This window comes from Arachis stenosperma, chromosome 6 (assembly GCF_014773155.1).
Source record: "Arachis stenosperma cultivar V10309 chromosome 6, arast.V10309.gnm1.PFL2, whole genome shotgun sequence".
Lineage (NCBI taxonomy): Eukaryota > Viridiplantae > Streptophyta > Magnoliopsida > Fabales > Fabaceae > Arachis > Arachis stenosperma.
This window is the reverse complement of record NC_080382.1, coordinates 4391511-4458476: the sequence shown is the minus strand read 5'-3', so window position 1 is coordinate 4458476 and position 66966 is coordinate 4391511. Positions and strand designations below refer to the sequence as shown.

The window sequence follows — 66966 nt, the reverse complement described above, 5'->3', positions numbered from 1 at the left end:
ACCCCAGAATGCGAGAAGGCGTTCGCCGACATTAAAACCATCTTATCATCACCACCCGTATTACAAAGACCTGAAGTTGGTAAACCTTTATGTTTATATTTGTCTATTTCTAATCACTCTATAAGCTCAGCTCTTGTCATCGAGACAGGAAGGACACAACAGCCAGTATACTTCGTCAGTAGAGTCATGCAACCAACAGAACAAAGGTAACCGAGGATAGAGCAGCTAGCTCTGGCACTCGTGGTCACAGCAAGAAGACTAAGACACTATTTCCAAAGTCACACAATAATAGTAAGGACAAATCACCCACTAAGGCAAATATTGACAAAACCAGAGCTAGCAGGACGCCTGACCAAATGGTCAATTGAGCTCTCAGAGTTCAACATTCAGTTTCAACCCAGGTCAGCTCTCAAAGCACAAGTTCTCGCCGATTTCATCACGGAACTGACTCCTGACGAACACAACAAAACATGGGAGTTGCATGTGGACGGAGCGTCAAGCCGTGAAGGTAGTGGTGCCGGCATAATCCTGAAAGAGGGAAACGAGGTAATAGCAGAACAAGCCCTCCAGTTCCACTTCTCGGCAAGCAACAATCAGGCCGAGTATGAAGCCCTCATAGCAGGACTCAGACTCGCCCTAAGCCACCAAGTGCAGAGCCTAACAGCACATTGCGACTCCCTCCTCGTGGTCCAACAAATCCGAGGAGAATTCCAGGTAAAAAACCCTTTGCTGGAACAATACTGGCTCATAGCAACGGATCTAATTTCAAATTTCAGTTCTTTTACTATATTACATGTGCATAGAGAACATAATGTCAGGGCAGACATACTATCTAAGCTCGCCGCCACCAGGACAGATACACAAACATTAGCATTATCACAACGTACACTTACAAAACCCAGCATTGAACTATTATATATAGAAAATATTAACCACCTCCATGATTGGAGAAAACCTTTTCTTGAGTACATTTACACAGGTATCATACCCAGTGACGAGCTCAACCCCCAACAGTTCAGGCACAAAGCAAGCTTCTACACAAAGATAGTAGGAGAGCTATATAGACGTGGTTTCTCACAACCACTGCTGAGATGCTTAAACAATGATGAAGCCAAAGAAGTAATGGACGAAGTTCACAAAGGTGTATGTGGAAACCATATAGGAGGACGAGCTCTCGCTGCAAAAATAGTCCGAACATGATACTATTGGCCGACTATGAAGAGAGATTGCATAGCAAAGGTCAAAACACGTGACAAATGCCAAAAACATGAAGCCATCTCGACAAAGCCGGCCGAGGTATTACACAGCATGGAGGTAAGTTGGCCATTCCACAGGTGGGGACTCGATATCCTCGGCCCATTTTCAATGGCCCCAGGACAGGTAAAATTCCTTCTGGTATCCATAGAATACTTTTCAAAATGAATAGAAGCACAACCCTTAGCAAAGATAACAGCCGAAAAGGTACGATATTTTATATGGAAAAATATAATATGCCGTTTTGGAATACCAAAGGAAATAATATCAGACAATGGTAGACAGTTCACAGACAATAAGCTCGGTTTGTTCCTAAGAAATTTTAATATACAACATCGTTTTAGCTCGGTCGAACACCCACAGACTAATGGGCAGGCCGAAGCTGCTAACTGAGTTGTGTTGCAGGCAATAAAAAGGAAGCTCGACAATGCAAAGGGAGAATGGGCCGAGCTCATACCAGAAGTATTGTGGAGTTACAATACCACAGTACATAACACTACGGGCGAGACACCCTTCAAGTTAGTCTATGGCTCAGAAGCACTGATCCCAGTTGAGGTCGGCGTACCGACATTAAGAGCCGAGCTATACGACGAACAACAAAACACAAGAGCTAGGAATGCCGAGCTTGACCTAGCCGAAGAAGACAGGGAAATCGCTGCCATCAAGCAAAGAGCCCAGAAGAAAATGGCAGAAAGAAAGTACAACAAGAGAGTGGTACTGAGGACATTCATGGAAGGCGACCTAGTGCTCAGACGAACAGAGGAGGCCAGACGACCTCCAGCGCATGGCAAGCTCGCCGAAAATTGGGAAGGTCCTTTCCAAGTAGCAAAATTGCTCGGCATGGGGGCATATCAATTTCAAACGTTACTAGGCAATACCATACCAGGAAACTGGAATATCTCTTCAGTTAAAATGTATAGATCATAGTTTGTACAAATTAGCGAATGAAGGTACTCTTTTTCCCCCTTAGAGCTTTTTTCTCAAAGGAAGGGTTTTGCCTAAGGAGGGTTTTAATGAGGCCGGATGCCCAATATATTCAAATAAACGTGACAAATTCCTTCAAACAGAACCTAACAATGCCAAAACAAAATAACAAAACAAAGCATATGCTATAGACAGTAACAAACAAAACATTGTCAACTTGACCCAACGTCGGCCAAAACCATGCAAAATTCAAAAATAAATATGACCGAAGATCGGTCACCCAAACCAAAACAGTAAATAAAGTCTCAAAGTCCAAATTACACAAGGCAAAACAAACTAAGAAGGGGGAGCATTTTCATCATGCTCCTCCACAGTGCCGTCCACAACTAATTTTTCACCAACCACTACCTTGGTCATGTCAAGCTTGTCACAGTCAAACTCGGGGGCTAACAAAGCAATCTGACTCACAGCATGATCAAAGCCATAAGAAAACATTTCCATCCCAGCTTCCTCCAGCTCATGGACGCGAGATGTAAGCTGACCTTTAGCTACATCATGCTCCTTAACTTCAGCCTGCAATGAACGAATTTGATCTCTCAAGCGAACCACCTCGTCTTCGGCATCCTTTGCCTTAGCCACAGCGCTAGTAACAGCATCATCCTTTTCCTTCACAGCCTTCTCCAAATCAACAATCCGAGTACCATATGACTTCTCCAAGGAAGAAACCATGTCCATAGCCTCTTGTTGCTCGGCGCCAATAAGCTCGGCAGTCCGACCAACACAAAGTAGACGAGAAGCAACAACCTACAAACACACTCATAGAGTGAAAGCGAAACTATAACAAATCGAAAGGATGCAGAACGAAAGTAAAGGTACCTGAACAAATTTACCAAGCGCCTCCATACCAACCCGACGAGTCATGACCATGTCTCCCGGATACTGCGAGGCCCTATCAGAAAGCTCCGCAAAGTTAAACTGCTCGCTCCAAAGGGAATGTGAACTAGATCCAACAATAAACCCATGGAGTTTCTTCTGCCGGTCAAAGACAAGTCCACCACCACCTACAGCCTCTTGATCACCTTCTGAAATAACCTCTAACGAGGTATCATCCCTCTTTCTCTTAAACGAAAACGCAGGATGAGCAACAGACGAGAAAGCTTGCTCTCCAGCATCCTTTCGATCACCAGAGCCACCAACCCCCTTTTCTTTTTTCTTATTTAAGAAAGACTGCAGCTTGTTTGGATCTAACAAAGGAACCCGGCCACCTGCAAGAAACTGTCATTAGGAAAGCTCGGCAAAGGACCAGCACAAAACATAAAATACCAAAAGCATTACCTATATACGCTCTCAAACCCTCACTATCACCTAAATCATACAAGCTCAAAATATCAGGAATGGACATACATTCCCCAGTAGCAACACTTTCAACAAGAAAATTCATCACAAACTCCTCCTCCTCACTCCGTTCGAAAGCCTCAAGGATTTGGCTCGGCTCAGAACACCAGTAAAGGGGAAACTTCTCACTAAGTTCATCATCTAAATAAAAGGGATATTCAAACTCAGACGAACGAACCTTGAGAAAATGAGACTTGAAATTCTTAAAAGAAGACTTGTAGAGAAGAAACAGAGACCGACCCGGGAAACTACTAAGACAGACCCACAAACCCTTACAAACCCCCTTTGCCTAAAAAAGCGAGAAGAACAAAGACAACGAACAGGAAAAGGAGAGATAGTCCATCAAACATTGGAAGGCACGAAGGAACGCCCAGGAATTTGGGTGCAACTGTGATGGAGCACAGTTAAGTTGAGTGAGGACGCCACACTCAAAAGAAGAAAAAGGAAACTTCACGCCAAGCTCAACCATGCATGGAGTATACATATAGAAATACTCCCAGTCGCCCCTTCTCTCACAAACCCTATCACTACTAGAACAGGGCTGAAGCTCAACAACGACACCAGAACCACCCTTAACAAAGTCCATACCCCTCAACCCAGAAAGGGATTCGACACTGACAAAAGAAGAAGAACGGGTCTTTACATCATCTTGGACCCAGCAATATGGGTCTTCTTCCCTAACCTCAACAGCTTTCAATTTCTCTTTTAGTTTCTCCCCCGCCATGAAAAAACACACGAAAAGCAAACAGTCAAAGAAAAGTCAAAAAAACACTAACCTTTCGAAGACATAGCGAAAATAAAACGGAGAGAAGAGGGAGCAACGCAGCGTAATTTCCAAAACAGAGAATGACTATTATTACAAGCCCACTATTGAAGTGGGTAAGTTAATTCGCACCCACTAAGGAACGTGGAAAACCCAAAAGACAATAAAAAGCAATAAAGGCGACACGACTTGCGAAGACACATAAATAAACCCTTCTTCAAATTTTTTCAAAAACAAAAACAACAGTTAGCCACGTATAAAATACAAGAAAGCTCGCCTACCGACCTATACAGAATGCTAGACGACCTGGGGGGCTATGACATGTACCACGCAATTCAGTTATGAACCGACCTCGAAAGGTCGGAAACAAACAAAACAAGAATAACCTCATCTCTCAAATCGTTACCCAAAAGAAACTACACTATTCAAACACGCATCCACACATATCAAAAAGATACTACTAACTGCACTAACCAGGAATATCGGAACCTATGAAGCCCACTACTAACCCAAAAACGTCTATAAAACTAGACCCTCTAACTCATAAAAGGGCAGGTTCTACATTTACTTCTGATTATTACTCTTTACTTGCTTATAACTAACACACTTACTTGAGCGTCGGAGTACTTTGTGCAGGTGCTCCCGCCGCCGTGTTTCAGAAAGCCGAGGCTAAGTCCGCACTCCTATACCTGGACGACGTTCAGCTCAGCCGCGAATTCAAGTGCTCATAAGGAGGCTACGAACCTCGGCTCAATCAGGACGAAACACTTATTATTATTATTATTATTATTATTATTATTATTATTATTATTATTATTAGTTGAGAATCTTTTAGGTGTTTTAAGATTAAAATTAGTTATGTGTTTTATTTTATTTAACATCTATCACACAAACATATCAATATAATGAAATGAGTCTATATATTATTTTAAAAATGTGTTATTTTTCAAATTTTAAAAATTTTATTTATTTGAGATGATTTCAAATTTATTTTATGTGATTATTTGCTTTAATTGTAACACATTTATCAATTAATTGTACAAAAAAAATGTAATTTTATTTGCTTATTTATTTTGTATGTGAAATAGCACGTTTTGCTTATGTATGCGTGAATATTATGGAATTGTGCCCCTCACCACTCAGCTGGCTGTGGATAGGTTTTCACTTCAAGACAAAATAACATACAGTTACCGTTTTAAATAAGGGTAAGAAAAAATACGAGCGAGATTATATTATGAATATTTAGAAGTTCGTAGCTAGAAATATTTATAAATAATCAGAAAAATTAGAATAGTGAGTTTTTAACTGAAAAAAGTAAGTGTGTATAAGTATTAGTTATTAGTTATTAGCTAATGCTGTAAATTAATATGGTTTGCAAATCTAAACTGCTACACAGCACAACAAAAATCAACCTCAGCCTCAACTTTAACTTCAACCTCAACCATTCTTCATTTTCTTTGGATCATCAACTACTATAAAAACAACCTTCAGGTATCTCCTCTGTGTCACTCACTGAGTGTTACTAAGCTTAATTTAGTGATTTACAATCACCAACTACACTAGACTACTGTATAGTACCAATATAATTATCAAGTGTTTAGTTGCCAATATACACCGAAATATTTGATAACAAAAAGAAAAATTCTAAAAAACTAACTACAGTATAAGTCAATTCAGTTAATTTTTCTTTTCTTTTTTTTTTTAAATTTTGAAATTCTAGAAAATAGGGGTAGTGGATAGTTCTTTTATTTTATTTTTTTTAATGTAACTAGCATGTTTTTCAATTAGTTACCTTTAATTGACTATACCTCAAATTGGTTCCTTAGCGAAAAAAATCGGAACTTATGTTATTTAGTACTCATTAATTATTATTAAAATTAATAAATATTAAATAAAATAAATTTTAGGTTAATTTTTTTTTTCTCTCAAATATTACCAATTAAAAATTCCCACGGTTGTTTATGCGTTGAAATTCACACAAGATTATTCAATGCAACAGCTTTGTTTTAAAAACAATTTTATGTCAACAGCAGCAAAAGGTTACTTTGATATTACAAAAAATGATAGGGGAATTGGAAACAGCTCACATTGATGCTGCAGAGAAATAATTAAGAAAGGATCACCTTTCTATCTGTACTCTGCATAATAAGAAAGGGTTTTGTTATTCTATAAATGGTACTTCAAGGTGCGAATTAGATCTTTTCTAGTTTTTTTAATATTCGAAAAAATAAAATATTATTTTTTATTATTAATTTTATAAATAAGATTAAAATTAAATATAAATAAAAAAATAATAAAAAGTAAAAGATCATAATTAATACTATTTAATTTTTTTTTCACTTAAGAGGATCCACTCCCCTCCAAGGTGGAATAGTACTGGAGCGTGCACACCTGGTAACACTGTTGCTTTGTATTAAAGTTAGTAAACTAGGCCCCAAAAAGAAAGTTTATCTTAGCCTGTAAACGGTCTTCTGGGCTATGACTATGTGCTGGAACCATTTATATTAGTCATTATTTATGAAAAGACTTTTGATTTCTTAATGAGGTGTCTCACAAGTGAGAAGTAGTCATCCCCTTATAAGGGGAATCATACAATAACACCTTTATTAATAACTATATAAGGATATAAGCAATGACACCTTTCCCCGCCCTTGACGGGATGAACATTCATTCATTCAACGAGAATCATAAAAGATATTTGAATTACTAACTAATCAAGAGTCTCTCATACTCATTCACCTAAATGCCTTAATTTACAATCATAGAACTAACATAATTCAAGATTTTCTACCAGGATTTTATGGTTCTTGGAAAAATGTGGCAAATGATGCAGCAAACTAAGCGTGTGATAAGTGAAAATTATAGGAACGATTATTTCTTGTGATTGTGCATCTTTCATGTCTCTCAGGATGCGTTGTTTACAGAGACACTGAGACACAGAGAGATATACGATCGTGTTTGACAGAGAAGATATGGATAGAGATATTGTGTGCAAAAGTGTATTTTGTGTCTTTCGTGACAGGAAGGATATAGAGACACTAACAAAGAACGCAACTTATTTTTTATTTTTTCTTTCATTATTCTTATTAATTTTTTATAATTATATTTTTTATTATTATATTTTTCATCTCAAATTTTTTGAATGAAAAAAAATGAGAATAAATTAAATTTTCATAATTTGTTCTAATTTATCATCAAATAGGATATAATAACACAAAATTTTGTGTCGCTATCCATGAGTGTCTTGTCCTGTCCTGTTCTCAGTGTCTTATCTTGTTTTATTCTAAAAAACAATCGCAGCTGTTACGGTGGGTAACCGGAGATTAATAGATTGGACCGTATTTAGCTGGCCCAATCGCCTGCGGATGGTAGTCTCCGAGCTGGTTTGCACGCTGGAACCTCCTTCCGACTTGTGTACGTGGATGAATGGGGGGTGGTACCTGCAAAGACACTCCGATGCTTAAGTTAGCAAGGGTGTGAGCAAGTTTTGAATGTATTGGAACTTAGAGATACCTGAGGGGTGTCAGGGTACTTGTAGTGTGAGCCAATAACCACCGTTGAAGTAGTGCCATATTTTTAGGGTGTTAACCGTCCCATTATCTTAGGGAGGTTAAGATATGGCTCGAAGAAGTGGTTAGAGAGATTTTAGGGGCAGTTACTCATTTGAATGAGTGTTTATCTGCCAGCTAAGCTCCGTCCCGACTTCTTTAGAGCAAGTCGTGGTCAAGACCGACTTCTTAGTACGAAGGTCGGTGCTGATCAAGGCTTAATCCTCTGGACTAGGCATTTCGTTTGGACCTGGGCCTTTATTATTGGGCCAGGGTATGAACAGTGCCCCTACTTGAGCCCAAGATCTCTTTAAGACTTGGGTTCGAGTATTTTACTCGGGTTCGTAGCCGACTTTCTTGGAGGAGACGTGGGTTTTAAACCGACGTGATTTTCGCGACTTTTTGTTTCTGACAGTTACGTCTATTCAAGCGTCGTGTCCGTTAGGGATGCATCTAGGGATTGATGGCTTTGGTAACAGTGCATTCTTTATTAATGACTACCCCTGTTTTTACCATTATGCCCCTAGAGTATTTATAAATACTTTTTCCTCTCTTTCATTATCTTCTTTCTGCGATTTTTCTGATTCTTTCCTCGTTCGTTCTTCATTCGTTCGTGCTGTATTCTTGTGTTTCGGAGACTTTTGCTTCTTCCAACCTTCGTTTTCAGAGAAAGGTTAGTTTCTTTTTCTCTTTCCTATCTTTCGTATGCCTTTACTTCGTAGATAAGTAGGTCTGTAGACTTTTGTTCGGTTCCTTTTTCTCCCCTCTAGAGACCTTTGTTTTTGATTTTTTCTTTTCTTTTTTCCTTTGTAGGTTTCCTCATCTTCTTTAGGGAAAGAAAATGGCCTCCGTAGATTGGGTTGATGTTACTGTCCTAGGGGAGGAGCCGTTGGTTGATGTTGAATTTATTACTCATCTTCGTACTCACCACCGGCTCTGTACCTCGGATAAGGATGAGCCTAAGTATGAATTGCTTATCCCAAGTTCGGAGGACCGAGTTTGCCATGGGAGGGCCAGCGAAACGGCCCCTCATTTCTTCTTTATGTATGAGTGCATGATCACCCGTCTGGGCGTTTTTCTACCTTTTTCGGATTTTGAGATGTCTGTTTTGCAGCACTGTCGAGTTGCCCCTACCCAGCTTCACCCCAACTCTTGGGGTTTTTTTGAAAATTTATCAATTTATTAGCCATGCTCTGGAGTTCCCGACCTCTTTGAAAATCTTTTTTCATCTTTTCCATATGACCAAGCCCTTCAGTGGGCTAAATAATAGACAACAATGGGTTTCGTTCCGAGCCATACAAGGTCGGAGGATCTTTACCCTTTTTGACGAATCCTTCCACGACTTCAAAAATTATTTTTTCAAAGTGCAAGCTGTAGAGGGTCACCACCCCTTTTTTCTGGATGATAACTCTTCTCCTCGCTTTCCCTTATACTGGCTGGAGGCCTCCTCTTGTGAGAAATATGGTCTGGATGACCTGGATGAAGTAGAGGCCGCCATTGTGGGGTTCCTCCGAGAAGTGTGGGGGAGGGCCCCATATTTGGACACTAAAAAGTTTCTCCAAGGGTCTCCGACCTTTATCCAAGCACAGCTAGGTAGCTTTCATTTGTTTGTTGGATTCCTGACTTGTGGACTGATCTTTCCGACTTGTTTTAATTCCTTAGCTGTTGTTTTCTTTTTCAGAAATGGCAAAGACGAATGCTCAGGAATCTTACCAGAGAGTTCAGGAGGCCAAAGCCAAGTCTCGCGCCAGGACTGGTGGTGCCAGGGTTATCTCTCCTCCTCCTCCTCCTCGGAACATTGGGACTCTTTCTAAGCCCATTGTGATTTCTTCTTCAGCTCCATCTCAGCCGCCCCCCGTCGTCCGACCCTCCCCTGATCCAAAGAAGCGCAAGACCTTAGAGTCTGGCTCTTCTGGTGAGGTTAAGGCGGATGCTCTGGCGTTCGTCCGAAAGAATATCTATCCCCATGCTCGTATAAGCATGGATGATATGTCCGTTCGGAGTCACCTTACCACTATGATTGAGGAGAGTCTTAAGGCGGCGGGGGTCTGTGGCAAACTCTTGGATATTTTTGAGAAGGCTCCTCTCAGCTCTTTAGAGATGACCTCGAGGGTCGAGGAGCTGGAGGGAAGGCTTCGTTCATACCAAGAGCATGAGGGAGAGTTGAAGAAGGAAGTCGCCAAGCTGAAGGAGGAGAGAGATACCCTCCGGGAGAAAGGGAAGGTTTTGCAGGCCCAATGCAACATGGAGATGGATTTGAGGAAAACAGCACAGGCCAGCTGGTGCACGAATTTGTAATCCGCACAACTAACCAGCAAGTGCACTGGGTCATCCAAGTAATACCTTACGTGAGTAAGGGTCGATCCCACGGAGATTATTGGTTTGAAGCAAGCTATGTTTATTTTATTATTCTTAGTCAGGATATTAATTAAAATTATAAGTTGGAATTATTAGATTTGATTGGAAAAATGAAAGAGAATAACAGCGTTACTTGCTGTGCAGTAATGAGAAATATGTTGGAGTTTTGGAGATGATTTGTCCTCTGAACTTCAACTATTCCTTGAAATCCTTCAACACACGAAAAGTCCCTTCCATGGCAAGCTCTATGTAGGGTGTCACCGTTGTCAATGGCTACCTCCCATCCTCTCAGTGAAAACGTTCCTATGCTCTGTCACAGCACGGCTAATCATCTGTCGGTTCTCAATCAGGTTGGAGTAGAATCCATTGATTCTTTTGCGTCCGTCACTAACGCCCAGCCTTCAGGAGTTTGAAGCTCGTCACAGTCATTCAATCCCAGAATCCTACTCGGAATACCACAGACAAGGTTTAGACTTTCCGGATTCTCATGAATGCCGCCATCAATCCGGCTTATACCACGGATTCCGATTAAGGAATCTAAGAGATACTCATTCAATCTGATGTAGAACGGAGGTGGTTGTCAGGCACACGTTCATGGATTAGGGAAGGTGATGAGTGTCACGGATCATCACCTTCTCCATAATTAAGCGCGAATGAACATCTTAGATAAGAACAAGCGTGTTTGAATGGAAAATAAAGGAATTGTATTAATTCATCGAGACGCTGCAGAGCTCCTCACCCCCCAACAATGGAATTTAGAGACTCATGCCGTCAAAGTGTATAAAATTCAGATCTGAAAATGTCATGAGGTACAGAATAATTCTCTAAAAGTTGTTTAAATAGTAAACTAGTATCCTAGGTTTACAGAATATGAGTAAATTAAGATAATTGGTGCAGAAATCCACTTCTGGGGCCCACTTGGTGTGTGCTGGGGCTGAGACTAAAGCTATCCACGAGTAGAGGCTTTTCTTGGAGTTGAACTCCAAGTTATGACGTGTTTTGGGCGTTCAACTCCGGATCATGACGTTTTTCTGGCGTTTAACTCCAGACAGCAGCATGTACTTGGCGTTCAACGCCAAGTTACATCGTCTATCTTCGCGCAAAGTATGGACTATTATATATTGCTGGAAAGCCCTGGATGTCTACTTTCCAACGCCGTTGAGAGCGCGCCAATTGGACTTCTGTAGCTCCAGAAAATCCATTTCGAGTGCAGGGAGGTCAGGATCCAACAGCATCAGCAGTCCTTTTTCAGCCTAAGTCAGATTTCTGCTCAGCTTCCTCAATTTCAGCCAGAAAATACCTGAAATCACAGAAAAATACACACACTCATAGTAAAGTCCAGAAATATGATTTTTGCTTAAAAACTAATAAAATTCTATTAAAAACTAATTAAAACATACTAAAATCTACATGAAATTACCCCCAAAAAGCGTATAAAATATCCGCTCATCACAACACCAAACTTAAACTGTTGCTTGTCCTCAAGCAACTAGATAAATAAAATAGGTTTTAACAGAAATTAAGAAGTAATAATATTTTAGAGTTTTAAATGAAGCTCAGATTCTTTTAGATGAGCGGGGCTTGTAGCTTTTTGTTTCTGAACAGTTTTGGCATATCCCTTTATCCCTTGAATTTCAGAATGATTGGCATCCATAGGAACTCAGAATTCAGATAGTATTATTGATTCTCCTAGTGCAGTATGTTGATTCTTGAACACAGTTATTTTATGAGTCTTGGCCGTGGCCCCAAGCACTTTGTTTTCCAGTATTACCACCAGATACATAAGTGCCACAGACACATGACTAGGTGAACCTTGTTCAGATTGTGACTTAGCTTTGCTAAAGTCCCCAGTCAGAGGTGTCCAGAGCTCTTAAGCACACTCTGTTTGCCTTGGATCACGACTTTAACCACTCAGTCTCAAGTTTGTAACTTGGACCTGCATGCCACAAGGACATGGTTAGGGACAGCTTGGTTTAGCCGCTTAGGCCTGGATTTTATTTCCTTGGGCCCTCCTATCCATTGATGCTCAAAGCCTTGGATCCTTTTTACCCTTGCCTTTTGGTTTTAAGGGCTCGTGGCTTTTTCTATTGCTCCTTCTTTTTTTTTTTTTTTGAGACTGCTTTTTCTTGCTTCAAGAATCAATTTCATGATTTTTCAGATCATCAATAATATTTTTCGTGTTCCTCATTCTTTCAGGAGCCAATATTCATCAAATTCAAAGTACAAGTTATGCACTGTTCAAGCATTCATTCAGAGAACAAAAAGTATTGCCACCACACATAATTAATTATAATTTTATTATTAAGAACTCGAAAAATAGATTACTTCTTTATTCTAAAAAATTCTGCTACTTTATTCATGCCTGATGATGATGAGAAAAATAATTATAGCTTAATTGGAAATAAAATCAAAATAGACATACTAATTACTACTAAATATCTCCTAAGGTAAATTTCTATAATAATACTATCACTAAGTTAAAGCAGAAAAATTGGAACTCAGCAACCTGTTGTTTTGAGGAGTAGATGTTCCTCTAATCTGTGGGGTGCTTTTCAAGGATTAATTTTTGGCGCTTTAGCTCCCTTAGATCACGCCCCTGCTCTTCCTGTTCCTTAAGCAGTTTGCAAAGCATGCTACTTTGATTGTTCTGTTCTTCCTTTATTTGGTCCATAGCTTCTTGCAATTTGGAAATAGAAGCCTCAAGATGTTCCCAATATTCGAATTGAGGCAGTTCTGGGAGGGCTTCCTGTGCTCTCCTCTTGGCTGAATCATCTTGTTGCTGTTGTCTGACCATTGATATTCCAGTGATTGGCCTTTCAACTGGAATATACTCTATTATTCCCATCTTCACTCCGGCATCTTTGCAGAGCATAGAAATTAAGCTTGGATAGGCCAATTTGGCGTCCTTGGAATTCCTGTTTGCTATTTTGTATAGCTCACATGAGATCAGTTGATGGACTTCTACCTCTTTTCCCAACATGATGCAGTGAATCATGACAGCTCTTTTGATGGTAACTTCAGAACGGTTGCTGGTGGGCAATATGGAACGCCCAATGAAATCCAGCTAGCCTCTGGCTACTGGTTTTAGATCTTCTCTTTTGAGTTGAATTGGGGTGCCAGTGGTGCTGGTAGTCCACCTGGCTTCAGGGATGCATATGTCCTCTAGAATCTTGTCTAGACCTTTGTTTACCCTCATCATTCTCCTGTTAAAGGAGTCTGGGTCATCTTTCAGTTGAGGAATCTTAAATATCTCCCTGATCTTGTCAGGATGAGTATGAACAATCTTTCCTCTGACTAAGGTCCGATGGTCATAGAGAGCAGCTCCAATTATTCTCTGCCTGTCTGTCTGCCATAAATTAGCATAGAACTCCTGAACCATGTTTCTTCCCACTTTCGTTTCGGGATTGGTCAGAATTTCCCAATTCCTGATTCGAATTTGCTCTTGAATCTCTTGATATTCATCTTCTTTCAGATCAAATTTGACTTCCGGGATCACTGATCTGTGACTCATTATTTTGTAGTAATGATCTGAATGTTCTTTAGTTAAGAACTTCCCTTGATTCCAAAGTGGCTTTGGAGCACTCTCTTTCTTGCCTCTTGAAGTGGGTTGTTTTCCTTTAGGAGCCATGATCTTGATGAGTATGTTTTTGTGATCACGGATAACCACACCAAACTTAGAGTGTTGCTTGTCCTCAAGCAAAAGAGAAGAAAGAAGAGGGAAAGGAGGAGAGCAAGTATTGCAAGGTGATGAGGAGTGGGACGCCGAACACAATATATGGGGAGGGGGTGGGAAATTTCGAAAATAAGAAAAGGATAAGATAGAAGATATGATTTATAAAAGATAGATATGATAAGAAAAAGATATAGTTTAAAAAGAGAAAGATATGAATAATATTTAAAAAGATAGATTTGAATTTTTAATTTTGAAAAAGATTTTTAAAGAGATAATTGAGTTTTGAAAACAAATTTTAAAAGAGTTTGAAAAAAAGGGGTTTTAGAAATTAGGATTTTTAAAACACTAATTTGATTTGAGGGAGGATAATTTGAAATATGTTTATGCAAGAAATCATGAATTGAAACATAAAAAATTAGAAAATTTGTAAAGAGAAACGAATTTTACCTCCTCCCCACCATCCTGGCGTTAAACGCCCAACTGCTGCATGGTTTGGGCGTTTAACGCCCAAATGTTGCTTCTCCTGGGCGTTCAACGCCCAACTGATGCATCTTTCTGGCGTTGAACGCCAGGAAGTCCTTTGTCACTGGGCGTTTTTCTGAACGCCCAGGATGCTGTCAATCTGGCATTAAACGCCCAGAAGGTGCTTCTTTCTGGCGTTTAACGCCCAGAAGATGCTCCTTTCTGGCGTTTAACGCCCAGATGGCTACCCTTACTGGCGTTGAACGCCCAGTGGGTGCTTCTTTTGGGCGTTCAACGCCCAAAATGTTTCTTACTGGCTTTTTCACGCCAGTGAGCTTCCAATTTCCCTTATAACTCTGTGAATCCAATCAATTGCTATTTTTCCTTTGGAGATACTTTGACATATACCTGTAAAAATCAATTAATTAATCAATACGAATAAAATTAAATTTTGTGATTGGCTGGGTTGCCTCCCAGCAAGCGCTTCTTTATTGTCTTTAGCTGGACTATTACTGAGTTTTAATCAAGTCTCAGTTTTGAGCATTCTTGCTCAAAATTGCCTTCAAGATAATGTTTGACTCTTTGTCCATTAATAATGAACTTTTTGTTAGAGTCATTATCCTGAAGCTCTATGTATCCATATGGTGATACGTTTGTAATGACATATGGACCTCTCCACCGGGATTTTAATTTTCCGGGGAATAATTTGAGCCTAGAATTAAATAGCAGAACTTTCTGCCCCGGCTCAAAGACTATGGATAACAATTTCTTATCATGCCATCTTTTCGCTTTCTCTTTGTAAATCTTTGCATTCTCGAAAGCATTGAGTCTAAATTCCTCTAGCTCATTTAACTGGAGCAATCGTTTTTCTCCAGCTAACTTGGCATCAAGGTTTAGGAATCTGGTTGCCCAATAGGCCTTGTGTTCCAGTTCCACTGGCAAGTGACATGCCTTTCCATACACAAGCTGGTATGGAGAGGTCCCTATAGGGGTCTTGAATGCTGTTCTGTATGCCCACAGGGCATCATCCAAGCTTCTTGCACAATCCCTTCTACGATTAATTACAGTCCGTTCCAGGATTCTTTTGAGTTCTCTATTTGAGACTTCAGCTTGCCCATTAGTTTGTGGGTGATATGGAGTAGCTACCCTGTGGCTAACTCCATAACGCACCAGAGCAGAATAAAGCCATTTATTGCAGAAATGAGTGCCCCCATCACTGATTAACACTCTAGGGATGCCAAATCTGCTGAAAATGTGTTTCTGGAGGAATTTTAACACTGTTTTAGAGTCATTGGTGGGTGTTGCAATAGCCTCCACCCACTTGGATACATAATCCACTGCCACCAGAATATAAGTGTTTGAGTATGATGGTGGGAAGGGTCCCATGAAGTCAATGCCCCATACATCAAACAACTCAATCTCCAGGATCCCTTGCTGAGGCATGGCGTAACTGTGAGGTAGATTGCCAGATCTTTGGCAACTGTCACAATTAAGTACATACACTCGGGAGTCTTTATAGAGAGTAGGCCAGTAGAAGCCACTTTGGAGGACTCTTGTGGCTGTTCGCTCACTTCCAAAATGTCCTCCATACTGTGATCCATGGCAGTGCCATAGGATCTTCTGTGCTTCTTCCTTAGGTACACATCTACGGATTACTCCGTCTGCACATCTCTTAAAGAGATATGGCTCATCCCAAAGATAATACTTTGCATCCGTGATCAGCTTCTTTATTTGCTGTCTACTGTACTCTTTGGGTATAAATCTCACTGCCTTGTAGTTTGCAATGTCTGCAAACCATGACACTTCCTGGATGGCAAAGAGTTGCTCGTCCGGAAAGGTTTCAGAGATCTCAGTGAGAGGGAGGGACGCCCCTTCCACTGGTTCTATTCGGGACAGGTGATCTGCTACTTGATTCTCTGTTCCTCTTCTGTCTCTTATTTCTATATCAAACTCCTGCAGAAGCAGCACCCATCTTATAAGTCTGGGTTTTGAATCCTGCTTTGTGAGTAGATATTTAAGAGCAGCATGATCTGTATACACAATCACTTTTGATCCTACTAAATAGGATCTGAATTTGTCAATAGCGTAAACCACTGCAAGTAGCTCTTTTTCTGTGGTTGTGTAATTCTTCTGTGCGTCATTTAAAACACAGCTGGCATAATAGATGACGTGCAGAAGCTTGTCATGCCTTTGTCCCAATACTGCACCAATGGCATGGTCACTGGCATCACACATTAATTCAAATGGTAATGTCCAGTCTGGTGCAGAGATGATTGGTGCTGAGACCAATTTAGCTTTCAGGGTCTCAAATGCCTGCAGACACTCTTTATCAAAGATAAATGGCGTGTCAGCAGCTAGCAGGTTGCTTAGAGGTTTGGCGATTTTTGAAAAATCCTTTATAAACCTCCTATAGAATCCTGCATGCCCCAGAAAGCTTCTGATTGCCTTAACATTGGTGGGTGGTGGTAATTTTTCAATTACTTCAACTTTAGCTTGATCCACCTCTATTCCCTTGTTCGAGATTTTGTGCCCAAGGACAATTCCTTCAGTCACCATAAAGTGACACTTTTCCCAGTTTAAAACCAGGTTGGTCTCTTGGCATCTCTTTAGAACAAGTGCTAAATGGTTAAGGCAGGAGCTGAATGAGTCTCCAAACACTGAAAAGTCATCCATAAAGACTTCCAGAAATTTTTCCACCATATCAGAGAAAATTGAGAGCATGCACCTCTGAAAGGTTGCAGGTGCATTGCATAGCCCAAATGGCATCCTTCTGTATGCAAATACTCCAGATGGGCATGTGAATGCCGTTTTCTCCTGATCCTGGGGATCTACTGCAATTTGATTATAACCTGAATATCCATCCAGGAAGCAGTAGTATTCATGACCTGCTAGTCTTTCTAGCATCTGGTCTATGAATGGTAAAGGAAAATGATTCTTTCTGGTAGCTGTATTGAGCCTTCTGTAATCAATACACATACGCCACCCAGTAACTGTTCTTGTAGGAACCATTTCATTTTTTTCATTATGAACCACTGTCATGCCACCTTTCTTAGGGACGACTTGGACAGGGCTCACCTAGGGGCTGTCAGAAATAGGATAAATAATCTCAGCCTCTAGTAATTTAGTAACCTCTTTCTGCACTACTTCCTTCATGGCTGGGTTCAGCCGCCTTTGTGGTTGAACCACTGGCTTGGCGTCACCCTCTAGTAAGATTTTGTGCATGCATCTAGCTGGGCTAATGCCCTTAAGATCACTGATGGACCACCCAAGAGCTGTCTTGTGTGTCCTTAGCACTTGAATTAGTGCTTCCTCTTCCTGTGGCTCTAAGGTAGAGCTTATGATTACAGGAAAGGTATCACCTTCTCCCAAGAATGCATATTTTAGGGAAGGTGGTAATGGTTTGAGCTCGGGTTTAGGAGGTTTCTCCTCTTCCTGAGGGATTTTCAGAAGTTCTACTATTTTCTCTGACTCCTCCAGATCAGGCTGAATGTCTTTAAAGATGTTCTCTAGCTCTGACTCGAGACTCTCAGCCATATTGACCTCTCTTACCAGAGAGTCAATAATATCAACACTCATGCAGTCATTTGGGGTGTCTGGATGTTGCATGGCTTTGACAACATTCAACTTGAACTCCTCCTCATTGACTCTCAAGGTTACTTCCCCTTTTTGGACGTCAATGAGGGTTCGGCCAGTTGCTAGGAAAGGTCTTCCTAGAATGAGAGTTGCACTCTTGTGCTCCTCCATTTTCAGCACCACAAAGTCAGTAGGAAAGGCAAATGGCCCAACCTTGACAATCATGTCCTCAATCACTCCTGATGGGTATTTAATGGAGCCATCAGCAAGTTGAAGACATATCCTGGTTGGTTTGATTTCTTCAGTTAAACCAAGCTTTCTGATAGTAGATGCAGGTATAAGGTTGATACTTGCCCCAAGATCACATAAAGCATGCTTCGTGCAAGTGCCCTCTAATGTGCACGGTATCATAAAGCTCCCAGGATCTTTAAGCTTCTCAAGTAAGCTTTTCAGAATGACTGCACTGCATTCTTCAGTGAGGTAAACTTTTTCAGTTTCCCTCCAATCCTTCTTATGACTTAAGATCTCTTTCATGAACTTAGCATAAGAGGGTATTTGCTCAAGTGCTTCTGCAAACGGAATCTTTATTTCAAGAGTCCTGAGATAGTCTGCAAAGCGAGCAAATTGCTTATCCTGTTCCGCTTGGCGGAGTTTTTGAGAATAAGGCATTTTGGCTTTGTATTCCTCAACCTTAGTTGCTGCAGGTTTATTACCTACAGAAGTGGGTTGGGAAGCCTTTTTAGAAGGGTTGTTATCAGCACTTGTATGTGACTGATTCCCCACTGGTAGTTGAATGCCAGTGGTGGGAGCTGGAGTGGCGTTAGACGCCACTTCCTTGTTTGTTACTGGCGTTTGAACGCCAGAACCATGCTCCTTTTGGGCGTTCAACGCCGGATTCATGCTTGTTTCTGGCGTTGAACGCCAGGAATGAGCATGGTCTGGGCGTTCAGCGCCAGCTTTATTCCTCTCTGGGCTCTGACTGTCCTCAGAGGGATTTTGAGTATCCACTTGTTCATTTCTTGGTTTCCTGCTGCTTTGAAGTGAGGTATTTAATGTTTTCCCACTTCTTAATTGAACTGCTTGGCATTCTTCTGTTATTTGTTTTGACAGTTGCTTTTCTGTCTGTTTTAATTGTACTTCCATGTTCCTGTTAGCCATTCTTGTTTCCTGTAATATTTCCTTGAATTCGGCTAGCTGCTGAGTTAGAAAGTCTAATTGCTGATTGAATTCATTAGCCTGATCCACCGGACTGAGTTCAGCAGTTACTGTTTTAGCTTCTTCTTTCATGGAAGATTCACTGCTTAGGTACAGATGTTGATTTCTGGCAACTGTATCAATAAGCTCTTGAACCTCTTCAATTGTTTTTCTCATATGTATAGATCCACCAGCTGAGTGGTCTAGAGAAATCTGAGCTTTTTCTGTAAGCCCATAGTAGAAGATGTCTAATTGCACCCATTCTGAAAACATTTCAGAGGGGCATTTTCTTAGCATCTCTCTGTATCTTTCCCAGGCATCATAAAGAGATTCATTATCTCCTTGTTTGAAGCCTTGGATGCTTAGCCTTAGCTGTGTCATCCGTTTTGGAGGGAAATAGTGATTCAGGAATTTATCTGACAGCTGCTTCCATGTTTTTATGCTGTTCTTAGGCTGGTTATTTAACCACCTCTTAGCTTGATCTCTTACAGCAAATGAAAATAGTAATAATTTGTAGACATCCTGATTCACTTCCTTATCATGTACTGTGTCAGCAATTTGCAAAAATTATGCCAGAAACTCTGTAGGTTCTTCATGTGGAAGACCAGAATACTGACAATTTTGTTGCACCATGATAATGAGCTGAGGATTCAACTCAAAGCTACTAACTCCAATGGAAGGTATACAGATACTACTCCCATATGAAGCAGTAGTGGGGTTAGCATATGACCCCAGAGTCCTCTTGGACTGTTCATTCCCACTTAGTTCCATGTTGGAATAAAAGAGATGGTATATATGTTGATAGTATTTATTTTATAAAAATTAATTTTTATAAAATAAAATAAAAACGAAATAAATAAAAGAAAGTGGAAATATTTTGAAATTGAAAATTGAATTTTTATATAAAATTTTCGAAAAATGTAGTTCAAAATTAGTTAGAAAATAAAATTTTTTGAATTTTGAATTTTATTATGAAAGAGAAGAACACACAAAAGACACAAGACTTAAAATTTTTAGATCTAATGCTCCTTATTTTCGAAAATTTTTTTGGAGGAAAAACACCAAGGAACACCAAACTTAAAAATTTTAAGATCAAGACACAAGAAAAACTCAAGAACACTTTGAAGATTCACAAGAACACCAAGAACACAAGAAAGAACACCAAACTTAAAATTTTTTAGAAAATCAAGACAAGTTTTCGAAAATTAAAGAAAGATTAACAAGAAAACACCAAACTTAAAGTTTGGCACAAGATTAAATAAAGAAAAATTATTTTTGAAAAAGGATTTTAAAAAGAAGGTGCCCAATTGCCAAGAACATAAGCCAACGCTATAACCAACTAAGTTAAAAAATGTAATGTATTTTAAAGATGTATTATTTTTATGGATAAAATAAATTTTTGAAAACTAAGGTTTTGAAAAAGCACAAGAAGAACAAGAAAAGACACAAAACAAGAAAAACTTGAGATCAAACAAGAAAAATAAACAAGAACAACTTGAAGATCAATGAAGAACAAAGAACACAAGTCGAAAATTTTAAAGAAAAATATAAGATATGCAATTGACACCAAACTTAGAACAAGACACTAAACTCACGAAAATTAGCAATTAATTAAGAAAAATAATAAATTTTGAAAAGAAATTTTTTTTTTGAAAAGAAACTATCCTATCAGAATTTGATGACTCAATAACAATAAAAATAATAAAAATAAATTATTCCTAATCTAAGAAATAAAATAAACCTTTAGTTGTTCAAACTCAAATAATCCCCGGCAACGGCGCCAAAAATTTGGTGCACGAATTTGTAATCCGCACAACTAACCAGCAAGTGCACTGGGTCATCCAAGTAATACCTTACGTGAGTAAGGGTCGATCCCACGGAGATTATTGGTTTGAAGCAAGCTATGTTTATTTTATTATTCTTAGTCAGGATATTAATTAAAATTATAAGTTGGAATTATTAGATTTGATTGGAAAAATGAAAGAGAATAACAGCGTTACTTGCTGTGCAGTAATGAGAAATATGTTGGAGTTTTGGAGATGCTTTGTCCTCTGAACTTCAACTCTTCCTTGAAATCCTTCAACACACGAAAAGTCCCTTCCATGGCAAGCTCTATGTAGGGTGTCACCGTTGTCAATGGCTACCTCCCATCCTCTCAGTGAAAACGTTCCTATGCTCTGTCACAGCACGGCTAATCATCTGTCGGTTCTCAATCAGGTTGGAGTAGAATCCATTGATTCTTTTGCGTCCGTCACTAACGCCCAGCCTTCAGGAGTTTGAAGCTCGTCACAGTCATTCAATCCCAGAATCCTACTCGGAATACCACAGACAAGGTTTAGACTTTCCGAATTCTCATGAATGCCGCCATCAATCCGGCTTATACCACGAAGATTCTGATTAAGGAATCTAAGAGATATTCATTCAATCTGATGTAGAACGGAGGTGGTTGTCAAGCACACGTTCATGGATTGGGGAAGGTGATGAGTGTCACGGATCATCACCTTCTCCATAATTAAGCGCGAATGAACATCTTAGATAAGAACAAGCGTGTTTGAATGGAAAATAAATGAATTGTATTAATTCATCGAGACGCTGCAGAGCTCCTCACCCCCCAACAATGGAGTTTAGAGACTCATGCCGTCAAAGTGTATAAAATTCAGATCTGAAAATATCATGAGGTACAGAATAATTCTCTAAAAGTTATTTAAATAGTAAACTAGTATCCTAGGTTTACAGAATATGAGTAAATTAAGATAATTAGTGCAGAAATCCACTTCTGGGGCCCACTTGGTGTGTGCTGGGGCTGAGACTAAAGCTATCCACGAGTAGAGGCTTTTCTTGGAGTTGAACTCCAAGTTATGACGTGTTTTGGGCGTTCAACTCCGGATCATGACGTTTTTCTGGCGTTTAACTCCAGACAGCAGCATGTACTTGGCGTTCAACGCCAAGTTACGTCGTCTATCTTCGTGCAAAGTATGGACTATTATATATTGCTGGAAAGCCCTGGATGTCTACTTTCCAACACCGTTGAGAGCGCGCCAATTGGACTCCTGTAGCTCTAGAAAATCCATTTCGAGTGCAGAGAGGTCAGGATCCAACAGCATCAGCAGTCTTTTTTCAGCCTAAGTCAGATTTCTGCTCAGCTTCCTCAATTTCAGCCAGAAAATACTTGAAATCACAGAAAAATACACACACTCATAGTAAAGTCCAGAAATATGATTTTTGCTTAAAAACTAATAAAATTCTATTAAAAACTAATTAAAACATACTAAAATCTACATGAAATTACCCCCAAAAAGCGTATAAAATATCCGCTCATCACCAGCTATCAAAGTTTATTCAATGATCTTGTGTCTGTGAAGAATGATCTGCTGAATTCTCGGAAGGCATACGATGAGTTGGAGGACTCTATTGCTGATGGCGCCGAGGAGTCTTGGAGGATCTTCCTGGAGCAAGTCAGAGTTATTGCTCCTGACTTGGATCTTTCTCCTTTACATCCTGACAAAGTTGTTATCGATGGGGCCATAGTTGATCCTCCTGTCCCTGTGATCGTTTCTGAATCGGAGTTAAAGACTCGAGGGCAGAGGATCATTGAGTCTCCTCCTCATGGAAAGGATGCTCCGAGTTCTTCAATAGTTCCTCCTATTTCCTCTTCATCTCCCATGGATGCCTCTGGTGACGCTCCTCCTGACTCCGGTGGTGGTGATCCGTCTACTCTTCTTCCTAAAAAATGATTTGTGGCTATTTGGGGGCCCGGCCTATGGGCTCCTCATTTTTAAACTCTTTTATTTATTTTTGGTTGGTGGTGTTGGTTGAACAATTTCCTTTGGCCTTTTAAGGCCGTAAACAAAATATTAAAAAATAACCTTTTTTGGATAAGGGTTTAAGTTACCTTATGCGTGTATGCTTTTTCGAAATCCCCTTGATCTTTTTCTGAAGACCTTTCTCTTAGGCTTGTTTGTTTTTCCGAGCCCTTTTAAGGACTTTGGGACAGCCTTTAAACTTTTTCCTAGGTTTTTCAATCTCTTTTTATTATTCCTTATACTCAACTTTGCTTTAGTGAGTTCTTATGACTTAGGTTATTTTTGCGATGCGTTTTTCTTCTACTCGGTTCTTCATTCCGATTTACGGGTTGAAGTGTTTCCGAGCTTTTCTATTCGGGTTTTTATTTCGACTTATGAGTCGGATTGTTCCCGAGTTTTTTACGATCAACTCGTCTAACCTCTTTACACCGACTTGTACCTCGTCGTTTTATCCTGACGACCATTTAGGTCGGTTCATAGGATTTTCACGTTTTGTCAAGCTTAAGTCGGCGCGTTTCGTAGAAAGACTTAAAAAATAAAAAGGAGTTTATAAGAGATAAATGGAAAAAGATCTTTTATTGATGGAGGAGGTACCTTCTTGCTACTAAGGGTTTTTAATAGCCTATTTTCCCTTAGTCTCTACTATGATGCCTCGTTAAAAACCCTTCTCCAGAAAAAAACCCTTTGATTTTGGGAAAAAATCATGAAGTTGGGAAAAGAGTACATCAGGGAGTAGAGTTCGCTTTTAACTGTAGTACCTTTTCAGATTACAAGCATGCCACGACCTTGGGAACTCAGTGCCGTTCAGGTCGGTTACTTTATAATAACCTTTTCCTAAGACTTTATTGACTTTGTATGGTCCCTTCCAGTTAGCAGCAAGTTTTCCTTCTCCTGATTTGTTGACTTCAATGTCGTTTCTGATTAAGACCAAGTCATTCGGAGCAAATGTTCTTCGAATGACTTTTTTGTTGTACCTTGTAGTCATCCTTTGCTTCAACGTTGCTTCTCTTATCTGGGCATCTTCTCGGACTTCGGGGAGCAAGTCGAGCTCCTCTTTGTGCCCCTGTATGTTTCCGATCTCGTCATGGAGAATTACCCTTGGGCTTTGTTCATTGATTTCTATTGGTATCATTGCCTCTACACCATAGACTAGTCGGAAGGGTGTTTCTCCAGTGGCGGATTGGGGTGTTGTCCTGTAAGCCCATAGCACATGGGGGAGCTCTTCAGCCCAAGCTCCTTTTGCTTCCTGTAATCTTTTCTTTAGCCCTGCCAGTATGACTTTGTTGGCCACCTCGACTTGCCCATTGGCTTGCGGGTGCTCTACCGAGGTGAACTGGTGTTTGATTCTCATACTGGCTACTAAGCTTCTGAAGGTAGAGTCGGTGAATTGGGTTCCATTATCTGTAGTGATGGACTGAGGTATCCCATATCTTGTGATGATATTTTTGTAGAGGAACTTCCGACTTCTTTGAGCGGTGATGGTGGCTAATGGTTCTGCTTCTATCCACTTTGTGAAGTAATCTATTCCCACGATCAGGTATTTGACTTGTCCTGGCGCTTGGGGAAAAGGACCTAATAGATCCATTCCCCATTTTGCAAAGGGCCATGGAGAAGTGATACTGATGAGTTCTTCTGGTGGGGCCACGTGGATATTTGCATGCATCTAACATGGTTGACATTTTTTCACAAATTCTGTGGCATCTTTCTGCAAGGTCGGCCAGTAGAATCCAGCTCGGATTACTTTCCTGGCTAGTGACCTTGCTCCGAGATGGTTTTCGCAGATCCCACTATGTACTTCCTCTAATACCTCGGCGGTTCTTAAGGTCGGTACGCACTTTAATAGTGGTGTTGATATCCCCCTTCTGTAGAGAATATTTCTCATCAAGGTGTAGTGTTGTGCTTCCCTCCGGATTTTCTTGGCCTCTTTTTCCTCTTTTGGAAGGATGTCAAATTTTATATATTCGACCAAGGGGTTCATCCACCCGAGGTTTAAACCGACTACCTCAAGTGTTTCTTGTTTGTCTTCTATTTTTACCACTGAGGGTTCCTGGAGGGTTTCTTGGATCATGCTTCTGTTGTTTCCTCCTGGCTTGGTACTTGCTAACTTGGATAGGGCGTCCGCTCTGCTGTTTAGATCACGAGTTATGTGTTTGACCTCGGTTTCTGCAAAGCGCCCAAGGTGCTCCAGAGTTTTCTCCAAGTACCTCTTCATATTTGGGTCCTTTGCCTGATACTCTCTGCTTATTCGGGAGGTCACCACTTGCGAGTCGCTGTATATCATCACCTTTGTAGCACCGACTTCTTCTGCCAGCTTTAATCCAGCAATCAAGGCTTCATATTCTGCCTGATTATTTGAAGCTGGAATTCAAATTTTAGGGAAACCTCTATCAGGGTTCCTCTTTCGTCTACCAATATTATGCCTGTCCCGCTTCCTGTTTTGTTGGAGGATCCATCTACATAGAGTTCCCATGTAGTTGGTTTTTCCTCCTGCTCTCCTGCGTATTCTGCTACGAAGTCGGTGAGGCATTGCGCTTTAATAGCCGTCCGAATTTCATATCTTAAGTCGAACTCGGAGAGCTCTATTGCCCATTGAACCATTCTCCCTGCAACATCCGTCTTTTGGAGGATTTGCTTCATGAGTTGGTTCGTACGGACTCTTATTGTGTGAGCTTGAAAGTAAGGCCGTAGCCTTCGTGAGGCTATTACTAAGGAGTAGACAAACTTCTCTAGTTTGTGGTACCTTAGCTCAGGGCCTTGTAGAACTTTACTGATGAAATAAACTGGATGTTGTCCGACCTCGTCTTCTCTTATCAGGGCTGATGAGACAGCCTTGTCCGCTACGGATAAGTACAGGACGAGGTCTTTTCCGGATACTGGTCGGGTCAGAATTGGAGGTTGGCTTAAAAACTTTTTGAACTCCTGGAACGCCTCCTCGCATTCAGGGGTCCATTCGAATTGGCATCCCTTTCTTAATAAGGAAAATAGTGGAAGGGATTTCAGTGCTGATCCTGCCAAAAATCTGGAGAGGGCTGCAAGTCGGCCATTCAGCTGCTGGACTTCTCTCAAACAAGTCGGACTTTTCATTTCTAGGATGGCTCTACACTTATCGGGATTGGCTTCGATCCCTCTTTGTGTTAGCATAAACCCTAGGAATTTCCCTGCCTCCACCGCGAAGGCGCACTTGGCGGGATTTAGTCTCATCCTGTGTAGCCTTATGGTGTCAAAGACTTGAGAGAGGTCTGACAAGAGGTCGACTTCCTTCTTGGTCTTTACCAGCATATCGTCGACGTATACTTCCATTAGACTCCCCAGATGAGGGGAAAACACTTTGTTCATCAACCTTTGATATGTGGCTCCTGCATTCTTCAATCCGAATGGCATGACCACGTAGCAGAAGTTAGCTCTGGGTGTGATGAATGATGTTTTCTCCTGGTCTGGTTCATACATAGGGATTTGATTATATCCCGAGTAGGCGTCCATAAATGATAAGTATTGATACCCCGAGCTGGAGTCCACTAGGGTGTCAATACTTGGCAGTGGATAAGGGTCCTTGGGACATGCCTTATTTAAGTCGGTGTAGTCGACACACATTCTCCATTTTCCATTCTGTTTCTTGACTAGCACTACATTGGCTAGCCATGTTGGGTAGCTGACTTCTCTGATGAAGCCAGCTTCCAGGAGCGCCTGCACTTGCTCTTCTACTATTAGGGCTCGCTCTGGGCCGAGCTTGCGTCTTCTTTGTTGTACAGGTCAGGATCCCGGATAAACCGAGAGCTTGTGGGACATGAGCTCGGGATTTATCCCAGGCATGTCAGAGGCTTTCCAGGCGAAGAGGTCGGAGTTATCTCTTAGGAGCTTAGTCAATTCTTGTTTTAGGGTCTCCCCTAGGTTGGCTCCTATGTGAGTATTCTTCCCTTCCTCTTTGCCGACCTGTATCTCCTCGGTTTTTTCTCCCGGTTGTGGTCGCAGCTCTTCTCTGGCCCTTGCACCACCGAGCTCTATTGTGTGAACTTCTTTGCCCTTTCCTCTCAGATTTAGGCTTTCATTGTAGCATTTCCTCGCCAATTTCTGGTCTCCCCTTACCGTAGCTATTCCCGCCGAGGTCGGGAATTTCATGCAGAGGTGGGAAGTGGATACCACTGCTCCGAGTCGATTAAGGGTAGCTCTGCGGATTAAAGCATTATATGCTGACTCGACATCAATGACTATGAAGTCTATACTCAGAGTCTTAGATTTTTCCCCTTTTCCAAAAGTGGTGTGGAGGGGCAAAAATCCCAGTGGTTTTATTGGCGTATCCCCTAAACGGTATAGGGTGTCGGGGTAGGCTCTTAATTCTTTCTCATCCAACCCTAGCTTGTCAAAAGCGGGCTTAAAAAGGATGTCCGCTGAGCTTCCTTGGTCTACTAGGGTTCTGTGGAGATGGGCATTGGCTAGGATCATAGTTATTACCACTGGATCATCGTGTCCAGGGATTATTCCTTGCCCATCTTCTTTAGTGAATGAAATGGTAGGGAGGTCGGATGACTCTTCTCCGACCTGATAGACTCTTTTGAGATGTCTTTTCCGAGAAGATTTAGTGAGTCCCCCTCCCGTGAACCCTCCTGAGATCATATGGATATGTCTCTCTGGAGTCTGCGGCGGTGGGTCTCTTCTATCCATATCGTCTCGCTTTTTCTTTCCATGACCGTCCGACCTTTCTATGAGATATCTATCGAGCCGACCTTCTCTAGCCAGCTTTTCTATCACATTTTTAAGGTCGTAACAGTCGTTCGTGGAGTGACCATATATTTTATGGTACTCACAGTAATCGCTGCGGCTCCCCCCTTTTTTATTTTTAATGGGTCTAGGGGGTGACAGTCTTTCAGTGTTGCAAATTTCTCTGTACACATCCACTATTGAAACTTTTAGAGGAGTATAAGAGTGGTACTTCCTTGGTCTGTCGAGACCGAGTTCTTCCTTCTTCTTGGGCTCCCTCTCCCTTTCTTTTATTGAGGGAGGGTGCCCAGGTCGCCAGCTTAGGTCTCTCAGCTTGGCATTTTCCTCCATGTTGATGTACTTTTCAGCTCTTTCATGTACATCACTTAGAGAAACGGGGTGTCTTTTAGATATGGACTGTGAGAAGGGACCTTCTCTGAGTCCATTGACCAACCGCATTATGACTGCCTCTGTGGGTAGGTCTTGAATCTCTAAACATGCTTTATTGAACCTTTCCATATAGGCTCGTAAAGATTCTCCGACCTCCTGTTTTATTCCCAGGAGGCTCGGTGCATGTTTCACTTTGTCTTTCTGGATAGAGAACCTCATCAAAAACTTTCTTGAGAGGTCTTCAAAGCTAGTAACCGACCTCAGGGGAGGCTGTCGAACCACTTCATCGCTGCTTTCGATAGAGTGGTCGGGAAGGCTTTGCATCGCGTAGCGTCGGAAGCATCAGCTAGGTACATCCGACTTTTGAAGTTGCTCAGGTGATTTTTTGGATCCGTGGTTCCGTCATAAAGGTCCATATCAGGGCTTTTGAAGTTCCTTGGAACTTTTGCCCTCATTATGTCCTCGCTGAAAGGATCCTCCCCACCTAAGGGCGGCTCTTCTTGTTCGTCACGGGAGTTGCGACCTTTGAGGGAGGATTCTAACTTTAAGAGTTTTCTTTCTAACTCTTTTCGTCGTTCCATCTCATCTTTTAGGTTCTTTTCAGTTTCCTTTTGTCGCTCCCGTTCTTGTTCTAACTGTTCCAGGCGACTGTGGACTAATCCCATGAGCTCAGTTACATGGGATGGTCCCTCTTTCTCTGATTCGCGCCCTTCTGAAGAGTTTACCTTCGGGTTTTTTACTCCAGAGGTGCCTTCCCTGTGTTGATTATCAATTTCCTGGTGGAGAGTGAAGTCCGCATCGTTATTGCCTGTGTCCAAATTCTCTTGCTCAGAATCTGTCTCCACATGGCCTTCTTCGTGGGACCTGTCCGCCATCGGTGGCTGATCTCTCAGGTCCCCAACAACGGCACCAATGTTACGGTGGGTAACCGGAGATTAATAGACTGGACCGTATTTGGCTGGCCCAATCGCCTGCGGATGGTAGTCTCCGAGCTAGTTTGCACGCTGGAACCTCCTTCCGACTTGTGTACGTGGATGAATGGGGGGTGGTACCTGCAAAGACACTCCGATGCTTAAGTTAGCAAGGGTGTGAGCAAGTTTTGAATGTATTGGAACTTAGAGATACCTGAGGGGTGTCAGGGTACTTGTAGTGTGAGCCAATAACCACCGTTGAAGTAGTGCCATATTTTTAGGGTGTTAACCGTCCCATTATCTTAGGGAGGTTAAGATATGGCTCGAGAAAGTGGTTAGAGAGATTTTAGGGGCAGTTACTCATTTAAATGAGTGTTTATCTGCCAGCTAAGCTCCGTCCCGACTTCTTTAGAGCAAGTCGTGGTTAAGACCGATTTTTTAGTACGAAGGTCGGTGCTGATCAAGACTTAATCCTCTGGACTAGGCCTTTCGTTTGGACCTGGACTTTTATTATTGGGTCAGGGTATGAACAGCAGCCTTAGTGTAACGAGGCACGCCCTGAATCTACATTTTCTTAACACTGATCATCATTCTTCTCGTTTGGAAGGAATTTTCGGATCATATGCTGTCATCAATAATGCTATTCGCTGGAGGTATTGCCCCATTATATATTATTGATTCGTACATGAAATATCACACCATACATGACCAAAATTGTTTGTGTTCTATGATATCCATATATTTCATTTCATGTTTTAATTAATTAATATATAAAAGGCAATCCATTGATTCAATGATTTAATAATTGAAATCACAAAGTCCATTCACACCATGTGTTTGCAGCATTGCTGATCTATCTCAACGTGGTTTAGATCTGATTAATGAATAATGATTGCCAGAGAGACTGATGACAAATTTGTTATTAATGTTAACTACTTATAATAAAAAATACTTCTTGAAACAATAAAGTGATTTTACATTAATCTTGATTAATTTGCCTAGCTACTCTATTACTCTCAAACATCATTGATTATTTAATCTCACAACTAACTGTCACTCAAGTGTGAACTTGAAACATGTCTACACACACATAATTCTCAAATAATGACACACATGCAATAAGCCAATAATTAATAAAACTATGACTAATAAAAAAAAATATCTTTTCACTGAAGAAATAAATAAAAACAAGGCAAAACATAATTATTCTCCTTATATTATACGGAGGTAAAATATAAGTTTTATTCAAATCTTGTCTTTGTGGTCTAAATGATTCACTTGTAAAATAGAAAACACAAAGTACTGACAGCTATTAGAAAATACAACCCTTGTATCCAACGCAATAACCTTAATATTTGAACATGAAAGGCATCTATTTCTTAATATGGAAGATAAACAATTCAATATAATATAATTTTGTACAGGTAGAAGAGATGCGTAGTGTATATTGTAATACATACATAAAAAAAATATATTAACAGTCCAACTAAGAAGAATCCAAAGTTGAAGCACCTAAACTAAAAATTAAAGAATATATCAAAATATCAAACAGTAAAATGCTCACAAGAGACCAGCATCACCATGAAGTAAAAACAATCATGTTGAAGGAGACACTGACGTTTCTAATTAGTCCATTTCGTTAGTCGCTTTATTTCGGATCCATGACTTCTTAGATGAATACAGAAAAATAAAAAAAAAAAACTATATAATTTGAGTTATAATTCGTTTGATATTTAAAGATTAATTTTAAAAATGATAATAATACAATTGAAATCTCAAAAATTAAATTGATGCATGATATGGGTTTCAGAACTATTTTGATAATTTAGTTTGAGTTAGTAATGCTTAATTATAGAACCACTCAAAAAGAAAAAAAAAAGAATGAAATTAGTTTTTGGGCCAAGCGTAAAGCAACAAGGAGAAAGCGCCGCCATTACTGGCAGAAGACCTTGCCGACGAAGCAGAGGAGGTTCTGCCACCGTCACTGGTCTCCTCCGCCCACTGCAACACAGCGGAGCCCGGCAACAATCCTTTCTTCATCAACTTCTTCTCCGCACCCACCATTTCCGGCCACACGGTGCCATCGCCACCCACCTGGAACACAAAAACGCCGTGCCTACCACCGTTGCTGCTGTTACTATTTTTGTTGCTTCCGTCATTTTCATTGTTATCGGCGTTGGCCACCCAACTCAGGACGTCCCAGTAGAACTCAACTTCTACGCCGTCTACGAAGAATTTGTCATTCCCTCTGAACTTCCATGCAAGTCTCTTGACCACCAAGCGAAGTTGACTGTCAACTTTGACTCTGAGCGAGCCTCCACTGCATTCAATCTCAATGTCATGCTTGCAACCCATGAACACCGCCCTTGACACGTAACTCTTGCTCCCAAACACGTGCTCTCTCCTCGAAAGCAAGATCGGATCAACGCTTTTCTCTTGTGTGTTGTGGAGAATGTTATAATTAATGTCACCCATGAAGAATTTGATTTTCCCATTGCATGAGATCGCCAAGTAGAAGCACGACTCTGGCTCTGCTGATTTCTGAGTGAATTTCGTCCGGGAGAAGTTCCATTGGAGCTTGATCTTGTGGCGGCGCTGGTTTTGATGGTAGTAGATGGATTTGGAGCCGTGCGGTGATCGGAATAAGGAGAAGGTTGAAGGGTTTAGGGAGATGGTGGTGGTGAATATATCTGCAGCGTAGATTGTTAAGGAGTGAGAGAAAGGGGTTTTGGACCAACTGAGAGTGAGGTATGTTGATGAAGATGACGAGTTGAAGAGTTGAGTTTGGTATATGCATGTTACTACATTTTGTGGCGGCGTTTGATTAGAAGTGGTGGTGGATTGGCTGAAACAAGCAGGGATCATCATCTTTTTTCTCTTCTTTAATTTCTTGAGTTTGTAATAGTTGTAACCATAGATGGAGGAAGAGGAAGAAAGGGAATATATATGGAGTTATATATATATAGAAAAAGATGTTAGTTGGCTTAGCTTGTTGAATTGAATTATTCTGTGATGATTGAATGAGTAGGATGGAAAATTTCCAACTTGGATGCTTGTGGGATTGGTTAGACATACACACAGAGAGGGAAACGGGGTTGTTATGATTTGGATTTGGATTGATGAAATGTTTCAATTTTATATATATGTGTGTGTGATTGGGCAGACTTAACTACTCATTGGTTCATGTTCATGTTTATGATCCCTTGATTTACGCCTTTGAATGATGGCTTCTTCTTAGCTTTATCTTTTCTATTTGTGTTATGCTTGTGAGCTGTGTTGCACTGGCACTTCTCCAAGTCATCACACACCACTGCTCACTTTGGCCATTTTTCTTAAAAGAATGCTGCTTTTTCAAATTATTTTGCTCTCTCAATCATCATATATTCATCTCAAAACCGAGTGGAACATGGGCCCTCCTCAAGAAAAAGGACTGCCCCAATTAATATTTACTACTTTCTCTCTTTCACGCCCAAAGAAAATTATGTATGTTCCTGTCACACAATATTATATTGTTAACTTGTTAAACAATGCTACAATAAGAGACTAATGTTGATGTATACAACAATAGTTATAAAGTTGAATACTTCAAAATTGGATGCTACAATAGCGACTAACGAAAAGTTAATGTTTTTCTTCATTCAAGTTAGCTGAACACAAGACAAGATTCTCCCCTTAAGATGAAAAATAGATTGGACATAAAAATGTATACCCTTTACAGAATATATACACATTTAATGGCACAAATCCATCATATCATGATTCTTCATATATGGATGTGATAAGCTACATAGTTGTGCAGAGGAGAACCACAAGAAATAGGAGTGCAACTAGTCCCAAGAACAATAAGAAAGTAGAGCAAGCTTTCCTTAGTGAAATCATTGACATAAAACTGAGTAGTTCATTCTGCTGTTAGGCCACAAAAAACAGATTCTAATGTTAATAGATCATGACATATTCAATACATAACTAACTACGAAATAACCAAAGACTAGAGTACTCACCTCTACCTGACTTCGGTTTTCATCATCATACTGCCACAAAATACTCAAAAGCAATAATTAGTAGCCCTTAATTCATGGTGGTATATAGTTTAGTTTATTAGTTGCAAAAAACTTACAAGAAGAGGTTTCATCAACTCTTTCTGATCTTGGGAGTATACGGTTTTCATCAAATCTACACATAGTATTGTTAAATTTCAAAGATAATTAAAAGCCTATAGCTGATTAGGTGGTGAATATTCAAATTATAAGGTGCCTATAGCAGATTAATTTTGATTACCTTGGTTATAACGGTCAGTGTTATCATTGCTACCAATATCAGGAACATTGCTTGGCCTAAAGAGAAGCACAAGTAGTGCAATTACTGAAAGGTGAACCTATCTGTCAAAATCAGTAGTAGACTAGATAATGATAACATAATCATTCATGTTTAACTAGTGTTATGTTATTTATTAGTATAGTCATAAGATGTTTTATGAAGCTGTAAGACAAGGGAATTTTTTTAAGCCTCTTCCTATCATCAAATATCATTCCCTTTTCCGTTTTAATTATCATGTTCCTATCATTTTCTGATTGCTATGCTGGATAGATATTGTAAAGGGGAAATTTTGCATTCTCAAAGTATCACTTTTTAGTAAAAGGACCTTATCAAATTATGTCAGTAAGCCTTTACATCCGAACCAGCTAAGTCAGAATTATAGCATCAAGTTCAAGAAAACAGTTTGCAAAAACTTTCTAAGTAGGCCCATCTCATCATATTCACCGTCCAAACAAGCTAAGATTTATTTTAACATTTATGTATTTGTAATGAAAGAGTCTAAAATATTATATAAGATCTTTGTTTCAATATGAACAAGCAAGACAAGGCTACCTGTTTGGGCATGTTAATGATGCAGAAACAGAACGAGCGAGTGTTCTGGTTCTTAGCTGAATGTCTGAAAGCATCTTCCAACGGAAATCCAGGTCTTCATTAGTTCTGCAAATTGGGTGAAACATATATGATTAATACTCATTCATTACCAAGTGATATGTGTAATGTGTTGGTTGGTGCTAATAAATAGTGTTACAAGATGGGTCTAGTGGGAGGATTAAGGAGCAGAGATTCAAGACGATCGAGCTTCACTCCAATGTTCACTAGTATGGATTCAGCATCACTGGAATTGAAATTGAGATTCAGTTTGGTCTCTAAGTCTTCCAAAGAGTTTATGGCCTCTTGGGCTTCTGTAAGCCACGCATCCTTTATCATCGGATTCGCAGATATTTTTGTTTGGCATAAAAAAATAATCTCTTGCTCCTTATTTATTTGTTTGTTTATTATTCATATTGTGGTATGTATCTCAGTACAACACTAATACTAGGTAAGAAACACAAACATGCCTCTCACCGTCAGCATCAGCTGGTTATGGTTATGTTCTTGTACCTTCCTTAAACCAATTTTCTTATGTCTTGGTATTAAGTATTAACAATCGTGTTATATGATATCTTATCTCAACAACTTAACATGCATTTTAAGTGCTTGATCTAATTCATAAATCATGTCCCTCTGAAGACAAATTAAAGCTTAATAAATTTGTTATAAACTTTTTACTTTATCAATTCTCTAGTAAAGTCTCTAGTCTTAGATTTTTTTATATTTTGCTTTTTGTTCTTTTCAGAACCTGATTATAACACAAATGAAGGTGTATGCTAGAGCATCACTTTTGGTGGACAAAATGAAGAGGGCATCAAAACACCATATATTTCAATCACTGGCCAGCAAACAGAGTATGCATTTTTAATATGTATTGTTTAATATATTTCGCTATGTTTATCTCTTACGGTGTTATTCAACATATTGTATTGAGTTATTTAATCTTTGCTTATTACCTATGTGATTGTGTACTAAAAATATAAACATTTTTTGTACATAAATAATTTTAAGAATAACCTACAAACATGGTCAAATAAAAGTCAAGTTCTTTCTAAAGGTATTGGGTAAAAGAATGGAACCCAAAAGAATACTTTGAGAAGTTGAATTTCTCTTTGGTGGGAACTAAATTGATGGAAGTGGATTGGTTGGATTTGGAGTGTAAAGAGCGTCATCTAGTTGAAAGAAAATCAAACTAGATGTCTCTTCACTGATGTCGCATGTCATGAGCTTTAGTTTAACTTGTTGGTGCACGAATTTGCAATCCGTACAACTAACCAGCAAGTGCACTGGGTCGTCCAAGTAATACCTTACATGAGTAAGGGTCGATCCCACGGAGATTATTGGTTTGAAGCAAGCTATGTTTATGTTTATTCTTAGTCAGGATACCAATAGAGTTCTTTAGCCTCGTATAAAGTAAAAAGGGCATAAAATAAATAGTTGTTACTTGTTGTGCAGTAATGGGGAATATGTTGGAGTTTTGGAGATGCTTTGTCCTCTGAATTTCTGCAATGTAATATTCAACTCAATTGTTTGTAAAGCCCGTCTACGGCAAGCTGTATGCAGGGTGTCACCATTGTCAGTGGCTACCTCCCATCCTCTCAGTGAAAACGGTCCAGATGCTCTGTCACAGCACGGCTAATCAGCTGTTGGTTCTCGATCATGTTGGAATAGGATCCATTGATCCTTTTGCGTTTGTCATCACGCCCAGCAATCGCGAGTTTGAAGCTCGTCACAGCCATTCAATCCTTGAATCCTACTCGGAATACCACATACAAGGTTTAGACCTTCCGGATTCTCAAGAGTGGCCGTCATCAATTCTAGCTTATACCGCGGAGATTCTGATTAAGGAATCTAAGAGAAGCTCATTCAGTCTGATGTAGAACGGAGGTGTTTGTCAGGCACACGTTCATGGATTGAGGGAGGTGATGAGTGTCACGGATCATCACCTCCTTCATAATTAAGCGCGAATAAACATCTTAGATCGGAACACACACACGTTTGAGTGAAATAGAAACAATTGCATTAATTCATCGAGACGCTGCAGTCCTCACCCCCAACAATAGAGTTTAGATACTCATGCCGTCAAAGTGTATATAATTCAGATCTGAAAATGTCATGAGGTACAAGATAAGTCTCTAAAAGTTGTTTAAATAGTAAACTAGTAACCTAGGTTTATAGAAAATGAGTAAACTAAGATAATTGGTGCAGAAATCCACTTCTGGGGCCCACTTGGTGTGTGCTGGGGCTGAGACTAAAGCTATCCACGAGCTGAGGCTTTTCTTGGAGTTGAACTCCAAGTTATAACGTGTTTTGGGCGTTCAACTCCGGATCATGACGTGTTTCTGGCGTTTAACTCCAGACAGCAGCATGTACTTGGCGTTCAACGCCAAGTTACGTCATCTATCTTTGCGCAAAGTATGGACTATTATATATTTCTGGAAAGCCCTGGATGTCTACTTTCCAACGCCGTTGAGAGCACGCCAATTGGACTCCTGTAGCTCCAGAAAATCCATTTCAAGTGCAGGGAGGTCAGGATCCAACAGCATCAGCAGTCCTTTTTCAGCCTAACTCAGATTTTTGCTCAGCTCCCTCAATTTCAGCCAGAAAATACCTGAAATCACAGAAAAACACACAAACTCATAGTAAAGTCCAAAAATATGATTTTTGCCTAAAAACTACTAATATTCTACTAAAAACCAATTAAAACATACTAGAATCTACATGAAATTACCCTCAAAAAGCGTATAAAATATCCGCTCATCACTTGTGAAAATCAACTTCCTAACTTTCCAGTTGAAAAGACTTGAACTGACAGGAATACTTAAAGAAATTTGGGATAAAATGAGTAAACCAAATATCAGACTAAAAACTATTGAACAATAGATTTTCTCTTCATCGTGGTTTTACGCTATAAAAAGGACTTCAAGCCACCTCTGTAAAAGACCTTCTTCTAGACCTTTCTTATCTCTGAAACCGAGAAGCTACAAAATCCATCTTTTTCTCTCCCCAAAATTTCTCTCATTGTTTTTCATTTCATTCATCACCTTCACAAGTAAAAATTGGCATTCGGGTGTTTCACCATAGCACTCGACAACCATTAACCAGCCTCTGTCCAGTTTAAACAAAGCTCATTCATCCTCTTGTGATATTAGTAGAGGTCTCAAAACTTGTTCTTCACCTCTATTTCTCATCGTTAGTTCTTGTGTTGCTTATTCGTCATTAATAGAAGTGTTTTCCTCACAAGTATACTTATCATGAATCTTTCATCTTAACTATTTTTTTACGCTTAATCTATTTTCCATAAAACTCACCCGAATCACTACGACTGCGGATTATATGTCATGAAATGGTTGGATGTCATTGATCCTGAAAAAATAAAAAAAAAACACATGAAAAATTGGAAAAAAAGTATGTATATTTAAATATAGTTGATTTTTTAATTCTAAATTAAAACAGATTAATAATTTTCTTTCAATTGTAGAATAAATTTAAAGTTAATCATTTTAAATAGGAATATGCTTTACGGGTTCTTTTTGACGAAACAAATGAATTGAAATATAAAGTCATTGAAGAATCTGAAGTCATAAGATTCTCCAAGCTATATGTCTATTTGTAAATTATTTAATATGGTGTCACACTGAAATTAATTAATATTAACACATAAAACTCTTTATCATAACATCATTACAGAAAATAAAGCTGTATGTCATTACATTAATAGAATAACACCGAAATTCTACAACTACAACACCAAATTTAATTCTAGTGAACACTAAAAAATGTTGATATTAAAACCCAAATAAAAAAATAAAATTTATTATTCAACAAACACAATAACACCAAATGTCATTCAAATTAAAACCGAAAGTTCTATCTTATTGCATTAAATCTCTGAATTGATAATTCATAATTTGTCTGTGATAAAGGCTTGAATTTGGCTACGTCATTGATCCATCATCTAAAAAGTTCAATTGCAAAAGTTAAAACATATATTAGCACAAGTATTTACATGCAAAACTTCAATTTTACCTAATCAAACACATCAATTTTACCTCATTAACAGCTTTCTTTTTCTTTTTCTTTTTTTTTTGATGCATTTGCGATTTATTTTTCAGTATGTGATCTCAGTCTAATTTTGGGACGTCATTTTGTTCACACGTGGTGGGTTTTAAAGGTTGTTAATTTCATCCAAAGAAGCATCTTCATGTGATAACAAGTATTTTCCTTTACTTTTAGCTTTATGTTCTTGCATCTCAACCATCACATTATTATAAGTGTGTTGCAGAATCGTAGTCAACTCATTCGATTCTAATACAAATTCACATATATTGTGTGACTGAAACACCAAATCTCCTACTTCTTGGATTCAATAAAGGTTCATCATGGTTACTCTTGATATGTGTGTGCATTCTTCTTACATTCTTACTCTAACGTTCCAATATATATATATATATCTCGGTGCCACTTTTTCTAGTCGCTCAAAACTTAATGCACTCAAACAATAACGGCACAAAATGCCTCTTCACTCGAATAATAAGCATTGGCATTTTACTTCATATGTCGTGAAACCTAGAGCGGATTTTGTCGATCTTATAATACAATTCACCTTTCCTTTAAATTGTGCTTGAATTTTCCTGAACTTTGCATGAGTATACACGTGCTGAAATTGAGCTTCTATTGATGACTTTGTTGCATAAGGTATAATAGTATGAAAATTTTCAGCATCAGATTATTTCTTTTTGCTCTTTGCTTCCTAGGCAATTATCATATTATTTCACAAATTGAATCAATGAGATATTGCATGTCATAAACTTGTTAAAAAAAAGCATGCATGCTCTCACTCCTTTGTGTGCTTCTCATCCCACTCCAAAAACGATGATCTAGATATGTTGATATCCATAAATGCCAATCTTCAAAAAGCTCTAAAAAAAATATCAAAACAGTAAGTTAGACAGCACAACACCCAAAATGTACATAATTTTGCACTGCTATTACAATGCAACAACACAAAAATATCTAATAAAGCCATTGTTATTTGACAACCACTTATTGTCTACAACACCATTCTTCGTAACAAAATCATTCCAATTTCAAATGCATCTTTTGTAACAAAGTTCCAAACAACATGACTCGTCTTTTGTTAAATTTCTTCATTTCTCTTGTAGCTATTTAATTTCTCTGGAATCTTCTTCATAATATGCCAAATACACCACCTATAAATTGTAGTTGTCATGCAAATCTCAATAGTCTTTTGCATTGACGCACATTGATCGGTATTCGGTAAGAATGTCTTTTGAAGTCTTTCTTCCTATGCAACGAAGTTAGCATTCAAATAACCACTTAAATAATTGAATATTCTCATTTTTCACCAAAGCACATCCAAAAAGTGTAGAATGACCATGGTGATTCACACCAACAATAGAACCAAAAACCAAATTATACCTGAACTCAACAACACAACAATGAAAATCAGATATGCACCTCTAAAAACACAACTATTTATAATTGACACCAAAAATATTTTAGACCAACACAACAAAGTCTCTGTTTGTATTATAAGTGGTATGAAATGAAACAACATCACCAAAATACTCAAAAGCAGTCAGCTTCGTCCATCAGCCCAAAAAGTATTTTTAATTAATTCACCAACCTCAAGTTCAAGCTCATAAAAGAAGTTTATATTATTTTATTTCATTTTGAATAAGTATGTCCCAAATTCTTTGGCATCATCTTATTCAAAAATATTACGACCTTCTCTTGTAATGTAATTTCTAACATCTTTTTCAATAAATTTTAGTTCACGATAACAAAGGATTGATATGTCTTACTTGGCCTAATATCAGCTTCATCGTTATTCTCAATTTTGCGACGGTCAAACATGTTTAGTTGCCTATGTTGTTTAAACATCTCTATTTGATTTGGACAACATGCATGTAAATGATCCAAAACAACTTTGGAAATAACCCAAACACCAGTCTCCTTTAATATATGTATATAAATTCTTGCACGATAATTTAATCCTGTTGATGGGTTTATCTTCTCAGTAGGAGATATATTGGATTTCCATTTCCCTTCTCTATTGCATGTAATTGGTTGATTTTTTATTTCATTTTCCTTCCTATTTGTATTTCTTATTTTGATAGCAAAATCTGTAACTTTAGTATAATATTTGTAAAATTTTTCAACTGCTTCAATTGTTAAAAATCATCCTAACTTTTGGTACAAATTACTCATTAACATCAAACAAAAACTGCAATAACACAGAAAAAATACCATTATTATCTCAAAACAATAGCAAGATCATTCATATTTGACATCAAAGAATTTTATCAACTAATACTTAAATAGAAATCACATAAAACTAAACACACAACCACTAATGCCATTTAGCACTGAAATTTAATGAACAAAACACCAAATCATTAACACTGATCTTCACAAACTAATCCCAAAAAAAAATGAACTTATCAGTACAATGCCATTCTTTATTTGGAAAATTCCGAAATTCTCGTTAAACGTAACATAAACATATTTTCACAGTCAAATTCAAAATAATTCAAAATTCATGGATCAATCAAACTCAAATCTTTAATCAACAACATTAATTTTTACTAAGATAAACGTAACAAAAACTAACTATATTTATTCTCTCAATCAAACTTCGTCGACTACATTCGATTGAAAAAAAATCATCCAACTCACTCTGGTTCAACGTAATCAAACTTGCATAATCCAACTTACCTTAGTTCAATGGACTCGAACTTGCATCATACCCGGGGCGAAACTTTAGTTTGACAATGGGGTCATAGCCTCTCAAATTTTTTATAAAAAAAATAGTAGTATTTCTCTAAAAAAATATAGTTTAATTAGCTTGGCTTAACTCCTTCACTTTGACATGAGGTATTCGAGTTCAATTTTCATCTTTTGTATTTATTGAATAATTTTAGTTTTATTTCTTTTAGTTTTTCAGAGTATCTCCCATTTCAACAAATTAAGGATTAATTTATCGCAGTACATAAATAACTTGATCTTTGGATTTGGGCCAAAGGTGGATTTTGACATGTTAAAAAAATTTGTTGGCTTTTTCCAGAAAACACATCAAAATTTTTCATTCTATTTAAAGAAAAAAAATCAAATCTAGAAAGATTATATAACAAAAAAAGGATAAAAATCATAGTTAAATCCTTGCCAAAAAAAAATTCATTGCCTTTGTTCGTAAAGAAAAAACACCCAAAACAAGTTTTTAATGGTGTTAGTTATAAAAAAAATTAAGTATTTTTTATTTATTTAATTTGATGTTATTTTATATTTTATTATTTATTTAATTTAATTTTTATATTATATAAAAATATTATAATATTCAATAAGTATTAATATTATTGTATTTTTATACATTGATAGAAAAATTTATAAGTTATAACTCAAGAAGTTTTAATCTTTAAAGCTAAGTTTTGAGTTTAAGCAATTATATTTTTTCGCATCATCTTTATAAAATTAGATAACTTTTATATTTATTTAATTTAATATTATGTTATATATTTATTAATTCCTTAATTGAATGTCTTTTGGCTAAAAAAAAATATTCAATAAATATTATACATTTTAGTAGTTATCTTTCTAATTTTTTTATATATATTTTACAAGATATATATTCAAATTTTTGTATAATCATAATTATGAAAAATCAAAGAATTAATGCATTTTTCAAAAGAAAGATTAACGTTCAAAGAAGGAGAAAATATAAATTTTACAATATCAACATTTATAGATAATTTTTCTACTTCAATAAATCATAAAAAAATTAAGATACAACTTTTAAAGATTTAAAGAGTTGCATTGATGAGTTTAACCTTAATGTTGTGCAACTAATTTATTCTACAAAAATACTTATCCTGTTATCCAAAACATGAGAGATGATAGATAGAAGAAATTAATAAAAAATATGAAATCATTTTGTGAGTAACATGATATTCTAATTTTTAATTTAACTACTTATGCAGCAAAGTAAGGATGCTCGCGTCATCAAAAATGTCATATTACAGTTGAGCATTATTTTAGAGTGGAGATATTTTTAGTCATAATTGATAAGCAATTACAATAGTTGAATAGCAAATTTAATGATCAAGCATTGAATCTACTAAGTCCGAATTCTACTCTCATGCCTAAGAATGTTTACAAAAATTTTGATATTGCTAAAATTTCTACTCTTGTTAACAGTTACTATCTCGAAGGCTTTATTGAATAAGAAAAGATTAATTTACCTTTTTAAGTTTAATATTTTATTCTTGATGTTCATCTACATCCAAAAATAAAGATTCTATCAACTATTCATAAATTATATAAATGTTTAGCAGAAATAAAAAAATGTATTACTTAATTGATAAATTGATTCGTCTGATATTAATTTTTTTTAGTTTTTATAATTACTATAGAAAGATCATTTTTAGTAATAAAAATAATGAGGACAAGGTTAAGAAATAAGATGGAGGATATTTTTTGTAGATAATTTAATTATTTATATTAAAAAAATTATTAAAAAATTTAATTCTAATTCAATTATTAAAGATTTTAAATCATTCAATACTCGAACAATACTATTATAAATAATTTTATATTTTTTATCTATATTGTTTATCTGTAAAATTATTTATTTATTATCTTATTAATAACATACTTAAGAAATAATTATATTTATAAATTTTATTCTAATATAAATATTATTACGTAATTTTTATGTTAAATTTTTCGTTTCTTAATTTTTTTCAAGTTCTCCATTATATCATACATTATTTGTTCTTAATTTTTTATTTCAGATCGAAAACGAAAACGTAAAAAAAGGCAAAAAATGCAGAAAAAATAACAAAAATTTAAGAAAGCAGAAAAAAAAAAACAAAAAATCTGCAATAAAATTACAAAAAAATTAAAAATTAGTTAGTTAAAATTTTGGTATAGCACATGAATGAAAAATAAAGGGTTAAGTATGGTTTTGGTCCTAAAAGTTTTTTGTCAGAATCGAAATCGTCACTCATCTAGTTTTCGATTTAGAATCATCCTTAACGTTTTTTTCGTATTAAAATCGTCTTTTTAAATAAAATTTTTAATTTAATTCCTAAACTACCCTTATTTTAATAAAAAAATAAAATTAAAAAAATAAAAAAACGCATTTTGGAAGAGGGGGCAAAGGAAATGCGTTGGGGGTGGGGGGAGGAGAAAGGAAACGCGTTGTGGGTGGGGGTGGGGGAAAAGAAAACGCGGACGGGAGGAGAGGAGTCTATCGCCATAGCCGCCGCCACCATCCGACACCTACATCGTCGTCGGTCCGTTCACGAACTGCCACCAGAACCACGACCAGAGGAAGACGTCACCGCCTTCCCTTCATGTATCTTTCTGCCGCCACCGTGGAGTGCGTCGCCAGGAAGGGGAGCCCGAGCTGCCGATCTACCCAGTCGTAGAGTGTGTCGCCGCCGTTCATGCATGCTCCTGCTACCGCTGTCGCTGTCGCCCACGAGCTGCCGGTGGTCCTGTTTCGCCTTCTGCATCTGCTTCTTTGTGCTTTGAATTTATGGTTTGTGCTTCTTTGTTGATTTGGCTTTGTGCTTGAATTTGTTAATTTGGTTTTGTGTTGATTTGTTGCTTTCTGTTTCTGCTTGTGTTAAATTTGTGTTGATTTGTTGATTTTCTACTTCTCTAATGATGTTGTTATTCTTGGAGGTAGAGGTATAGGTGGGAAGTGGGGGGTGGGAGAAGGGGAGACGGGGAGGGAGAGGGGGAAGGAAAAAGGAGTGGGGGAAAGGGGAGACGGGGGAGTGGATCCTCTCCAATGAGAAAAAAATTGAGAAAAAAATTGGATGGTATCCAGTGTTCAATCTAACCATTCATTGTGCTCTCTCTCTTATTTATTTCTGGTCCTACTCATAGAATCAAAGGTGATAGATCACACTGGATTCTATCAATTGTTAAAAAAACTGGAGAGGATCTTTTCTCGGAGACGGGGAGAGAGAGATGACGATTTTAATTCTGACGAAAAACTTTTGAGACCAAAATCATACTTAACCCAAAAATAAATTATAATAATTTAATTGAACTTAATTATCTAAAATACTTCATCGCAGAGTTTTTGAAATAAAAAATCTGATTATGATGATAATGAATGATAATTGGCATCGCACATTCCCCATTTAGTTATTTGTTCGCGGTTCTTCATGTCTCATTCCCATCCTACACCCTGGCAAGTGTGGCAACATTGTACACCATTAAATTTACGAAACGTGTAAATGTTTTTTGTCCTTTAATTAATTTCATACACCATAAAATCAACAAAAAAAAAATGAGAAGTACATTTCACTCATTCATTTGTAGAATAAATGATTGTATGGCATAACTTTAAGGGTAAAAAACCATAATAAGCCAACTGGCTCAGAAAATTACGTAAATACGCCAAAGCAAAAATCGTTACAGTAATAAACCAGATCGTATTTTTATATAATTCGAACCAGGTTGGTTCGAACTCTATTAGTTAGTAAATCGAACCAGGTTGGTTCGAATTATGGTTTTTTTTTTGTTAGTAATTCGAACCAGCCTGGTTCGAATTAGTAATGAAGGTAATTCGAACCAACCTGGTTCGAATTATAGAGAGAGAATGTCTGCATGTAATTCGAACCAGGCTGGTTCGAATTACACCAATCATAGTTCGAACCAGGCCGGTTCGAACTATGTGTGAGACTGACTGTATATATATGGTTCCAAACGTGAGTTACTCTCATTAGAGGGAGTAGGATGGCTAGTGAGGAGAGTTTTGTTGTTTTGGTGCACCACAGAGGATCTGTTAATAGAAAAACTCGTTCCGGAGTAAAGTTCACAGATAAGAATCCTCTATGTATTGTCATAACATCTACGACGAGTTACGATGACCTTGTTAGCGCTGTACTAATGAAGCTTGGTCTGGAGGGTGCGAAGCGGGTAAAGAAGTTTTTCTATCGCATTCCAGTCACGGTGCTACAGAATACGGTGAAGTATGATTGCTTCACGATTAATAATGATGCGGACTTACAAGTAATGTTTCTCTGTCGGCGGCAGTTTCCGGAGGTGAGGACACCGGAGTTGTTGGCCCGGCTGGTTGATGTTGTATCCAGCTCCGGCGGTTCAAACAGGAATACGAACACTATAGCGAATGCAGCAGGTTCTAGTTCCCGGCCTGCCGTTGCTTCCTCGTCCGTCCCTGTGTACGAACCAGTGGTCCAACATGTCGCCTCCCCATCTTTCGCTGTTGACCTCAATGCCACCGAAGGCGACGAGGTAGTGGAAAGGGAAAATTTGCCGAATGCTTTAGTGGGAGTTGCACCTGTTGGCGTAGGAGACGGTTTTTTGGACGATGAAGACGAGGATGACGTCGAGCCGGATATGATTGACGATGATAGCGCTGATGATATTGGAGCGACTGGGCCTGCATTGGAGGTAGGTGGTTCTAGCTCTGGCACACAGCAGTATCCACCACATTTTTCCTCATTGGACTTGGACGCCATGAGATATGAGGGGGTTTTAGGGCACGCTGTTGGATTCGGAGCTAGAGATGCGGAAGGGAGTACCGGTCTGACAGAGTTCCAGGTTGGTCAGCAATTCCAGGATAAAGATGAGGCCCTTTTAAGTGTGAAGACTTACAGCATCCGGCGAGGGGTACAGTACAAGGTGGTGGAGTCCGATCACCGCCGGTATGTGGGCAAGTGTTCCGAGTTTGGGAATGGGTGCACATGGTTGATTCGACTGAGTCTCCGGAAGCGCAAGGGCATCTGGGAGGTCAAACGGTACAATGGACCTCACACTTGCCTGGCCACATCCATCTCTAGTGACCACAGGAGTTTGGATTATCATGTGATTTCGGCTTTCATTATGCCAATGGTTAGGGCCGATGCACCCGTGAGCATCAAGGTGCTCCTGAACGCCACGGCAGCGCACTTTGGTTTTAGGCCGACTTACCGGAGGGTTTGGATGGCGAAGCAGAAATCTATTGCCCTCATATACGGTGACTGGGATGAGTCCTACAACGACCTGCCTAGGTGGGTCTTGGGTGTCCAGCTGACGATGCCTGGGAGTGTTGTGGTCCTGAAGACGAGCCCGGTTCGAGTTGGAGGACAGGTGGACGAATCTCAAGCGTACTTCCACAGACTTTTCTGGACTTTCCCGCCCTGCATCGAGGCATTCCGTCATTGCAAGCCGCTAATCAGCATTGACGGCACACATTTGTATGGGAAGTATGGGGGAACGTTGCTCATCGCGATTGCACAGGATGGGAACTCCAACATTCTACCTGTGGCATTCGCACTAGTAGAGGGTGAGAATGCGGAATCCTGGACATTCTTTCTCTCACACCTTCGACAGCACGTGACCCCGCAGCCCGGTCTGCTGGTTATATCGGACAGGCACAACGGCATCAAGGCTGCGCTTGAGGCCCCTGACGGCGGTTGGCTACCGCCATCTGCGTACCGTGCATTCTGCATACGACACGTAGCGGCTAATTTTGCCCTAACCTTCAAGGGCAAAGACGCTAGGAGGCTACTAGTGAACGCGGCGTATGCGAAGACCGAGGTTGAATTTGATTACTGGTTTGATATCCTGCGATCTGAAGATCCGGCGATGTGTGACTGGGCGAACCGGATTGATTACTCGTTGTGGACTCAGCATCGTGATGAGGGGCGGAGATTCGGTCACATGACGACGAACATCTCCGAGTGTGTGAACTCTATCCTGAAGGGGGTCAGAAATCTCCCTGTATCATCCCTGGTGAAGGCAACATATTGTAGGCTTGCGGAACTGTTTGTTCGCAAGGGGAGAGAGGCTGAGGCCCAGATGGGAACAGGACAACAATTCAGTCAGCATTTGGTGAAGTGTATTGAGGCCAACATGAAGACGGCCAGGTGCTTCACGGTGACGCTGTATGACCGGGATAACTCCGAGTTCACTGTAGCAGAGACTACTCCGACTGGTTCTTTCTCCTTGGGTACTTACAGAGTATCACTTGCCTCTCGGACATGTGACTGCGGGTACTTCCAGGCTCTTCATTTCCCGTGTCAGCACGCACTTGCGTGCTGTGCATACTCACGGGTCACCTGGACCTCTTACGTTCACAGCGTCTATCAGATTAGCTCGGTCTTCAATGTGTATCGGATGGGATTCACACCTCCCATCCCGGAGGGCTTCTGGCCACCTTACGACGGGCCCACGGTGATTCCAGACCCTGCAATGAGGCGTGCCAGAGAGGGTCGTCCTAGATCCACTAGGATACGGACGAATATGGACGAGGCGGATCCGAATCGGCCAAAGAGGTGCGGCCTATGTCGCCAACCCGGACACACGCGACGTAGTTGCCCACAGGTTGGAGGCTCGTCTGAGACAGGACACCGTTAGTATGCATGTTGTTAGTGTTAGCATTATCTACATTAGTGCCCATCTTGCTAGTCTTAGAGTTATTTAGATTATATCCCATGTTGTTAGTGTCAGTATTATTTACATTAGTGCACATGACTTTTAGTTTGATTGTTGCGAGTAGTAATGAATATGGCTTTTTTAATTATGTATTTTTTTCTTTAAAGTTCAATCATGTATGAACCAGGTTTGTACTTTTTTTGTTATGTTATAGTCTGTTTATCTATGTTTTTTTTTTAACTTGTGTTCTGGGACATTCATTCTGTATGATCAATGAATCTTGAAACAGTTTAGCGTTTATTTTCTCTTATTGAACTGTGTCCGGGTTGGCGACATAGGCCGCATCTCTTTGGCTGATTCGGATATGCCTCGTCCATAGATACACGGCTTAGTCAGTCTCACACATAGTTCGAACCGGCCTGGTTCGAACTATGATTGGTGTAATTCGAACCAGTCTGGTTCGAATTACATGCAGACATTCTCTCTCTATAATTCGAACCAGGTTGGTTCGAATTACCTTCATTACTAATTCGAACCAGGCTGGTTCGAATTACTAACAAAAAAAAAACCATAATTCGAACCAACCTGGTTCGATTTACTAACTAATAGAGTTCGAACCAACCTGGTTCGAATTATATAAAAATACGATCTGGCTTATTGCTGTAACGATTTTTGCTTTGGCGTATTTACGTAATTTTCTGAGCCAGTTGGCTTATTATGGTTTTTTACCCTAACTTTAATAGTCTATTTAAAAATTTTCAACCTTATTAAATTGAATTTTAATATTTAAAATAAATTAATAAAATTATAAAATTAAATTAAATTTTAGTGTTTAAAATATTTATTAAATAAATTAAAATTTTAAAATAAATAATTTTATTTTTTTATTAATATAATATTATATTTAAATAATAAATATATTTATATATTAAATTACATAAAATAATTAAAAAATTATATTTTTAACTTTTTTTAATTAAAATTTATTCATCTCTTTTTAAAAAAATAAAAATTAGATTAATCTAAAAATATTAAATTTAAAAAATATTATTATTAATCAAAATTTTAAATAATTCTTTATGGTTGATGACTTGATTCCAACAACAAATCAATAACAGAAAACAAACATAAACTATCAAAAATTAATTTGTTGAGTGGTCTAATGACATAACAAATAAAAAAAATTAGTTATTAACGATAAATTATAGCAACTAATTTATATTAAAATAAAATAAAATTATGTTACTTTTTGCTAATATCATGATGGACACAATTTCACTTAAAATATTTTGAAGTATTGATAATTTTTTTAGATCTATATAGTATATATATTGTATTAAGTGATTTAAAAAAAAAAAGAAAATAAAGAAAATAAAAATGATAAGAGAAGAGAGAGTGTGTTGCAAAGTTAAAAATATTAAAAAAATATGAGTGAAAAAATTTTTTTAAAAATAAATTATAAAAATATTTTAAATATTTTAAATTTTAAATTAAATACTATTGAAATGAAATTCTAAATTAAATCTATTTAGGTCAAATTAATTTTAAAAAAATAAATTTAAATTAAAATTTATCTAAACTAATTTAATTATTTTTATTTCAAAACAGTGAAACTAAATTCAATTCCTATAAAAATTAAATTTAAAGAATTTTCAAACAACCTACCCAAAATTTAGTCTAATCACACTGACAAAAAGATCGGGTGAGGCTTATAAAGAAGTGAATTTTTGTTGGTTGTAATTGGTAAAGTTTATTTGTATCATAAATGTAATGTGTTAAAATTATATCTATATTATAACTGTAGTAAAAAAATATTAATTTTTAAAAGTAAAATAAATTATTATTTTTATTCAGAAAATATTAAAATATTAAAAATTTATTTATAAATAAACAAAAATAATTTTATATTTATAAAAGACAAAAAATTATCATATTTATAAAAATTAAAAATATTAACACATTTATACATAAATAAAATTAATATTTTTTATAGGTATAAAACTAATTTTGTTCGGCCAACGAACTATATCTCAAATGACATAATCTCTCAATATTCACTTAAAGGATTGCGAGTTCAAATTTTCTTATTTTCGATAAAAAAAAAACTAATTTCATTCAATCATGGTTAAATTTATCAGAGTTTTTAAGTTTTATATTAGAAATAATAATTTAACTCTTAAAATATTAGTGTAAAAATATTTTTTTTTTACTCTATAATATTTCCTGTCATCATCACAACAATATCATAATGTCCATTTGGAATTTTCCATGAAAGATGATGATGGCTCATGTGAAGTAAACAGAAGACTCACTCTCTCAACTCTCACTTCAACTTTCTTTCTTCACCAGGTAAAAGGCAACCTCACACAGTCACAAACCCACGCAAAAATAAAAAATAAAAAAGTGAAAAAAAAAATATAGTTTCATTTTTCTTTTTTCTCAGTTCACATTCCTTCAATCAATGTAGAGAGCGACATCTACAACAAAACCCAGTTAATTTTCCTTCTCTCTCTCTTTTCCCCCATCTTCTGTGTCGACCTCCCTTGTTTCTGAGGTCGGTTTGCAATTTTGATATCCTCTGTTCCGTTTTCATTTTTTTTTTTGTGGCTTTTGGGGGTTGTTTTCCCTTTTGAAAAATTTTCGATCTTTAGTAGCATTGATAGTGAAAGAAGTTTGCTTTTTTGTCTGCTTCTTCTCTCTAAGCTGTTTTTCACTCCCTACATTCTACAAAATTGTTTGATTCTCCCTTAATTTCGATTCATGGGTTCTTAACTCTAACATGGCAACGCCCCAATCTAAATTTCAAATCAAAGCCCCAGGAGCATTTTTGCCAACGATTTCTGAGATGGGTTTTGCTGGTTTTGCTGTCTCTGACCAAGTTCAGGTAAGGTTCAATCTCAAGTTCGTTTTGTGTTAATTACTCTTACGCCGGAAAACTGGGCACCATCTGTTTGGTGAAAAGCCTAAAAGAAAAAAAGAAAAAGAAAAAGGAGTCTTGGTAGTTGGATTGAATTGGGGTTCACTTTTGCAAGAACAAAATGAAGGATTTCCCTTCTTGTTTTGGTGAAAATGGAGTTCAAGTTGCAGATTCTTCATCTTCAAGCTCCAGTAAGAACGCTCAGAATCTAGTTTCCAGTTCTTATCAATGCCAGATTCGAAGCCAGTCCTGTGTGGTTACTGTCACGTGGAGTAAGAATTTGATGGGGCATTGCCTCAGTGTCGGGATCGATGACTCTACAAATCAGTGTCTTTGTAAGGTGGACATCAAACCGTGGGTGTTCTCCAAGAGAAAAGGTTGCAAGAGCCTCGAGGCTTATTCGTGTAAAATTGATGTATATTGGGACCTCTCTTCGGCGAAATTTGGCTCCGGGCCTGAGCCATTGGAGGGATTTTATGTAGGAGTTGTTGCAGATCGGCAAATGGTTCTCCTTCTGGGGGATTTGAGGAAAGAAGCTTTTAAGAAGACGAATGTTGGTCCATTGTACTACAATGCAGTTTTGGTTGCCAAGAAAGAACATGTTTTTGGTAAGAAGTTGTATGGTACCAAGGCCGTGTTTTGCAATAATGGTCAAGTTCATGACCTTGTGATTGAATGTGACACAAGTATTAGTGAACCGTCACTTATGATTCGCATCGACAGCAAAACAGTGATGCAAGTGAAGCATCTGAGATGGAAGTTCCGGGGAAATCATACTATCCTGGTAGATGGCCTTGCAGTGGAAGTTCTCTGGGATGTGTATAATTGGCTCTTCAATCCATATCTCGGAGATGCTGTCTTTATGTTCAGAACATGCCTATCTACTGATAAGATGTGGCCTGCTCAACCTCTTTCTGATGCAAATCTGTTGCACTTGTCTTTCTCTCAGAGGTTTTCTGATACCAAATCGCAAGGTGTTGGCTTCTCGCTTATTTTACATGCTTGGAAGAATGTGTAGAGAGATGCAGGAATCCGTCATTGATACTAACAGAGACCATTTTAGTGAGTTTTGATTTATCAAACATGTGATTGAAATATAGTTGGCTATAAATGAGTCCTCTTTCCTGTCTCATTTCCCTTGTCAAACTCATACCCTCAAGTTAGCTGAGCTATTTGAACTGATCGGAAGCCATTTTTTATTCCAATTGGCTGTATATTCGTCTTCAAAGTGTTGATTTTATGATCTATTTTGCTGAAACTAAAATGTTGTGGTTCTTTTTCTTGTGCTATTCAAGTGCATTCCTATTCTCTTTTACTTTAGTGTATACCTATTATATCTTGTTGAGTTTGCCAAATATTTTAACTGTTAGTGTTGCCAATTCATTTGATTATGTAAAAGTGGCACTGCAAGCTGGTGCTTTTGGAAGAAACCTTATTAGCCATAAGTGTAGTAAGTATAGGGGAGCCAAGGTCGGGGAGTAAGATTGAGAAAGATTAGTGAAATGGAATAAATTCTCTATAATCTTCTCTCTTTCTTTCTTGCTGATCTAATAACCAATGCACTGGAATTGGATATCAATATCCCTTCCCTTGATAGAATTGCTTGCTTTGATGCTTGATAATAGTTAACAAATTGTGTATGAGATACTGTCCAATTATATTTGTATGCTGAGTTAACTTTTCAAGTATGTCACTAGACCACTCTGATGATATTTCTCTCTTTTTAGTACCATTAGCTTCTCTGTGTATGATTCACTTAATGCAAATTATGCACCAGGAAGAAACTTACTACTTAGTAATGTGATTATTTTCTTTGAAGAACATCAACCTTGACATAGCATCTGTGTGGGTAAAAAATTATACCACTATGATAGCCATTCCTTCAAAGGAGAGCCTTCGAGCAATGGTTGAGTTGTCTTCGTGTGACCTTAAGGTCACGGGTTCAAGGCGTGGTAACTGCCACTGATTTAGTTATCGGGTTAGACTACTTACATTACACCGTTTGGGTGCGTCCTTTTCCTAGACCCTGCTTTAACGTGGGATGCTTGTGCACCGAACTGTCCTATGATAGCCATTCTTTCTCAGTGTTTCTTTCTCTTACTGGGTACTGCATTTTGATCTTACTCTTTTTAGCATAAATATGTTTTGTTTTGACTTGCTTATCTCTTAAATCATGAACGAAATCTTCTTTGTTCTAACACAAGTATGTGAACATGCGCATGTACACTCTTGCTCCTGAGTAGTAATGCTATGAATAGATAGGCCATAACAGTACATAGTTATATCCAGATCAACTTGGAATATATTATTGTGATTACTATTTTTTTTTCCAGTCCTTCATAATTCATATAGCCTGAGAAATGAGATGATTACAAAAATCAGATGTATATGATTTAAGAAAGCATCATCCACTTGCACTTTTGAGGAGTCCAGCTCCCAATTGTCAAGTTCATGAAGAGCATATCTTTGCTGCGGATCAGTCAATAACGATGGCTGCAAGTTAATACTTTGGGCCATTATTGTCAAATTGCTACATCATAGCACCCCAAACAAGAATTCAAAGATTACCTTAGAAGGTTGTTGCGGATGTAAGTTTGATCAATAGATAAACATGGAGAGATTGTTTTAGTAACATAGTAGAAGGAATAAGATCAGAAACTTACATTGATACATGGTGTTGGTGTTGAGTTCTTTTGCAAATTATTATATTAAAAAAGGAAAAAGGAAAAAGAAAAAGATACAAGCTTCCTCGTTGGGCAAGCCACGTGTATTCAGACATGTCAAATGTTTTTTCTTGGATCAAGCATTACTGCATTGTTTCTTGTTTCCTTTATCCTTTTCTTTCTTTCAAAAATTGTAACATTCACATTACTTTACGTTACCATCGTCCAACATTTTGATTATGTAAAAAAGTGGTAAAAGATTATCATAAATAAATTATTATTGTAGAATGAGGAATTGCAATGAAATCAGGGAATCTGTAAATTGACATGACATCTAATAATAAAGTCATATTTCTGTTTATGTTGTTTGTCTTATAGGTTGTGCACGATTGCACTTTCCCGCCTTCGGCTAACATAGGATGCCAAAAATTTAATTTAATTTTAATGTATTGACAAAGAGTATAAAATTAAATGTTTAAATGAGAGGAGTGTTAGGGGACAGCAATTTTTGTGATTTGTAGTCATCAATGATGTTTTTAATGGTGTGGAATTACTCTCTTTTCTTTTGATGGTTATATGCTGACTAAAATTTAATAAAGTTGCTGCCCCTTAGACTTTTTCTAGATGAATTTTGGGTAAAGTACAGATTTAATTCTTAACGTTTGGGTTAGTTCTAATTTTGTTTATAACATTTGAAACATCCTATTTTATTTTAAATATTTTATTTTGTCCTATTTTATTTTTATCTTTTGTTAAAATTAAAAAATTTTCTTTTAAAATTAAAAAAATGTTGAAAAGTTCAAATGCATTCATTCATCATTGTATGGAAAAAAGTCAAAAGAATAATTAATTTAGAAGGGATGATGAAAGGCATGAGTCTTTTAAGTGTTGACATAATGGAAGGCACAGTTGTATAGAGGTGAAGAATAATTGCAGGTCCTTGAAGAGGAAGTGAGAAGATCACAAGAGTAGAGGTTAACCCCGAAAAAGCTAAATGACATTTTTCGCAGTTACAAAAAGAATGGATCCGCACCAAACATAGCAGCGTCCGGTATGGCCGCTTGCCCAAACGGATTGGGGAGACAATTTCATAAATATGTTATAAAGGCTGCAAAATTGTACGTCAATTCTTAACATCACCATAACACTGGTCCCTACTACTTAGCGGGCTTCACCATCTTCAACCATTATGATGCTTTGCATTGCATGCAATCGATTCCAACATAAACATGTGAGACATAATGTCCAGTGGCCAATGCTATCTCGGTTACTAATTTAATGAAAATCTTACTTCTCTCATTGTTGGAATATGAATTGATACGTTATCCCTCATTATACATACCGGTGGAGACTCCGATGCAGTGATTTTTGTGTAAAATTGTTAAATAATTTAATATATTTGGTTAAATTATTATCTAATAATTTTTAATTTTTAAATTCATATAAGACAACATATGAATTTTTACCGCACATGCCACAAGTCCACAACATTACATATTATCTTTGTGACTTGTGTAATTCATTGTCTTTTAATTATGTAGTTGATCAACTATGCTGCATGCAAATAAAAAAAAAGGTGATTAATCATATAGCTGAAAATTTTAAATATATATTCCGATTTTTAAAATTAAAAAATAGATAGATATAGCACAACTCATTGCAACTTGAAAATATATGCGCCATTTGCATCACTGCATGAATTAACGACCTTGTGTTCTGCGTTGCGGACAAAAGCAGAATGTCTCGTATCGGTGTCGTGTAGTAGTTTCTGATGCGTATGTATATGGTTTTCCGTTTTTGAGTTGATTTGAATTCGTGGCATTGCTTCACTCGACCATTTTCCGCTAAGGATTTGCGTCCACCCGTTTCAACTTTGATGATGGCAGAAAATTATGGGTCAATAAAACAAACTCGTGTCCATGAATGAATGAAAGAGTTCCATGAGAATAAATAATATCTATCAAATTCCATGTTGGTTACAGGTACAGCTGTGTCGTTTGAAACCCGGATGTGGCGTGTGTGTGAAAGCTCGCTGGTTCGTTGTGTTCTTGAACAAATAATGTGATATTTGACGAACAAAGATGACAAAAAAAAGAAACGCAAACAAGCTTCCAAATTAAATTGTATAGCCATGAGCCATCTAAAGTACTAGGTTGTCGAAAACAAAAGGTAAGCCGACCTTATGCCTGAGTGAAGTCCTATGAAATGGTAACTTTAGATCCACAGGACCTGTTGAAACTTTACACGTCTTAAATAATAATTAAGTTAAAACGCATAACTATATGAATTTTCATTTAAAAGTAGAGAAGAAAAAGACGGGGAATTCTAACGATGTTGATTCAAACCGGCAACAATCTAAGGCAATGTGAAAAACTCGGCTAAATAAATAACAAGCATCTTCAAGAAATGCTGCATCATGATGTCAGTGTTAAGCTCTTCAAGGCGGTTGTAAGTTGAGGAAGCTTGTCGGGAGCTCTCTGCTTGTAATCTTTCTCCAACATTTTGGCTGCTAGAGATTGTACTTGTGATCCTTCTTTCTCTTCCTTGCTCTTCCCTTTTGTAACCTGTGTGATAGCCGACGTGCACTGGAGAACAGGAGCACAGCTCAATTTTCAGGCATATAAATTACTAGTTGTGTAAAGAAAAACTCATTAATCCCAAGCTTCAGAAGAAAATCAACAATCTATGGAGAAAAATCTTAAATTCATCAAAGCATAACTAAATGATTGCTTTCACTATAACCAATAAAACCTTTTTGTTCATCCCTCCACCAAATAACGCCATGTTAAGTTCTACAGACATGAAGTTGCACCGAACCACACGACAAAACACTCACAAGGGAGGAAGGGAGAAAGAACTCACCAAGCATACACCAAAAAGTGCTCTTGTATTCTTGCCTCCAGTCAGGTCAATAGTGGATGTATAGTATTTCTTGGCAGTTTGGAGATTCTCTAATCCACCAAGTGTATAAAGTACCTGCGAGTATCATAATTTAAGATGATGCTGATGAAGACTCGTAGAGCAACTATTGCGCTGCCATTCACATAATCCATGGCATGCAATGTTCTGTGCCCTGCTATTAACATAGCAAAGAAATGTGGAAAAAATCACAGTTCCTAGAGACATAACTTACATCGGCATAGGCTAAGTGGTAGAGTGGCACAGTAGGTTGAGATAATATTAACTCCTCGTAGCAAAAAGCTGCTTGTTTATACCTGATAGAAAGATAGAAATATTAGCCAAATAATATAATAATATAATGCAGCCAACTAAATAATCGATAACATAATAAAATCCTAATAATAACTTTTTTCAAATGGAAAGAGAAAAATAGCAGAATAAAAAATCTTACATTTGCAAGGAGACATATATTTCGGCCAGTTCTCTCCACGCATCATGATCTGCCATGAATCTGTTAAAATATGAAAAAATAATTCAGACACTTGATCTAGTTTTTCAAGGTACAGGACAAAAAATTCCTTTTTATCATCAATGAAGGGATGGTATAAATAATTACAAAAGGGGTCCCTCACATTTCTAGATATTTATTAAGCCATTCAATAGCTCCTGGAATGTTGCCTTGTGCCTTTGCCATAGCCACTCTCCTCTTATGGATGGTCTGTAAAGTAGAAAAAACAACCAAGGGGAGACAAACTTAAGCTTTTGGCTTTCTTTGATTATGCAACCCAGCTTAAATTGGGTGATAAAGATTATGCATCAAATCATATGATAAAACATGACAAAAAAGGAAATCATTGTTTGATCACATAAAGTAAGAGAGCAACTAGTATGCTAGTTCCTTTAGGTTTCCCATAAGGATAAGTGGCCTTACTTGATCAAGAGGATTATCCTCCAGTAGGCTTGAGTATGCCTTCTCTGCTAATTCCCAGGACCCTTTAGCTTCAAGCAACAATGCCTCCAACCTGCCTGTAATTTTTCCTCGAGTAAGGCACCAGTAATCAATTTTTCCAGGGAAAAAATATGCAGAAATGTGTATGCACAGTGAAAGCTATTTGGATAACTGAGTAATAAATAAGATCATAGGAAGCACAAACACATTTAGCCAAAGTAATACTACCTACATAACTCACAAAACTGCACATGCAGTCCCACTTAAATTTGTTTTCCCTTTTAAGCTTCCATGGTGGATAAATGTAGTGCGTGTTAAATCATAAGAGTTGCGTACTTTAGATTGTGCTATATACTTGACAAATTAAAGTTACCATATCCATAACATAAAAAAAAGTGCAAATTAGAAGGTAACTTACCAACTCGTTTACTGTCTGGGAATTTCTTCCGGAGAACCTTTATACAGTCCTGATAAATAAGTAAATTATTGTCAACTTCAAGAGGATAAAACCTCAAGCCATTAGGTTTCTCATCAGTCATCACATATGAAAGGAAAAAATGCAGCAAACACTCGAGTTTGGCAACATAAATAACATGATTGGCATCATACAAGTTCATTAGCACACTGGTTTTCAAAAATCTAAAATGCTAACAAGATCAAAACATCTTGCCCAAAAGTTTTAATTAGAATGATACAACCTGTTGTGAAAGAATCATAATTCATGCTACAGCCAGATATTGTAAAACCATTATTTTCTCCATCCACCACCACCACAAGAGAAAAGGGGAGTAGGGGACTCCGACTTATAAAAGCAATTGGCCAGAAGATGAAAAGCAGCCAAAGACACCGCATATCTCATCACTCATAAGTGACGTAATGTTGTACAACCACCATGCTCCATGAAAACAAAGGTATCAAATAATCATATAATGCATTGAAGGACACATAAGCAACATTATAACACGCATGCCACCTCCATAACATAAGTAAGAATTAGAAAAGGAAAAATATATACATTAGTAAAAAGACAATGCATTCACAATATTGTTGAATGATCGTAGAACTAAACTGAACTGCAAGCCAACAAAGATACCTCAACAAGTGGAAGCAAAGATTTCATAATTCAACGTGCAAAGCATTGTATTATATGAAAGAGACTAAGGGAGAGGAAAGAGATCAACACCTTAGCAACATCAAGACTTTGGCAATCCATAGCCGCAACAGCAACCTGTTCATACAAAGTCCACTCTGCATCAAGAAATAAACAATCAATAGTCATTCAGAAAAAGTAGACTTGCAACTGAACTGAATTTTAGTCAAAAAGCATTCCATCACTGCAACTAACAGAAACCTAATATATAAAGGAAATCGGTACATAACATAATGAAATAATCAGAGAACTAAAAGCATAAGAATGAAATTAGGTCAAAAAGTAAGGGTATGATGGTGACCTTCAGGGCCAAGAGCGGATCGCTTGGAAGGATTGTTCAGGATGGAGAGGCCATGCTTGAGGACTTTGTCTGAGCGGCGAAGCTTGAGCTTCCTTACGAGACAGAGGTACTCCCATGCTCCACCTCCGGCGTTGTCCACCTGGCTCTCGAGGCGGTTCAGTTGGTTCTCCTCCGTTTTCGTAACCATCTTGTGCCCCAATTCAGACGCAGATCGAACAACTGATCGATTTTATTCGCAATCAGAATAAGAAAAGAAAGAGTAGTGTCTGCTCTCGGCGGCTTGGGAGGGTTTGAGGTTTGGATCTGATGCAGTGATGGTGTTGGAGTGAAGTGTGCGCCACAGAGAGACGCTATCTAAGGTCCAAATTGACTTTGGATGGATCGCACTTCCCACTTTCACTTCCACTGCGCCACCCTCCTTGCCAACTGAACTCAATTAAGGGGAAAAAAATTTATCTCCAATATTGAAATCTAATCTAATCTAATCTAATCTAATCCAATGTATTTCTATACTCTAAAATAATAACAATGAGAATATAAACAAAAGTTTGTGTACACATTTTTCTTTTTAAAATATTTTTATTAAATACTTTGAAATCAATAAAAAGTAGATTAATAAACACATTAATATCTATTAATATACTAATTTAAGTAATCTTAATATACTTTGTAAAACTCTTCTACACTATTTTTTTCTCAAGGTCCATAATTTTAAAGTTTGGTATGATTAAAGCAATTGAATCTTAACATTAGTTGAAGATAATCTCTTCTACTTAACCACACTCTTCAAATTGGATTTTTATTATTAGTTATATTATTTAAAAATGCAATTGACATATAAAATTAGAATTCTGTTAGGTAACTAAATAAAAATATAGTCAACTGTAATTAATCAATAAAAAAATTCTATTAAAAAAAATAACACCACAATTCAAGAATCACGTTAATTTCACTTTTAGTAAAACAAAAAAATATATATATAAAAAAAACAAAAAAATATTTAAAACTAAACAAAAGAAACATCTAAAATTGACTAAATTCTATAATAATCTTTGAGATTCATGGTTTTCACTATTTTAGTCCTTTATATTCAAAATTCACTATACTAATTTTCGAGATCCAGCTCCAAACATCATATTAGTCCTTGAACCCTTTATAGTGAGCTAATTCCGACTTGTCACGCTAGACACGGGACTAAATAACGTCATTTTGTTTTAGCTCTTAAACAAGGTAAAAACGAAGTCGTTTTGGAGAATGAAGGAACGATTTGCACATCATATAAACTCTTCTTCGTCTCTCTTTTTTGCCTTGTTTAAGCGCCAAAACGAAACAACACCGTTTAGCCATATGTCCAATGTGACAATTCAGAACCAACTCAATACTCAGTTCACTAATTCAGTACTAGAAAGGATCAAGGGACTAATATGGTGCCCAAAATTGGATCTCGATGACCAATATAATAAATTTTGAATTTAAAGGACTAAAATAGTGAAAGTCATGAATTTAAGGACCACTATGAAGTTTTAATCTCCAAAATGTAAAAAACTATCCAAAACTTTTTCAATTATGGTAAAGAAGAACGCATCACTTTTGGATATAGAAATATCTAAAACCTAATAAAAGAGAGATATCCAAAATCATTTTAAAAAATCATCCAAAACTTAACAAAAGAAACATCTAAAACTATTAAAAAATAATTCAAAACCTAAAAAGAAGAAATATCTAAAACATAAGAAAAAGAAACATCTAAAACATATTAAAAAAACAACCACAAAAAGCAAAAATAAACATATGAAAAGTAACAAAAAAAACCGTCTAAAATCATTGTAAAAGATTATTCAAAACTCTTTCAAATATGGTAAAGAAGAACACATCACTTTCGTCGTCATTCGTGGCCTGCCGTATTTTGACCCTCCTCCACCATTACATGCATGACAACCACCTTCTCTGTTCGTGTCTCATCTTTGCGGTCCCAAAAAAAGACCGCCAGTATGAGTGACGGTGGCTTAGCCACGATCGGAAGTCCGCAGCGGAACCTATGAGATCCGAGATCTTCGTCCTTCCCCGTTGCTGCTCCATCAAACTAAATAGAACTTGTTTAGTCTTCTTTGCTCTCCTTCTCCTTTGCGACGGCGCCGTCCACGGCGCTATTGCTAGTCGTTTGTCATGTGACATTGGTGCTTGAATGGGTTCTATAGTTGACTTCTTCAGCCAAATCTATTTCGTGTCATCCACAATCGCCTTCATCCAAATAGCTTGATTCTGCATCCAGGGAGGTTGGTACCAGATCCAGATGCTCCGATTGTATATCTGAAGTTTTTGCTTTTGAATCTTTTTTAATGGCTATTGAGTAGTAGAAATTATGTAACATAAAATGTCATAGTTTATGGCAAGAAGGAGTAGATCTAGCAAGGACTAGGATGGCGGCAGCGATTTAGGGGGCATTGGAGATTATTGGAGGTGGTTGAGCCAGCTAAGGGCTGTGTGCGAGGAAGGATGAGGGATGTGATATCAGGATATCAATGGCTATTAGAGTTAAAGGAAGGAAATGAAATGCAATTTTTTGAACAATTTAAAATGAGAAAATGAGTGTCTAATCGTTTATGCAATGACTTGATTTTCAATTATGGTTTAAAACCTAATAAGGTATTAGTGAAAAAGAGATGGTAGCAACATTCTTATACATGCTTGGGCAAGGAGTTTCTTATAGAATGTTGGAAGAACAATTTTAACATTCAGGTAAAATCATATTTCATCAATTTCATCATGTTCTATTGAAGGTTTCTTAATAGACTAAAGAAGAGGGGTTGAATCTATGACCTCCTTTTTAACTCTTGTTCACTTAGCTTCAAACTGGATTCAGAACTTATTTGCTATTGAGTCTGTCAAGTTGATATTTTAACATACAATTTTCTTTTGTCTCTTTGCAAAAGGATCAGGAACAAAGCAACTCTTTATTTTTGGATTACTGTGACTTCTGAGGAATAAGTAATTCATGAGACACTTTTGTTTGTCTCATATCGAAGGAAAACAGAAGAAAAGTAGAGAAGAGAGAATCACACAGCCATGTATCCTGATTCAACTACCATGTACAATGTGACATACATTCAATCTCCACCACAACAGTGATTGAATTTTCACTATCTTTCACCAAGATTACATTCACCAATTTTTTTAAGATTCAACCTAATTCTATCTGGAACAAACTTAGCTTCTACCCAAGCTAGATTTGGCTAGGTTCACTCCTAAACTTTCAACCACTAAGTGCTCACCCAACTTAGTAAGGGAATTTCTCAAGATCATGTGTACAAAGTAGAAATACAAACAAAAGAGTTTGACATAATTTTCTGGCTTTTTCTTGATAACTCTCTTTGTCTTTTCTTTCAATAGCTTTTACTGATACCTCACTTAATGCATTTTTTCATTAGAAAGAAACAAAGAAAGATGAACACTGAAAAATAGAAAATTTAATGTAAAATCATGAAGGAGAAGAAGGGATAGCTTGAAAGCTATGAAGACCTAAACTTATGGCTCACTCCTTGCTTTTTATCCCTTTAATAGAGGAGTAAAGCTTCCAAAACTTGAACTTAGCTTGAATAGCTTTGACTTCTTCTTTCCCAAATAACACAGCAGCAACGCAGAAAAGAGATGGAACAATAATAGTGATTAAAGTTAACATGCATTATTACCTAGCTGCTTTTCTTTCTTCTTTTTTCAATTTTCTTTAAGGATCTATGCCATTCATTAATACTTTGGGCACTAAGTTTCGTTCTTGACCCTTAGTTTGTAGCAGAACTTCATAACCTCCATTTTCTTTAAGTTTTTCGTTCGGTGCATGTAGGAATAAAGAATCTTCAACAAGCTATAATGAAGTACAAAAATGGAAATGATTTTCTAATTCACCTTTGATTTGATCTTTACTTTTGTGCCCTAACCTCTGACTTTTCTTTTTCTTTTCTTTTTGTTTTTTGATTTTGGCAATCACTTTTTTCTTCTTTATTTGAGCTCTAATCAAAGCTTCCTTTTCTTGGTTTCTCTTATAGCTAATTCACGTGGGTTGGAGAAGAGATAAGAGAGAGAACGAGTTCGGTCACTTTGCTTTGATTCAGAGGAGAATGAGCTGCTTCTTTTTATCTTAAATAGTGATTTACAACTATTTTTTAGGCTATCAATGAATAGAACGAGCTGAATGCTTTTAGTCATGGGCTTGATCCATTATTGGGCCTTACTTGTTGCTCTTTTATTTGAATTTGGCATCAAACAAGCTATTTACACAACTTTGGACTTTTGCCCCAATGTTATAATGTTTGATCATCAAATTATTGTTATAGTTTCTTCAAACTCATGACAAACACTATAAAATGAATAGTAAATAAAAGAAATAAGAAGAGTTTAATGAACTTTCCTTTGATGATTCAATCTTCAAGTTGAACTACCCCTTTCTTTCATTCTGTTGGCTCTCTCTGAATGTGAGCTTTTTCTCAACCTGTGATTGTCATTTAAGCAGCAATTTTCATGTTGAAAAATATACTCACAAATAATGTTAAACACCCAAGATTAAGAAATAACTTTACAAGCAATCTTACGTACCAATCAAAGCAAATGGACCAGCTTGATAAATCATTTTTCAGAAAATTTTATATAAGCTATCAATCTTCAACAAACAGCCATAAATCAATTTGAACAATCAAAGCTGCAAGCAATTTAAACAATTGTGAACAGAATTAACTGCAACACCAATTAATCAGCACCAATAATTCACCAATAATTTATTACTACTACTAAAAACAACAACACCAACAATTTATTTTTTCATACTCACTCTCCCTTTTGTTATTAAGGAGGTGTAGTATTTTCTTCACAAAAGTTTGTTAGGCACCAAAAAGTATATCAGTTCAAAGTTAAATGTATATAAGTTACTATTATAGTCATCTTTAAAACTAAAGAGTATTAAAGTATCATAGTATAAGCATTAGAAAAAATAGTTCGCATAATCGGCAGCAGAGACAATTGACTTAGACATCAGATCCCTCATCCTCGATTTTTAAGATTTTTTTTTCTTCTTGATTAGACAACATTTAGTCATCTTTCAAGGATTCAATGTTCTTTAAAAGTACTTCAACTCGGCTTTGAGATTTTCTCAAAGAATTCTCATTTTGAATAGCTAGTTTCCTAATTTGTTGGCTCGAGTTGATCATGTGCTTGGTCAGATTTACAAATTCTTCTAAGACATCTTTCACAATGCCATTGACCAAGTACTTGTTGGATGAAGATGTACCAGTAGCTGATGGAGGAAGGATGCTTTCATAATCTTCTTCTTCCATAACCATGTCTTTAGCAGCCTTAGTCCATTTTTCCTTAGTTTGTTTGACTATACCACCACCTTTAAGATATGAAATTCTATTCTCATGGGTCTCATTATACAAATCAACACCAAATTACTCAAAGAAACAAGTAAAAAATTTGCCAATGGTAATGAAATATTTTTATCACTGCAGTTGCAATCATACATATGATGCATCATCAGATATGCAAATAAAATTTCTGCTCTGTCGATAATGGCATAGAGAATCAAGGTGTCGCAAAGAGTAACCCTTTGATAGAAACCGCTTTGTGGCAAGAGAATATGGGTAATGATACGATGCAACTGGGTTTTAGCAGGACCTAAAGTTCGGTGGTTCGGGGTGACACCATCCATGAGTGAAATATTCTTACTATGTTGGCCAAAACATCCTTGTGTGAAATGTCCAAATCATTGTCCCACTTACTAGTGAGTAAGCATTGACACCAAAATCATAGTAATCTAGGGCTTCACCAATGGATTCTTTGTTCAAATGAATTTTGCGGTCCTTAACATACGAGTGAACAGTTTTTTTCATGGTAGTATATATTGGCATGAAATTCTCGAACTAAATTGGGGTAAACTGATTTCAAATAGCAAAAAAAAAAATTTCAATTCAAGTAAATAATGTTATCAACAAAGTTTATCCCCTTTTTAACCAGAGCATTTAAACCAGCCAAATAAGTTAAGCACAAAGGACGGTTAGAAACTATAGCTCTATGAAATTCAAAATGCATGCTAAAAGAGAATAGAAGAGGATCAAAATGAGAGTGTGGAAGGTTACCGAAATGAGATTTGAACCCAACAGAATTAGGGTTTCAGCTTCTTTTATAGACTTAAGAAAGGGTCTACGGTTATCTTTGGTTGTTCGACTCGAGAGTGCAGAACGTCCTTAAGGACGAGATGAAGAACGTGGAGGAGGAAACATGGGTGGTTTTTCCTCGTTCATGGGTTTCTTCCCTTTTACGGCATTAACCCTAGATGTCCCAGTCTCTGGTGGTGCCGTTGATGGACGACAAAAGGTTGTCGTCGTCCTAGCCATGGTTTTTGTAACGGGAGAAGAGTGTGATGAAAAATGGGAGTGAATGTGGATATGTGTATATGCTTGAACTTTAGGCGGAGAATTTCTAGGAGTATGGTAGACACTAGAGCCTCTTTTGTAGCCACTTTCTTTTTCATCTTTATGAATGTTTAGTGAAAGCAGTTATGAGGATGATGAAAGTTGGACGAGGAAGATGAGTGATTTTCAAAGAGTAGTTGCTATAAATGCTTAAGTTTTGAAAACACAAAATAATATTTTAAAGAATGAAAAAGTGTCTCAAAATAAATAATTTTAAAAGACATACAAGCAAGCAGTGGAAATGACAAGTAAAAAATTTTTTGAAAAATTGAACTTGATTTGACTTGGTGAAAAATCTAAAAGTAAATAATTTGAATTTATAATAAAAAAATTTAATAAGGACCACTTTGTAGAATATAACTTCTCCTTTTGGGCCCAATGGTAGATTTAAGGAAACATAATGAACCACGACAAAGAAATTCAGCTTTGACCCATATTAATAAGAAGTAACAATATCCATCATTGATCAAAGAAACCTAGAAGGATTCATCATCTGTCCAATTTTGTCTCTTGTTGACATGAGAGACAAAAACAAACAGAGAATTTTATCATCAAATTAATTCAAGAATTCAGTATAGACAATACCTAAGGCAATTCTTAACTTACAAAATCTATCTTCAGACAGTGATTTTGTAAATATATCAGCAAGTTGATTATCAGATTTTACAAATTAAATTTCAATGGTTTCTTTTTACACATGTTCTCTAATAGAGTGGGATCTTACTTCAATGTGCTTGGTTCTAGAGTGCAGAACAAAATTTTTAGAAATATTTATTGCACTCGTATTATCACACGTCAAGAAAATACTATTGACTTATACTTTGTAATCTGCAAGTTGGATTTTAAGCGACAATAATTGTGAACAACAAGAGGATGCGGCTATGTATTCAGCCTCGGTTGTAGACAAGGCTACAGCGGCTTGCTTCTTGCCGGACCATACATTGAGTGATTATCTAAGAAAGCAATAAATTCCTGAAGTGCTCCTTTGATCAACTCGATTATTAACAAAATATATATTGTAGTAACCCACTATACAAAACTCATCAGATTTAGGATACCAAAAACCAAAATCAGAAGTTCTATTTATATATCTAATGATTCTTTTGACGGTTAAAAGATGAAATTCTTTTGGGTGTGATTGGAATCTAGAGAAAATTCCAACACTTTGAACTATGTCTGGTCTAGAGGATATGAGATACATGAGAGATCTGATCATTTCGCTATACCTTTTTCATCTACCTCTTTGCCATTTTCATCCATTTCACGTTTAGACTTTGAATGAATTGGTGTGCTCATTGATTTGGAATCTTCTAAACCAATTTTCTTAACCAACTCTTTGGCATATTTACCTTGGTGCACAAAAATGCCACTAGGAGTTTGTTTGATTTGGAATCCAAGGAAGAATGTGAATTCTCCCATCATATTTATATCAAACTCACTGGTCATTAATGCACTAAAATCAGCACACAAATTTTCATCAGCCGAACCAAATACAATATCATCCACATAAACTTGAACTAGAATAAAATAATCATTAGATTCTTTAATAGAAAGAGTTGTATCTGTGGTGTCTCTTTGAAAACTATTTTTCAATAAGAAAGAGCTAAGTCTCTTATATTAAGTTTTAGGAGCTTGTCTCAAATAATAAAAAGTTTTTGAAAGTTTAAAAACATGGTTTAAAAATTTCTATTTTCAAAATCAGGAGGTTGCGCCACGTATACCTATCTATCAATAATACCATTTAAATAAGCACATTCGACATCTATTTGAAGTAGTTGGAACCCTTTGTGTGCGGCATAAACAAGTAACAATCTTATTGCTTTCATTTTTGCAACTGGAGCCAACGACTCGTCAAAGTCAATTCCCTCTTCTTAATCATACCCTTGAACTACTAGTTTTGCTTTGTTTCTTGCAATGCTACCATCTTCACCCATCTTGTTTTGGAAAAATTATTTTATTCCCGTCACCTTTTTCCATTGAAACTTAGCACCGATGTCCAAACTTTATTTTTCTCAAATTGAATGAAATCTTCTTTCATTGCTTTGACCCATGATGGATTTTCAAGGGCTTCCTCCACATCTTATGATTCGATTTGAGAAATAAAGGCACGATCATTTTGTTCTATCCACCTTATATTTGAAAATCTTGTGGTGACTCCTTGTGATGAATCTCTGATTATAAATTATTGTAGATAGTTCTTCAAGAACTTTCATTTTCTGAGTTCGGGTGATGTGAGAGTAGATCTGGTCTGATTTGGTTCAAGATGGTTTTATAAGTGGTAAAGTCTTTAAAGATGATCTAAATTATGTATTATACGTTGTTATAGGTGTTTACAAAACATCAATGACATTTTG

General features: G+C 37.3%; 4 protein-coding genes and 1 pseudogene across 7 annotated transcripts; 2 read left to right on the top strand and 3 right to left on the bottom strand.

Annotated features, from left to right (window-relative positions):
- Positions 1-30255: 30255 nt before the first annotated feature.
- On the bottom strand, positions 30256-32274 carry LOC130936020 (uncharacterized). The gene has a single exon (XM_057865985.1). It carries the CDS (start codon positions 31809-31811, stop codon positions 30831-30833), a length of 981 nt encoding a protein of 326 aa, XP_057721968.1. The 5' UTR covers positions 31812-32274; the 3' UTR covers positions 30256-30830.
- Positions 32275-32460: 186 nt separating this feature from the next.
- On the bottom strand, positions 32461-34268 carry LOC130933215 (uncharacterized). 4 transcript variants are annotated; one of them, XM_057862766.1, is made up of 6 exons: positions 34009-34268; positions 33813-33917; positions 33222-33277; positions 33061-33116; positions 32945-32974; positions 32467-32873 (listed from the first exon to the last, which is right to left on the bottom strand). In XM_057862766.1, exons 1-6 carry the CDS (start codon positions 34185-34187, stop codon positions 32853-32855), a joined length of 447 nt encoding a protein of 148 aa, XP_057718749.1. In that variant the 5' UTR covers positions 34188-34268; the 3' UTR covers positions 32467-32852. The 4 variants fall into 4 exon arrangements, 3 of the variants coding, with proteins under 3 accessions (XP_057718749.1, XP_057718748.1, XP_057718747.1); XM_057862765.1 differs by having other exon boundaries at positions 32471-32846; XM_057862764.1 differs by having other exon boundaries at positions 32474-32849; positions 34009-34266.
- A 10241-nt stretch (positions 34269-44509) lies between these two features.
- On the top strand, positions 44510-49569 carry LOC130933513 (uncharacterized; annotated as a pseudogene).
- A 123-nt stretch (positions 49570-49692) lies between these two features.
- On the top strand, positions 49693-51502 carry LOC130932964 (uncharacterized). Its single transcript, XM_057862439.1, has one exon. It carries the CDS (start codon positions 50309-50311, stop codon positions 51203-51205), a length of 897 nt encoding a protein of 298 aa, XP_057718422.1. The 5' UTR covers positions 49693-50308; the 3' UTR covers positions 51206-51502.
- Positions 51503-54932: 3430 nt separating this feature from the next.
- On the bottom strand, positions 54933-58615 carry LOC130936381 (uncharacterized). Its single transcript, XM_057866445.1, has 9 exons — positions 58152-58615; positions 57884-57948; positions 57119-57167; positions 56683-56777; positions 56384-56469; positions 56203-56262; positions 55984-56065; positions 55713-55826; positions 54933-55435 (listed from the first exon to the last, which is right to left on the bottom strand). The coding sequence occupies exons 1-9, from the start codon at positions 58336-58338 to the stop codon at positions 55265-55267; spliced, it is 909 nt and encodes a 302-aa protein (XP_057722428.1). The 5' UTR covers positions 58339-58615; the 3' UTR covers positions 54933-55264.
- Positions 58616-66966: the final 8351 nt, after the last annotated feature.

Excerpts from the sequence above, each read along its gene's own strand:
- LOC130936020 (XM_057865985.1), bottom strand. The coding sequence starts at position 31,811 with ATGATGATCCCTGCTTGTTTCAGCCAATCCACCACCACTTCTAATCAA.
- LOC130933215 (XM_057862764.1), bottom strand. The coding sequence starts at position 34,187 with ATGATAAAGGATGCGTGGCTTACAGAAGCCCAAGAGGCCATAAACTCT. Across the intron at positions 33,918-34,008 it reads CCTCCCACTAGACCCATCTT|AACTAATGAAGACCTGGATT; the intron begins GTAACACTATTT and ends CCCAATTTGCAG. Across the intron at positions 33,117-33,221 it reads CACTGACCGTTATAACCAAG|ATTTGATGAAAACCGTATAC; the intron begins GTAATCAAAATT and ends TACTATGTGTAG.
- LOC130932964 (XM_057862439.1), top strand. The coding sequence starts at position 50,309 with ATGAAGGATTTCCCTTCTTGTTTTGGTGAAAATGGAGTTCAAGTTGCA.
- LOC130936381 (XM_057866445.1), bottom strand. The coding sequence starts at position 58,338 with ATGGTTACGAAAACGGAGGAGAACCAACTGAACCGCCTCGAGAGCCAG. Across the intron at positions 57,949-58,151 it reads ATCCGCTCTTGGCCCTGAAG|AGTGGACTTTGTATGAACAG; the intron begins GTCACCATCATA and ends TTCTTGATGCAG. Across the intron at positions 56,263-56,383 it reads CTTAATAAATATCTAGAAAT|ATTCATGGCAGATCATGATG; the intron begins GTGAGGGACCCC and ends ATATTTTAACAG.